Genomic DNA, 72,089 nt, shown 5'->3' with positions numbered 1-72,089 from the left:
CCGCAAAAATCCAGAAAACAACAGAATTTGTGAAGAACAGAACAAAACAAAAATATGAGGCAAAAATCCTGACAGTTTTAACAAGTGGTGGTGGGTAGGGAATTCAGGCTGTTGCTGCCTGTATCCAAGGTACAGGGTTTGAGCCTAAATAACTCTAGCCACCAGATATATTTAACTGGAGCATTTCACACACACACACACACAGTGGAAATTATCACTGTAATATAATGAACCTCATAAATAACCCTTGCAATTAAGTGGTGTACTATTACAATAATGAACCTGATTCCTTCTAGCTTTGTTCCTGCCATTGTAAATGAACAATTCCTTCTCTTGTAGTATATATACATATATATATATTTCCAAATTTTCTTGCAGCTTTGTTTCCTTCCCTTGTAGTACACACACACACACACACACACACACACACACACACACACACACACACACACACACACACACACACACACATCTATATATATATATATATATATATATATATATATATATATATATATATATATATATATATATATATATATATACAAATTCCCTTGCAGCAGCTTCGTTCCCACCTTCATAAATTGCTCGAGGAAGAAAACATCCTTACCTGGAGTGGCTTGAAATGCTCACATGTTACTCTTAAGTCCAATTCTGACAGGCTGTTCATGGAGCTGATGTTATCGTGCACATGATGATGTCAGGTCAAAAGGCAAAAAAAAATATTTAAAAAAATTATGCCAGGAAAATCAGAAATTAAGGGGTGCCACTCGGGAATCATGGCACTCCATTATTTGGACCACAAAACCATATTATACCAATAACTCTATACCTTCAAACAAATTCCGTTTATTTATTTAGTTATTTATTCATTTATTTATGTATCTATTTATGTGTGTATGAATGTATACATCATATATGTATGTATGTAAGTATGCATTTATTTATTTGTGTATTTGAGTGTTTATTTATTAGTCTGTCTATTTGTTTACTTACTTGCATTTCTTAACCAGGTGGTCTAACTGGGCAAATATTTGCTGTGGTGGACCAGAGGCAAATACTAATAGTTTAATTTATTTAATTTATTTGTGCTTCTTTACCAGGAAAGTCTGACTGGATAAGGTCCATTTTCAACAGCGGTCCAGGAAGAAAAGCTTCAATAAATGGCATTTACATTTACAATTTCACTACATATGATAAAAAATAAATACATTTACGAACAGAAAAAACTTTTAGTATACAGAACTACATTTATGGTAGAAGCTATTCTAAACTTACATTCCAGTTATTACACACTATCTTTGAAAGCCATTCAGAGGATTGGGCAGATAAGTTTATAGTGTCGAAAGTGCATTGTATCAAAGACAAATTTATGTACAGTAATCAGAGATGTGTACCATCCATCATGCCATGACAGGGGTTAGAAATGCTTGTCAAATATGTATGAAGTAAAACATATGGAGTGGTTGATATAAACAAGATAGGAAACAGATGTTGCAAGCAAGAAAAAGATATGAAATAGCAGAAGTGATAAATTGAAATAAAAGTCATGATGTAAGCAAAATAGTAAAAAGAGCTTAGTCTGTCATGAAAGATAAGGTTGTGTGTAGGTGTTACAGTCATTATAGAAGATGACTTTTAGATATAGTTGGATATGGACTATCTAGTGATGGTGAAGTAGGTGGAATATGAGAAATGATTAAATATGGTGGATGAATGTATGGTTTAAGTGAAGAATTAATAAAGAGAAATGGTAGAGGTAAAATTGCAACACAGACCCTGCAAGAAAAGTTCTGTTTATTCAACTGTGTAAAAGTGTTAGACTTTATTAAAATAATAAATGCAACTCATAGTGTAACAGAGTAGACAGCTCTGAGTACAAAAATTAAAGAATGATCAGGTTATTATCCTAACAGAGAACTAAGTAGACTAGGTGGCCCAACCTTGCAGAAGAATACTGTTCCACCTGAAGAGACGACTTTGCAAAAGAATATGAAAACATGGACATAAAAGAAGTTAGTGGATTCGCTGTGGCAAAGATGCTGTCTTTGACCTTATTTTAAGTACAGCCACACTAGCTTTAAAGAAAAACTACCAGCTGAACTTTTACCACAGGGTGACTTTTAAATATAACATTGTACTACCCATGTCTCAAGTAATCCTGAGAAAAAATAATTGGCAAGCAATGAGAGGTGGAGAAATTGTCAATAGCATGAACAAAACTTTTATGAAATAATGAGGAGACTCAACTGCTCCCATTGAGCAACAAAGGATAGCCATTTTCTTTTAAGAGTGCCAGAAGGGCAAAATATAAAATCTTTTAACCTGTCAGATTGACCTCAATTGTTAGAATACCATAATATTTTCAGAAGTAAATACTTCTAGAATATGGGAAACCAATAATTCAATGGACTCAAACAATTCGAGTTACAGAGGAAATGAGATGAAAAACTTTTAATAAGTAATTCTCATTCTAGCATGCAGTCCTGGATTTTATTTCTGTGTCCTAAAATAAACATTGGACTTTAAGTGTAACAAAGGGCCTTAACATGGTACCAGGAATGCTGGATAGGAAACTTAATGAAGGCAAAGCCTGCTTATACGTTTGCTTTTGACATAGTGCTGCACAAAATGTTGTGTGCAAGTTAGACTTAGAGAATGTTGGAAAATTTTCACACATGTAAAGCAATGACATGAAAATAGGATACAGATGCCTACAATATATATATATATATATATATATATATATATATATATATATATATATATATATATATATATATATACAATCCCACCAGGTAGTTACAAATCCAGCAACATAAGAGATGATGAGTTTTAGGGTGTAGGTGGCATTGTAGGAAGGTCAGAAAGGAAAAGTCTTTTGTTGATGACATTAACATAAACAGCAGCTTAAGACATGTTAGAAAGGAATTAAATGCACATGACAAACCTAGAGGAATGGCCAAAAATATGTCAGATTAAATTCAGTCTATCTGGGATATAATAATATAGAAGCTGAGTAGACTGCTAAAGGAGAAGCAGTAACAGTGATGTAAATATTAATACCAGATTATATAATCTTAAACCAGAAACGTGATAATACTGCAGCAAAGAGGTATGCCAGTGCCCATAAAAAAGCATACAGACACATACATACACACACACACTGCCAGCACAGTTAGCTGGAACATTATAAATAATTATATGATGCTGGTGAATATGGAAATGATTTATACAAGATGCTTGTGTTACAAATGTATTAGAACTGCATGTCATGCGTGTATCAAACTGCTTGAAAGGGTATTTGTAGAGTGCTCTATTTGAAATGTAACCACAGTGTGCCCTACTGGAAGAGAACAGAAATGTACCTAAACTATTGTAACTGTTTAAATCTATTGCTCAACAGAGGAAACTGGAGGGTTAACCTCAGTCCAGCAAACTTTAGAAAAATATCTGAAATTAAATTACTTTATAGGCTATGCAATAAAGAGGCTATCTTTCAATTTTTTAAAGCAGCTAGAGAAAAATCTCTGTACTAAGAAGCTTTCTGTATTGTCCTTGGAGTGAACTAATTGCTACTTTTGAAGCAAGAAGGAATGCAATTGTTTTATGACTTCCACCATCTGCCAAAGATCTGAGCAAAAGCCCTTGTCTGTATATTTTACAGGTAGATACTAAATACTGCCAGCTTCTAGCAATGGAGGTTTTGGCCTGGGAACTACAAGTAAGATGACCACAAATGATGTCATTCTGCAAGCCATCCCAGAAGTAATATTTTAGATATTATTTTAAGAAGTCTCTTAGTGAGACAAGCATTCTGCATTCTGTCTTGGACCTGACAACAACAACATTAAGAGCCATTAACCACATCTCCCTTGCTCTAATGAAGTAAGTTTCTAGGTAACAGTATAACTCTCTTAGATACAGCCAGGAATATAGTAAAGCTTAATGTGGATGGATTTCTTTATTTGTGTGAGCCTGTACTGCAATATTATTTTAAATATTCCCTGCGGTTTTGAACTCTGATGTCACTGTGAATATATATTTAGTATTGTCTTGTTCTTTTATTGTTTACTATTAAATATATTTAAACCTTTCATTGTGGTTGATCTGTTTAGAGATATTTAAGTTTTGAGAGTACTCGCATACTTATCTGGTGTCATTGTGTGGGACACTCCTAGTAGCCTTGCTCTTGGTCAAACTAGCATTTGTATTAGTATTAATATCACACAGTAAGATTTGACACCCATTGCTAAGAGCCTTAAATTAGCTGATAAAGAGTGACTGGTGGCAGTGAAAACTACCTTATAGTCAGGGCAGAAGGAACATAGCTAGTAAACCTGTGCCAGCCTTTCCCGTGTGTTTGTGTGTGTGTGTGTGTGTGTGTGTGTGTGTGTGTGTGTGTGTGTGTGTGTGTGTGTGTAAATCAAACCTCAAAGAGTGTGTGTGTGTGTGTGTGTGTGTGTGTGTGTGTGTGTGTGTGTGTGTGTGTGTGTGTGTGTGTGTGTGTGTGTGTGTGTGTGAGCTACCTGGCAGGGGACATGAAGCACTGGTTCAACAGAATGGGTGCTGGAGGTCTTGGCTTGGTCACTCAGCTGAGATCTCAACTCTATAGCTGTGCCAGTGGGGAGTCTTACTGGAGATCTGGAGGAAGAAGGAGAAACAAGCCCCAGACTGAATGTGGTCTCTGTCAGCTCTTAAGGGAAATTGCACTTGGTGCAGAGAGCTGTATCTGGCAATACTGTGTGTGTACTTACCATCATCTCAGTGAACATCACCTACTGTTGCTAGTGGTAAGGATTGAGGCTCCTTGATTACTGGTCCAGTGGAAGGTCAGCACATACACCATACTTCTCAACCTCTTAGTGCAAGACATCTAGACAAAGCCTGGCATAATGGGAGGACAAAGGCCCAAGAATAGGGACATGTTTTAAATATTGCTCTTATAAACTTAGAATGTTGCTAAAATAACAGTCTTGGTCTTATCCTGCATTTTTCTGAAGAATTTGAAGTCTGAAACTCAAGTGTATGTCATTATTTAGTAATTTGATCATCCTAGTGATTTGCTTGAATTTTATGAGAAACAGAACAAATATGAGGCAAAAATCTGGACTTTCTGTGAAAATCTGGTCAGTTGAAAGGTCTGATATACACAGACACACACAACACACACACACACACACACACACACACACACACACACACACACACACACACACACACACACACACTCAAGCTCTGAGACAGAGGGGGAGAGAGAGAAAGTGAACTGCTTTACTGGCAGGTAGTAGCATTATAGACTGAGAACTATATGCATTTCTAGAGATATCATGTTGATGGATGCTGACAAGACTGAAGCACTTCAAAGAATGTTAACAAAAAAGGTGCACAACCTTCACACAAAGCAATTTAAAAGAAATGCTAGGAAAACATTGTTTGTATAGCCATAAGAAGGTTGGATTTTATTAGAATGCACATGCATCAAAATCAAGGTAATGTAAGAAGTCAGGACTGTATTTCAGTAAAAATTCAAGGATAGTCACACTTTGATGATATAAGTTTTTTTTTTTCTTTTTTTCTTTTCATAAAGGAAGGAAGATGATTGAAATAGCCTTCCTGCAGAGGACAGAGAGTCAAAGGTTATGATAGGATTCAAGAATTCATGGGGCAGATGTGAGGCAATTATTTTAAAGAATAGACAATTTTTGGTATGTAGCATGCACAGGTTAATCAGCAGGTAGGACAATGTATGGGAAGGCATCCTATTCCATCATAACAATCTAATGCTTCAATTATACATGAACTGCTATTTGGATGTCAGACAAAATTGTTTTATCATTTGATTAAAACACACAATGCTATAATAAAACTTGAGTGAATAGCAGTTGTTGTCATTTGTTCAAGATGTATGATTTTTGTTTTTCATTTTTTGTCTCTATGGTTTTAGGTGGATGTTTCCGCCCACCAATGTGTCTCCCACCGCTATTCAGTTCCTTTGTCAGCCCACCAGCACATCCTATTAATCTGAGGTTTGATTTTTCTTTTAACATAGACTTCAAATCATCATTTAGGTTTTTGTTTTATGTCTCTTATATCTCATCTCTGAGCAGCGCGCAAATGCGCTACTTGTGTATCAGCATCAGTCGAGCAGTGAGGCAAGCTGCATATTTAATATATGACTTTCCTTTTGGTCTCATAAGACATTTTTTGTTGCTCCCAGCTTCCTTTTGTGGGGCACTTTTGTGGCCTCTGTACTCGCTGTAAGATATGTGATGAGGATATTGTGGTCTTCATGATAGACTATGACTTGACTGATGGTGAGATGAGGGAGGTCTTGGCAATGTATGTAGTCTTAACTACATGTTACCCGCAATGAAATGGTAATGTGACTACTTTTCCAAGGCTACACCAATACCTGGGTTGTGAATGAAAGGCCACTGTTTTCCTAATGGTATTCTTATGCAACTTCTTCTTAACTTTTATATGTCACCATAGGGTGAGCTATTGGCGAATTTTTCTGGCTATGCATTTCCATATGTCATATCATCCATATTTCTTGGCACCAGTTATATAGATCTCATATATATGTTCTGTTCTGAATCTACTACGGATTTGTTCTCATCTCCAAAGCATCTCCTGTGTCAGTTGTCAGTTCCTTGCTTTACTTGTACTTCAGAAAAGTAGATGTCCCCTGCTGTGAACCCTAGAGTAGACACCAGTGTGCCCAGACAGAGGTGGGACATGGTGCCAGTCTGACTGGCCCAGTGGTGGGTTCTGTGGGTTCTGGGTGCCAGCCACTCTTCCTGCCAGGGTTGTAATGTAATGCCCGTTTTTTTTTCAAAGTTACCGAAATGGGGTTTTTAAAAGTGGGGTTATGGTAAAGCTAGGCTGTATCTACTTAGGCAGCCCTAGTTGGCCTCTCCAATGGCTTTGGTGTGGTTGTTTGAAAAGTCAACCAAGTTTAAAAAAAATGATCCAAAAAAAAAAACCAAGCCAAACTGGATTGGATCCAAAGTCTGCAAATTCTTATGTCTTTATTTATGATCCTTCCTTTATGATCCTTGGCAGGGCAGGCTTGTCATAGCTAATGGCCAATAAGGCAGGTCAGGCCAGGAGGGGGGATGGAGGGAGGGGAGTGTGGAGGGCTGGGTGCCCGCCACCGGCTGGGCATGTATCCGAGTGCCACTCCTAAGAACAAACTGTCCTAACTGTGGGTTAAACAGCTGGTGAGGAGTTCATGGAGCACCTGGGGACACCAGGGATCCTGTGTGATGGATGCTTCTTTCTTGAGAGATGTTCTCTTCAGGCGTTAGAGATGTTTGGGGGATGGGAGAGATTTTGGTATATATATCTATATCTCTCTCTAGGCGGGAGGGAGGGAGGGTGAGGAGACACTTCACCCCAATGTTGGCAAATGTCTGTATTGGATCTGAAATCTTCACATTCATTTGAACTTATTCTGAGCTTTCTGAGTCTGTTCCTCCTTCCTTTCTTCTTGTAGCATAAGAAAAGAATGCCTTATGTTTTTCTTTCCTTTAGCCATTATATTTTTCTCTCAAATTATTTTTTTGGATGATTTTATGATCTTTTTTTCTTTTGACTAGCTAGGTGTCTTTATCTTATCTTTTTTTTCTTTTTTTGTCTAGTAGCTTCTTTTTTCTTTTGTTGTAGAGTTGGTTGGGGCTGGGTCCCCACCACCTGACGCTTGCCTTTGGTACAAAAGAGTCTTTTTTTTGCTTGGGATTGCCTGATCCATGCTAGCTGCAGGTGCTGGTAGAATTTTAAAGTGATCAGCGGTTTTGAGTAATGTTAACCGCCGCCTCCAGGCCTTAAAGGAGACCACACTAGTCTTTAGAAGTGTGAAGTCGGCTTTCGAGAAGTTCTTTACTGTGGTCTTTTTGTTCTTAGATTCTTTTTTGCTGGTAACTCTCTCAGAAATATGAGACACAATGAGGTGGATGAGAAATTGAAAACTAACATACATAATGGTAAGGGTTTCAAGTTAAGAGACTGAAAACTAGTGCATGACATTAAGGGATTGAAAATGTCAACAAAAGCAGGGCAAGTAAAGTGTGATATAGAAGCATAAGTAGTTCCAGTTGACATATCTCTGATGCTGAGATACTTGAAAGGACAGGATCAGTCATGGACATAGAAATTATCAAATCAGTGAAAACTAAGCAACCAGTAAGGCTTACATTCTGTAGCCCTGGACATTATTGTATCAATATTCTAGATCAAAAAACTTAAAGAGAGTCATGACAATACGTTGCTCATAGATCAGAGAACATAACCACAGGGGCAAAGCAGAAAGTTTTAAAGAAATTGTATCTTCACTCAGGACTTTCTTCTATGGGAAGACTGTAGACACTATGTTGTAATTTAATTCAGGAAACAAGGATCATATATTCATTTCTGTTTTAAAAAGGATTGCTAAGAGATATAAAAATGTGTCTGATGTATAACAAACCCAAACCAAGACCTGTTGTTGGCATACATCTGCCTCTAAACGGAAGGAGACAGATGATATTGAACACAGTACATGACTCCTTCATGTCACTGAAAGATTTGCATGACTGAGTACCAGACACATTACAAACACAAAGTAACCATCAAAAAATGTACACAAATTTATTCATTGTTGGATAAGTAATTATGCCTAACCACACACGTCATTTTGTGACAGTTGTGGGGAATTCAGTAATGTTGTAATTAGCTATATGGTTTTACCTGCTCCATTTTGTTTTCTGTTTTAAGAAATCTGCTTGGTTTGATGTTTTTCTTCCTTGTGGGAGATAGAGACTTAATTGGTTGCTATACTGCACTTTTTACAAGTTTTTTCATTGGTTAAATTGTTTGAGTGATTTAAATACGCAGTGAATTTCTGAGCCTTTGTCTTTTGTTGAAAAGATTCCAAGCCTGCATTGCTGCTGATTCCCTACTATTTTTTCCCACCCCACTTTCCCTACTTTTATTGATCTGCTTTTTACACCTTGTGATTTTAAGCTGATCACCCCTAGTGTAAAATGACCTTATAAACTCCTTACCCTGTACACTGCTGTTCATATCCTTAATTATTTATTTGCATTTCCTTGTGTTTATATTGAAAAAAAGAGTATCTTGCCTCTCATTGTCTGTTCCACTGATTTACTTCCTCTGAATTTATTGTCTGGCTAAATGTTGGATAAAGTAGTGTATTTTAAACTCTTCAAGCACTTGTTTTTACATCAAGAGGTCAGTGGATTTTCTGTCTAGTGCACTGGGAGGTAGTCTGGTTTGTTTAGTTTGGGGAAACACTTGAAAATTCTACATGTAGTTTTATTGGCTGGAGAGCTTATTAATGCCCTTGTCTTGCTTTTAGTGCCTTTATAAATTCTATACAATTCAGTGGCTCTCAACTCATCTATACATAGTGAAGACTTTTATTGAATAATCTCACTTTTATAAGCTGTTTAAAAACACTTCTGTATCCATGTCTTTAAGTTTGTTTGTGGTAGCATTTCACTCTGGGCACTCCTTTGCTGTGCTTTTACATTAGGAGGACTGGGATTATTCATCTAGTGGCAGTAGGTGTTTAACTGGTTTACCTGGTTTATCTGAGCTGAGAAGCACACAAAAGGGCTCTTAGTACCTTCTTGCACTTCTCTTATATACTGTGACTGTACTTTAGCAGTTTAAAAAAAAATGGTATTATTGTCTGCTGCAAGTTAATTGCACTGTATTACATTGTATCTATTAGTTGTAGGGCTGTTGTAGGTAGTTTGTATGTTCTTGTTACACTTAGGCTCCAAACCAGCTATTCTACATTAAGAAGGTGTTTTTTCTGCACCCTTGTGGCAGATGTGTGCTGGTCTAACCTGTCTGAGTTGGGTACTGCTGTTGGAAGGCTTATTGTGTGCTTTCCTGATTGGTTTTTAGCTTAAAACTTGATTCTCTTTGCTCATATTTAAGCCTCGTGTTTGAATGGTGCTACTCTTCATGCAGTGATAGTTAGCAGTGCTCTTGTATAGAATCAAAAGCCTAGAAGCTCAGTTTTTCCCTAAACATCTGTCAGTGAAACCCTTCCAAGTTTTTCTGCTGCTCTAGGAGCAATGCAGTTGCTCACTAAGCCACATTGCCTTATTGGTCAGCCTAAGCCTGCAGAAAGTTATAGGTCCCTCTTGTAGCCTCGGTGCTACTATCACAGTCCTGTCAAACTAACCCATTCCCTTTCCTGATAAAACATACAGTAAGATCCTGCTATCACATAACAGCAGTTTCCCATCATCTCTCTGGCCAACCTGATAGACACTGCAACCTGAGGCAATGTAGCTCTTGTATGATGTATACTGACAACCACTTACTCCTGAAACAAACAAATACTTAATGTGAGAGATGTAGTTACACTATGAAATTTGAGGCAAGACTCTTACATAAGGAGAAATTGAATTCTAAACAAGTTGTTAACACAAGCACACTTCCCACACTAAATAAGAATACGACACATAAACCCACATATGCGGAGGTACTCCCTAGTAACCTAGTAGGCTCCCAAATGGAAACCACATAATTCAATAAACAAACACAACACATAATAACACACACACACACCACTGTTTCAACAAATAAGCCCATAAGGCGTAACACAACAAAACTTAATGTACTGCTCGTTAGTGACTCCATTGTGAGACACACACATGTTCCCCTCACCAGGCTGGATAAGAAGTGGGTTATGGTTAGCTGCCTGTCAGCTGTCAGGATCCATCAAGTCACTCAAGCACTCAAGTCACTCAACCACAGGTACCAGTATATCTCTGCCTTAGTCTATGATGGATGAATTACGTGAGATGTACCTCACTGGACTATATGAAGAAAGACATAGCTGAGCTTTTAGATTATGCATCACAGGCAGGTATAAGCCTAGCCTTAAGCAGCATTATTCCTTCTCCAAGGATGATGTCACAATACAAACAAAAAATGATTGACTTTAACAATCGGTTTAGCTTCTGGTGTCAGCTCAAGGAGATTTAATGTCTGTCAGCCTGGGAAGACATAATCGACAGGCCATACTGCTTTGCCAGAGATGGTCTGAACCTGTCTCCTCTAGGATTTCGGATACTGGCAAAGGCACTAGTCACCCCTATTGTGCCTTTTTCAGGCTGTGTCAAAATCAACAACCTCCTAACATAACAAAATCCTCTCTAGATAAACTCAAGTTACTGCTGCTTAATGCTAGGAGTCTAAACAAGAAACTGCACTCCCTGGAAGTACTCCTCACTTTAGAAAATGCTTACTTCTGTGCAGTCACCAAGACATGGTTGAAAGGCACAGAAAGCACCCTGGCTGTGTAGGTCTACAATGTCTTCAATACATTCAGACCAAAAACTGAGTGTGAAAGAACCAAAGGGAGAGGTGTATCCCTCTTCATTAAGGATAAGCACACCTTGAGACTGGTCAAACAGTCTGACTCTCTTGAGCTACTCCATGTCCAATTAAATATAGGCAAGCCCCTACCACATCATAGCAAGCTATAGGTCCCCACCATGAAACAGGAAAAGTATATCACATGCCTGGTCAATCTGGAGCAACTTGCCATACAACCCACCACCTTACTCATGGATACTTTTAATTATCCTATCATTGACTGGGAAAACATACATGATGACAAGCATGATAGCTCAGAGGTTCTTGGACTTTGTCAGTGAAAATGCTCTGGAACAGCTAGTCAGCATACCCACAAGAGTCTCAAATGTCTTGGACATAGTACTCACTAAGATCGGAGAGCATTGCATCTTCAGGAAAAACTCTCCCAGTTGGGAATTAACTCTTATATTACCAGATGGGTAGACAGCTGGTTCATGACCAGACACATACTGTCAAAGCGGGTGACTTCACTTCTAGCAAAAGACCAGTCACCAGTGGCATACCACAGGTTTATGTGCTGTTTGGAATTTATTTCTCAGAAGTCCAGGCAAACATGGATGGCCTGTGGCTGACCAAGTTCATTGATGGTTGCAAATTGGGACCCATCACTGAGTCCCCCAATGATGCTAATATACTGCAGACAGGGATAACACAAACAAATGATTGGTGCCAAAGCTAAGGATTAAAGCTAAATGCAAAAAAAAAAAAAAACATTATTATTATTCCCTTTGGGTAAGCTAGGCATCATCCCACTAAGTGTAGACCCAGTGGTACATGATCTGGGTACTCAGGTTGATAGCAGTCTGAATTTTGACTGCCATGTATGCACAGTAGTCAGGAAATCCTTCTATGTGGCACATCTTATAAATAAAGGCCTCACATCTAGATCTAAGGATGTTATAATTCCATTGCACGCAGCCCTCATCAGACCAATAATTGAGTACAATGCTCCCTTTTGCATGTACCTTCTAAAGACCTGCAACAACTGGAGAACCCACAGAGGTTCCTCACCAAGAAATCACAGGGTGCACAAAAAAAGTCTTACATGGAAAGATGGAAAGCTCTGTCACTGTATTCTGTTTCCTACAAGTTGTTAAGGGTTGACCTGTGCTGGGCTTACAGGCCAGTCTCTGACTCAGCCTAGATGGAAATGCTACACATTTGTCAATCAAACTGCGGGAGAGTCATTCACTCCAGACATCTTAACCTAGCCTCTGACATGAACAGGTCATGCTGGAGAGGTAGGTACATCTCCCAGAGGCTGCAACTTCTCTGGAACATGCTTCCAATTCATGTGAAACAGCACCCCTCCCTAACCCTCTTTAAACGCAACCTAGGACAATGGATGGGTGACTGCAAATTCACTCCTGGGGTGGTGCCTATCTCCATCTTGGACAGAGGAAGTCAGTATTAACTAGCATAGACCCTTACCTCTGCGAACTTCACTCATCTAACCAATGACAACTAGGGCAACTTGGGATAAATATGGCTAGACTTGTAAAGGCTCTAAGGCCATTAGCCTATTAACAGCCTATAAACCTAAAATTATGACAATTGCAGAACATAATCCCCTGAACAATGAGCTTCTACAAAAATACAAACATAAACTTACAGAAATAATGTTACATATACAATCTAGTAGTGGATGTGACTGGGTCTGATGGCAAAAAATCCTGTGTATAATATATATGCCTTTAGTACACATCACCTTGTACTTCAGCATATCATAAACCTACCTTGTATTCTGGTTAAGTGACTTGTACTAGAAGGGACCTCAAAGACAATGGCGGTCATAGAACATATTCCATCACTACATATGTCAAAAAGAACATTTACCGAGCCTTATAGTTTAAGGAGAATTCAGAGGGCACTACAGAAATAACATCCTACATAACTTAATTTTGAAACTAGCCACAAGATGCAGCATTAAATGGCTGACTATGCAGACTGTAAACGACACAGAATCCTCACTGGCCAGGATGGAGCTGTAGTATCTGTTATCCATGGCAATATTTGCGTAAGGTTACATCATTCCAGGTCTGTAACGTCTAGGCTAAAGCAGAGGGGCAATAGATTAATACAAATCACAGCAATGCAGGTGAGAGACTTACTGAAACAAATTCCAATGAGCTCAGGAAATGAAAATAAAAATGAGACTTAGAATAGCATGGATGGAGTGAAGTAACCACATGGACCACAACATTGTAATAGATTCAGTCTCAGAAAATGCACACCATAAGGTTTGTGGATAGAGAAGCATAGGTACAACACACATCTGAATTCTAAGTATGGACTGATAAACCTACAGGGAGAAATCAGACTGGTACAACTTTTATTTTCTGCTCAGTCACCCAATCTGTCAGATCATTTCCCTGCTGCCATCAGTGGTGAAGGATGGGTAAAGCAAGAAGAAACCATTATAATACAGACTGGTGAGTTTTTTGAAGCCCTACATCTCTGTGCCAGCTCCATGCTCTGGTCTTCCAGCTGTGTGAGTTGAATGTCCCATCCCACTATGAGGCCATGCTCTGACTCCGTCTCTCTGCTGGCATATTACCTCCTCTGTGATGCTTCCCTTATTCTGAACTTGCAGTCTGCTGAACTCTTAAAATACATTGCTAATACAGTAACTAAACTCCTCCGTAGTACCCACCTCTCATATTTTCCCTGAAACAGGAGAGTAGGTACAGCTCCTTCATTCCTTTTTCTCCACTTGTCAGTTCCTAAAGAGTCAGAGTATCTAATCAAAGAATAGTTTTGTGGGCTGTGGGCATGGCTTCTTCCTTCAAAGTAACAAAGCTGACAATAACTGCAACAACTTGAAATGTTTACACTCAACTGATACTGCAAGCACAGAATGGTCTTTTGAAATGTTTTGAGCAGGAGATTTTCATGATGAACTACAAATCGATCAGAGACTGTCTTCTGACTATTTAGAACATGATATACACCTGTCTAAGGGCTTATCATTTGAACTGGGAAAACAGGACAACATATAGAGATGGGAAGATAATGTCATATCTGAAGAAGTTGATAATGTTGGCTCAAAATACATTTCTACTGGAATCCAAAAAAGAATTGCATTTAAAGGTATGGAGAACTTTCCAGGAAAGAACCTCCAAAACACTTGCTTGCATATCCAACATCTCTTCATCGCCTCCTGGTGATTTTTTTAAATCAGTGGAAACTTTCCTTGATATTAAGTGTGCATTTTTTACAAGGTACAAAATTTATTTGGAATGTCTGTCTTTCTCTTCTTACATAAGATGTGTGGGATGACTGTGAAAACTCAAGAAGTGTGCTTATGGTCTAGCTTATGCATTACTCTACTGGTATAATAAAGTGAAAGACTTAATTTTTAAGTCTGGAACGAGAGACAGAGACAAGCTAACCTTTCTATGCTCAACAAGTTAGGAGAGATTCTTGCCTGTTATGCAGATGACTTTGTATGGCATGACTCATAAAGATGTGCCACTCAATCATTCCCTGCCTGAAATCTATCCTTCAAGATTGTCATGAAGTATGATCATTTCTGCTATATTGAGTTATACCTGGCAACCAATGAAGGCATTGTGTTGGTATAACAACAAGGCTACATAAAAAAAATATTTATAATATCATTATGGAATTAAGGGCAGTGCAGTCCAGTTCCCCTTTGATCACCACTGAAATGGACTCAGTTCAAAGATAAGACAAAATGTCTGGCCTTCCAGGTAATGCAGACCAGAAGTTATCTTTGATGCTTCCTTTACAGTATGCATTATGGAGCGTGCAGATGAATAGAGTATTCCTGGAACAAGAAGACTGCTCTCAAAACCCATTCTTTTCAAATTTCCAACATAGTAAAGGACAAATCCCAGAAAATAGTCACCTTCAGTAATACTTCAAATGGAAACCTACTAAATTGTGGCAGTCAGGGGGGATTGTCTTTATGTTTTTATACAGAAGCAAAGAAAATTATCAGTTTTTTTCTGACAGCTAAAAAAATGACAAGGATGGTACATAATAAGTACCCTTACAGCATAACATTTTGCAATTTCAGATAGCCTTAATTTTGCACTCGTTCCAGATACTCCCTACTCTGAACTCACAATTGGTGACCCAAGATGTGATACCTTTCAGAGAATCTTTGTCAAATATAACTACACTTTATTGAGACAATTAATTCTACAAAGCTTTTTATAGCAAAGTGCTTCACCTGGAAATCAGTGGAATAGAAGATCTCATCCAGTCCTAGAAAACTCACAATACCTTCTGATCAGCTAACAAAAAAGCAGCTGTTGGGACTGCCTTACTAAGAAAAGACTTCCTGTCTTGAACTTCTAAAGACACTTGAAGAATGAACATGGTATACTAACTATTGAAGGATTGCATAGCATAAAATGTTAACCAGCAGACTTAATTAAAGCAAGAGTAGGAGATTACCTTTGTAATGATTTATTTTGTTTGTATGTTAAGTTGTAATTATTGTTTTATTTGAGACTTTTGCAGCAACGCCTGCTTTACAGCATTTTTTTGCAGTACCACCTGCTTTTTGACAGATGGCTGCACCAACCCCTGTTTTGCGTCAATATCTTTTTTTTATTATTTTTGGACTGGTAACGGTTGTGATCTTCAACCCTTTCTCCCAACATACAAGATTTGCTCATTGGCTCCTCCAGGATACTCTTTTATATTTTGTCTTCACTTGTCCCTGGAGCATAGGGTTGAATTACCATGAGTAGTACTATCATTTAAGGGTTTGCGGAATTTTCTTGCCTAACTGTCCCTCCTGGACATTATAATATCATCTGGTGAGGTTGGGTGAGCAGTGTGGAGAAACAATGAGTGAGGGCTCCCCTCCTGCCCATAGTGCAGTCACTCTACACCTTCTCTATTTTTCTGCCTATAAGCCTTTTGCATTTTCTGTGAGGTATGGCCTCCATCATGGAGATGCTCAGAATCCCTGTCAATCATCTGAGACACTAATTGAATTTGAGTGGCCTGTGCTCTACTCAGACCTTCATTCCTATATGCCAGAGGCAAAGAAGTGATTGCGAAAAAAAATCATGTGTCTTGAAAACCTGGCTTGCTTATTCAGCTGTAATATATGGGATAATGAATTTTAGGTCTAATGAGAAAGAAGCATCATTTTCTTTTTAATAGTTTCGGATTTTTGTCATTCTTATGACTCATCACATCACAGCTCATCAAAGCTAAGTCATCACATTAATGAGTTTTTCACTGTAGTTTTACTGCAAAACAAAAAACTTCTGCCTTGTGTGCTATGGAGGGATTCACAGCCTACACTACTGTACTATCTTAAATAAACAAACTCCAGGTAAAGCAATATATGGAAAAGGGGAGAAAACAGACCATAAAAAATTCAATGATACACCTTCGGATTCAGCAAAGCCTGCACGGTGTGCAGGAACAGTGCAGGAGCTCCAGCAAGCAATATGTCTGCCGTGCCATCCAGGAATAAGCTGCAGAGATGTGCACGAGTGCTCCTGCACTATTCCTGCACAGACGCAGCTCCAGTATGCAAATTACCCCATTTCCAGGTGAAGACCATGCAAATGAGGTGAATTTGTGAACCAGGAAGCTGGCAGCCAGCCGTGTATGACTAGTGTAATCTGCAGAAATGTACTCGGTTAGTAACCGAGTACATTTCTACAAACTAGAAAACAGAGCCATGACAGCTCTAAATAAAGGGTGTATATAATGTGTAAAGCATGCCAACTGTTAAATATATGGCCATTGGCATGGAAAACAGTTAAAAAAATGTTTTTTTTAGCCGATTTCATCTGTTTAAGCGTAGGGCAGCAGCACACAAACAGGATCGGGAGAAAAATAAAAAAAAAATAACCTGAAATATGCATTCTAACCAAAATCACTATTTTGCCATTATACTCAATGGCAGGCAGAAGTCAACATGGCCACTGAATAGTGGTTGCTAAGAGGGGAGGCTCAGTGTGGGACCTGTAACTATGCATCAGCAGGCAATCTTATGCAGATGAGGGGAATGATACTGAATGCCAGATTTCCCCTCAGTGCTAGTCAGCACCCAACAGTGTAAGTGCAGAAATAGCTTGGTGCAAGCCTAGGAGTTAGCTGACATCATAGGTGGGTGTGTCAGGCATACTGTAAGAGGACTGGAGCCCTGTGGCTCAGGTTTGCCCTTAGCTTAGCAGAGCTAAGCAAGGGGGTGTGTCTGAGTCTGCCTAGCAATCTTTACATTGTCTAAGCAGGTGTGCTCACCGCACACCAGGTTTTAAACAAAAAAAAAAGGTAAACCATGAAATAGTGCACATTTGAGCACTGTGTTTGCACAGCACACCCCCGGGCTTAAACAGGAAGGCAATAGGAAGGGAAAATAGCAGTAGGAAGGTAATGAGGGAGAACTAATATAGCTGGCAGGTGAAATGTATCAGAATCAGTCAATTACACAGGCAGCAGACCAGCCCAGCCCAGAACACTACTATAAACTATGCATACCCAGTTCCCTCTGGTGTTTCCCACATACTCTACACCACCGGTGTATACAAGCGAAGAAACTTTAACAAACAAAAACAACAAAATTATAGGGGCTGCAGTAGCTATCATAAATCAATATGTGGAAGAGGCTGAGGGTGATGAGGATAAAAATGCTGTCAACCAACCCACAGTGGGGAGATGGAGAAGAGTGTACAGACCCACGGTAACCTACCAGGGGCTAGATGAGCTATAGATAGTCAAGCACAATAGGGTGGACAGGGACCTCCTACAGCAAATTGTTGAGCTGTGCCGGCCATGTCTGATACACAGAACTAACAGAGGGGAACCCATCCCAGTGGATACCAAGGTATGTGTAGGCCTAAGAATACTAGCCACAGGTATCTTCCAAAGGCCACCTGGGGATATCATGGGGATCTCACAGGCATCAGCATACAGGGTACTCAACCAGTTCCTGGATGCCATGTCAGCACATGCCGGTGAGCACGAACAATTCCCCAACACCCATGCGGCATTGGTCAGCAATATGCGTCTCTTCCCCAAAATAGCAGAATACCCTGAGGTAGTGGGTGCTATAGACTGCATGCACGTTCACATCAAAGCACCACCCAGTGAACGGGGTATGGTCTACATCAACTGCAAATACTTCTTCTCCATCAACTGCCAGGTCATGTGCATTGCCCAGGGCATTATAATGAATGTGTGTGCTGGATGCCCTGGAAGATATCATGAATCCCACATCTGGCATCTGACACAACTATACCAGAGATTTGCCAATGGGGACATACCTTATGGTCACCTAGTGGTGGATGCTTTTTACGCACTAGAGCCATGGCTGATGACACCCATCAGAAATGCATACACACCCTAACAAGAACTCCATAATGAGGCACACACACAGAGCAGAATTATAATAGAGCATGTGTTTCGGATGCTCAAGTTATGGTTCTGGTGCCTGGATGCATCAGGTGGAGCCTTGCAGTATTCACCAACTACATGTACTCAAATTGTCATTGTATGTGCCATGCTACACAATATGATCCTGTGGGAACAGCTGCAGCAGGAACAGCATGGGGCAGAGCCACACAGCCCCCACCATTGTCAAGGCCTGCACAGGCACAGAATGACTCTGAGAAGGAACAACCTGAGCCTGCCCCAGTAGGCAGAAGGAGGCATGGCCAGTATGCTCTGACCTTGGCAAAGAGGCAACGCATAGCACATACACTGATACAGGAGGTACCCAGGGAATGACACCACTCTCTGACTCGCACATACAGTAAAAGGGATGCCAAACATCCAAACATGACACTACCTGTGCTCAACCATGTATAGGGAGTGTACTATGTGCATCTGACATAGGCAGCCCTCCAGCACCATCCTCAATACTGGCACAGACACAAGGTAAGTCACTCTTCTTACCAATTGCTGAATGGAGTAGTATGTGTTGTTACCTGTATCTATGGTATGAATGTGAGCATGCAAGGGAATCGGGTGTCTGAATGGGATGCCAGCAGATAGTAGACATCTATAGTGGCAGCATGAGATCTGCAACAAATACTGTTGTCACCATAGTAGCCAGTACTACACATGGTGACAAAACCCGCTGCAGGAAATGTGTTGGGCCACATGTGTGTCCATATGACACACACATGCCAGTCAGAGAGGTTCACATACCCAATAACAGTCTCAACCAGCAGGACAAGTGTAGACAAACACAAACAAAGACTGCGATAAAGCCTCTAAATGATGGGTATGGGTAAGCTCCTCCCCAGGGCTACACAGACAGACTACATCAGGTCAGGCAGTGTGGGATGTTAGTTCTGAAGGGTAAAAAGTCAGAAAATGATATTAGGTCAATCAAACCTAAGACCTGTAGTACACTGATATGCCTCTAGTCAGCATGATAGGTTACAATACAGAATGAAATGGAGTACCCGACATACCAGTACAGTCATAGCAAATGTGTACAAGTGTCAGGTGTGCCCCCAATCCTATGTAGAAATGTAGAAGCAGTCAGGTGTGCTCCCCCCATCCTGTGTGGAAATGTAGAAACAGTCAGGTGTGCCTCCCAATCTGATGTAGACATGTTGTAACAGTCAGGTGTGCCCCCCAATCCTAAGTAGAAATGTAGTAGCAGTCAGGTATGCCCCCCTTGCAGTCCTATGTAGAAATGTAGAAACAGTCAGGTGTGCCCCCCCAATCCTATTTAGAAATGTAGTAACAGTCTGGTGTACCCCCTCAATCCGACATGGACATGTTGTAACAGTCAGGTGTGCCCCCCCCAACCCTATGTAGAAATGTAGTAAGAGTCAGGTGTGCCCCCCCCCAATCCGATGTAGACATGTAGTAACATGTATGTGCACATTTAATACCAGTGGAGCATAGATGACCTGAGATGGTCAAGGTAGCAGGATAGATTGTAGCATTTGTACAATATGCAGTTATGCGTGTGTTAGGTCAGTGTGTGTTTCATATTGTGTGAGACTGGTCAGTGTGTATGCATGGTGAGGTTTGACCTGATGGCCATTGCCCACTACTGCCAATGATAGGACCAAGTCCTCACAACTGCAGTGCCAAATACAATGCTCCCCATTATAACATATTCTAGCAGTAAACCATTGTAAATCAATGGCAGTAATATGTGTCACCATCTGAAAGATGGACATGGCATGACTGTTGGGCTAGATATACAAGCAGTACACAGGGGAAAGTACCCCAGACATACAGTGTATAATGTGTAACCATGAAATGGACACACCCTTGGAATTGTACATACAGGTATGCATCACATTATCTGGGCTTGTAGAAGGGAATACCAATGTCATTTGGCCAAACACTTGCAGATCACAAAGGTGATAGGACTGATGTATTGAGAAACAGCTGATGTCCCTGCACAAGCCAGCATAACTGGAATGCCCCATGCATATTTGTGAGTCATATGCAAGTAGTGTGCATAGCACACATGCACCCAGCTCACCCAACCACCACCCACAGGTACCTCTACAGTCTTATCCCTGCTGTTGGGAATAGGTACAGTATGACCCCCCACCTGTGTAAGGTAATAGCGAAAGAATGCAGCATGCAGTGCAGGTGTCCCATGCAGGTGTGTCCCTAGCTGTAAGCAGCACCCTGCCAGCCTCCACACCACCTGAGCAATACTGATAGAAAATATTGGCATGAACACCTAGCACACCTACCATGTCACCCCAAGGAAATATACTATATGGCAGGCTGGTACTGTAGGACTGAAAGAATGCAATGGCCTGCTACAGATGGCCTGCAAGACCACCAACTGGCCTACAGGCCTCTGCTAAAAGGCCTGCATTTCATCCATACTGCCAATGTATGTTATGTCATGTACACCCAAAAACAACATAACACACTCCCATAACCCATATGAAAGGCCATGTGGACAAACCACAGTAACATGTCCACTATGGCCACTGCATGAACTGTGGACCAACACCAAAACACAGCTGTGATGAGGTGATAACTATAGGGAAAATATCAAAGAATGCTTGCATAATGTAAGAACAGGGTAGAATAATAGAGGGGGGGGTGGGAGTATGGGCAGCATGGAATGTGCAGATCCCGAAACACAGCCATGTGCACATACTATCCCTGGCTGCAAACACAAAAATGGGTGGCTACAAACCTGCCTGAACACCACAAAAGGGGTAATGTCCTGAATTATGACCCCTGCCTCTGGGTAACCTGTGTGAATCTGTACAGCTGTGAGGTATTGCCACAGCAAGATAAGGTTATACTGTCAAGTTGATGGATGTACAAGTATGGGATCCTCTGCCATCACTGTACCAAGGTGCTGAACTGGTTACACAGACCCAGCAGCAAGTGTCTGCAGCTCCCCCACCAGAATGGCATAACTTTCCAGGAATATGTAGGCATTTGACCACAATACTGGACACAGCTGTATTCACCCTGTGCTCCCCCGGACATCACTGCGAGCAAAAATGTGTACCTGACAGTACTTGAGGACATAAAACAGCACATCTCTGCTAACACAAGTACCATGCATAGGAAGCAGTACAAACACAATCACTTACAGTACCCATTATCTCTTGCACAGTTTGCCCGCGTATTTCCAAATGATCTACAGATATTCTGCAGAAACAGTTTGCTAGCTGTAGGAGCAGAACACAAAAGTCTGTGCTGGAGTACAATCTACCTGGAATGGGTCCACACATTCAATACAGAAGGGCATACTGGGCATGCTCACACACTTAAACAAATGAAGTCCATGTCTGCCAACAACAGTGGGCCATACATATCTGACAGTTGCAGATGTTAGTGCATGCACTCCTTAGTATGCACCAGTCATGCTTTGCACACACATTGGATAGGAATATACACATATATCCAAGGACAACACACTATAATATGCCAAAAGTACACATACATGGATGTGTTGAAGAGAGTGACAGTAACAAAGAGCCTTCCATCATGAGGCCTGTCCCACCCAGCACACAGCCAAATGGCTACAACCACATGATGTGTAAATGTCACTCACCGTAGAAATTAGCCACTGGTATCCCTCAGCATTAAAGACTGTGTGGTTATAGTGCTAGCTGTGCAACATGCCTGTACAAGGCAGTAGTCATCTAGCAGTTGTATAAACATCCTTTCAGAATATAAACCTGTGCATGCCTGAGCGTGGTGTGTCTACCTCTAGATGAATGGGTTATGGCCCATGTACACACACTGTCCTCCCCATAGCCCTACTATGGCAAGCCTGCTGATGTCAGTCACTGTGAAATATACCTTTTTGGGAAGGGCTAGCCCAGTAATCTCTGCGACGTGTCTTATAACTGCGTAATGCTGTAGTGTGATAAACTAGTTAGGTAGGAGTTCTACTCCATGACATAGAAACTGCATGTGTGTCTCTGTCTGTTTATGGAGCATTGCCTTTTAGGCTAGTCATACTCACTACAATTAAAATACCCTAAGCCTGCTGATGTTATTCACTGCAAAATTCACATTTGGGAAAAGAGTCACCCAATAATCTCTGTGATGTGCCCTACAACTGCATAATGCTGTAGTGTGATAAACTAGTTAGGCATGAGTTCTAATCCCAGACATGGTAACTGTCTTTGTGTGTGTGTGTGTGTGTGTGTGTCAGTGTGTGTCTCTGTCTGTGTAGGGAGCACAATTCAAATACCCTACTTTGGCAAGCCTACTAATGTTGTTCCCAGTGAAATACACCTTTGGGAAAGGAAAAATCCATTAATCTCTGTGGTGCATCCTATAATAGCCTAATGATGTAATGTGATATAGCAGTTCTGTAGGGGTTCTAATCTCAGGCATGGCAAGTATGTTTGTTTGTCTGTGTAAGGTGCAATGCTTTTGAGGCCATTCACAGTCATACAACCTCCATTGACCTTCTTTGGCAAGCCTGCTGATTTCATTCCCAGTGAAATAAACCTTTGGGGAAGGAGTCTATTAATCTCTGTGGTGTGTCCTATAACTGCATAATGCTGTAGTATGATAAACTAGTTAGGTAGGAGCTCTAATCCCAGACATGGCAAGTGTACTTGTGTCTGTGTTTGCCATTTGTATCCTGTATGGAGATGGCTGTGAGTGTGTAACAACTGGACTCATTGTGGAGTGAATTTTGCAAATTTCTAATATGGTGGCCCTATTATATCTCACAATGTCCACCTTACAAGGATAACAGATGTCAAATAGCCGAGAGGCTGGGGTGCCAATCCATACCTGTACATGTGACATAAAGGCCTGATGAACAAAGTAAACAACCCTTGTATTACCCAGAGAGCACTTTCAACCCATGTCTCATACACAAACACACTTGCCTAGGCAACAACCACTATGTTGGTAGTACATTGCATATTGCCCACAGATAGTAACCATGGTGTGATTCCAGTGGACTACAGAGGGCATGGCACCATGTCCATCAGTACAATACGCAAGTAATTGCAGACAGTGTGCCTTCACTATGTTCTCCACTGGATGCGTGCAACAACTGTGGTGCCATCAAATGTGACCCACAAAAGACATACCATGCCCTGTAAGGACAGATGCCACTGACGCCTGGGAAAACCTGTATCATGCTATCAGTGTAGGTGCAGGGTCAACCTGGTGTCCATTACGAGTTCCCACCACATGAGGCCAGGACTGGCACATCTGATGCTAACAGTCTGTGTGCACAACACGGGCCAGACACCCCAGGTACAGTTCTACATGTCACTCTACATGCATGTGGGATGTTTGCACATCCAAAAAACACACAAAAGTCACCACACGTCAAGATTTAATAAAGCTTTCAGGTCTACACCCTTCCTCAGCATATAAATATATATGCTGAGGAAGGGTGTAGACCTGAAAGCTTCATTAAATCTTGATGTGTGGTGACTTTTGTGTGTTTTTTGGATTTTGCTGAACAACTAAGCGTGTTTTAACTGGGATGTTTGCACATCCCAGATACCGGCCATGTCATGGACTATAGAACATATATATGGCAAGCATTGCACAGCACTGGCCACACGCAATAGTAACCCAGGAGACTGGATGGTGAATACAATACCCACCTGTGTGTGCCAGTCCAAACACTACACCCCTGACCAAGACTACAGACCATTGTCATGTGGCCTAATGCCATGGTATACTCTTCAACTAGCCTTGTATAGCCTTCTGGCACAGTCAACCACTAAACACTCATGAAGCAATGCACCCATGAATGTCAGTACTGGTACCCTGTGTCTGTGTGTGTGTGTGGTGTATGATGCTTTCGAACACATTCGCACTCACTACAACTCCCATTAGCCTACTGAAGCATGCTGTCTGATGTCAGACACCTTCACATACCCTTTTCCCATATAACTTCCGTATAACCCCTGTGGTGTATGTGATAACTGCGCATTACTGTATTGTGGCAAACTAACTAGTTAGGAAGTCTATTCCTGACCCTGCCAAGTGTGTCAATGTGTGTGAGTCCCTTTGAGAGTGTGGCTGCGTTGATGTTGACACTTGTTCACATGGACAGGCACGTATACTACATCTACTGTATCACTACTATATCACTGTTGCAGATGTCACTCACCATCACATATACCTTTGGACAGCTCCCCAACATGTAAGCTATGTGGTGCATGCAATAATGTATTGCATAGAATGTGATAGCAATACATAGTCAGTCAGGGGTTTGAAACCCCGTACTGGTAGGTGTGTGACACAAACATGCTTAGGTTTTACTCTCCTACCCCCTTCCAGACTTACTTTGTCTCTGTCTGTCTCTCTCACTCCATCTCTGGTGGATGTGAAGAAGTGCACCTACTTTGTTTAGACAGCTGCTTGTGTTTTGTAAGTGATGCTCATGATCAGCTGATGGCCTCTACACGAATTGCAGTCCTCCTGTAGCTGATTGCATATGGAATAGCTGTGGTAACATTCCCATAGCCAATTGCATGGAAACACACTCCCAATATCTAGGAACATCATGTTGGTGCTTGGCTTTTTCATTCACTATGAACAGGACCTAGATCTGGTGTTTGGCAAAAAGCATCACAGATTGTTTAGGGATTTACCTCTAACAACATGCAGTGTGGAAACAGGCCAACACACAGGAGGGGGATGTGCCAGACATGCCTACAGAATGTAAGTGTTGCTATTCTGCAATTGGAGTAATGTTGGTTTAACAGGGTGTGTGTGGATATGGCTGGTCAACATGATTTAATACCTGTCATGACAGTGTTATGTTTTTGAGGAAACTTCCATCTGTAGGGTCATCTGCAGACTGGGCAGTGTGTGTTGGCTTTTGTTTCTTGTGTTACTCACAGAACACCCGCAGAAACATAGTGTGAGGATTGCAGTCAGTACATGGTGACAGCCATGAGACTTACAGACTTCATATCCCTCATAGTTCATATGTCACAACAAACCCTGGTATGACAGTAAATGTATGAGGTTATCACAGCAACATCCCAATATTGGGCCAGTGTTCATAGCTCCAGCCACAAGTCCTTCGACCTTTGTACTTATGTCATGCAGTAAGAAGTACATTTGTTCTGTACAACATTATTTATTGACATAAAACCTGATAACAAGCTAATCAGATTCCAGACTGCTAGACATGTTATGTATAGTAGGGGTTGTTTCTGAGGACATAACTTGGGCATTCTGCGGTTATGTGCACAGTACTAGGGTCTGTGTACTTATGGTGACTGTTGACAATATGTGTATTGTGTATACATACCTTGGGCTGTGCACAGACTGTGGTAGATGCCATTGTTCTTGGTCCTGCTCTATCTTATGTTACATGCTGCTCCAGTGTATGGTACCCTATTGCCTCACATGTCTGTAGGGCCAGACACACACGTGTCCCATACCAGAGACAGGCATCGGACCACACTATGTCATGTCCCAGTGTATGTAGGGTTAGTGTGTGAGTGGCACATATGAAGATGGTGTTTATCAGACAGTCCATATAGTGTCATATTAAGCTTGCATGCCATATGTGGCTGTGGCTGTGTTCACTATTTGATCAACAACAAAAAATGAAGAGATAGACTCTTTTAGGCAAGCTAGTACTTACAACCCACCCCTTCATCTGGCATTACAATTTTTTAAGCAGTATGTACATCTGACTTATATGCTTTAAGTAATAATAGCCACAATAGGAAAAAACATGGATACAAATCCAATTTAACTGTTAAAGAAAAAGAAATTCTGGAAGAGTTAATGATGGACAAAGAAGTTCGTATTATGAGACCAGACAAAGGGGGAGGAATGGTTATAGTTAATGCACTGGACTATTCAAGTAAAATGTTTGAAATGTTGAACGACACCAGTACATATGTAGCAGCATCCATTAATGAGATTAACATTTCATACAGAAAGCTGGACTTAGCAATAGAAGAATTATGTAAAATAAAATGCACTTGATTGTAGTATGCACTGTTGTAACTAAAGGAGAGGATATGTCTCTATAAACACCTTGGCTTTTTTAAAAACTTTGTTTATTTAAAGAATTGGTGCCTTTTTAGAGGGCAAAGGGCATTTAAATGGAAGAAATTCTGTTGTTCTTTTACACTTGAAAAATCCTTGCATTTGGGCGAGGTGAAAGCGCTTGTATATTTAATTTTACAATAAATCTTTTTTAAGCCATCTCAAGTGAGCCTGGAACATTGTTTTCATGTTTAGGGAATAGTTTCCAGTAGAATCACCTCTCCAGCCTCATCTGGCCATGTTACCAGGCCACATCACATGTGGAACCCACCCTGGGGCCTAATCATCTACTGGTCCAGCACTACCTTCAGGTGGAGCCACCTCCAGGGATGTTGTCCGCCCCCAGGGGCACACACACAGACATGATCCTGTCACCCGAGGTCAGGTCCAGGGTCTGTTCCATAGCGGGCTCCACAGACACATGTGGGATGAGCTAGATCACCTTGAGTCACCCAGTGCACATTCACAGAGTCCACATGCTCCTCCTGCTCAGCTTCCAGGCTAGCCTCCTTCAGGGCCATGGACTGCTGTTGTGAGTAGCAATGGATGGGAGGTTTGTTCCCATTGTTTCCATATGGATGCCCATAGTGCTTCCACATCACAGACTATGCACACCATCCAGGGTGTTTACCCACCACATGTGTCATATACCAGTCCTGTAGGCTGTCCTCTATATCTACCAGCCTGGACCACCTCCACAAATATACCTGCCATCCTTCCCCATATTCCCATTCCCTACTTCACAGACAAGGGCAATGTGGTCCCAACATGGGGTTCACATGTGATATACCTGTCCATGTTGCACACACTTTCAGCTGTATATATCTGTATGTATTGCTATGTGTGCTTTTCCCTCACACATAGCATGCAGCACTGTGGTGGTAATATAGAGGACATATATTTACATACATATATGTGTGCTTGTGTGTGTTTGTATATATGTAGACATATGTATATATATATATATATATATATATATATATATATATATATATATATATATATATATATATATATTAATATGTAGACATATATTATGTTGTATATATGTGTTTTTATATATATATATATATATATATATATATATATATATATATGTATATATGTCTACATATGGGTATCTGTAGACATACATGTGTCTGTGTGTGTGTGTGTGTGTGTGTGTGTGTGTGTGTGTGTGTGTGTGTGTCTGAGAGTGTGTGTGTGTATATATATATATATATATATATATATATATATATATATATGTGTGTGTGTGTGTGTGTGTGTGTGTGTGTGTGTGTGCACATATACATACCTATATATGGGGTATATTCAGACATCAGGTCCACAATCTCTAACTCTCCTTCCTGCACAGCTGCACTGTTCTGCCTTGCTATAACACAGACAGGTGCCACATATGGACATAGCCTAAAATTAGGGGGGTATATATAGGGCCAGATTGCAGGTAAGCCTATTACACAACTATGGCATTTCAGCATGCTACAATACATGCTAACCTGAGTGTCCTGCAAGTGGTGGGCTCTGGAACCCACGTGTCCATCATTATGGCATTGCTTCCATCACTAGGTATTGGCCAGAGTAATATACATCATTTCCATTACACAACACATGGTATATATTGGCTTACATCTTGTCAGTCGGTGCTGCTCTACACTGTTGATGGGTTTTGCCCACTACCCAAAGGGACAGACTCTAATTTCCATAGCAGTTGTTCAGCTGAAGATCATTACAACAGCAACACCTGATGACAGATGTATATCATTCCACATCACCTACCACAGTATTACGGACCAAGTACTACAGTCAATTACATACATATATACTTCACATACCTGTTGTGGGGATGATGTCTGTTGTGGATAGTGTCCTTGTAGGAGATTTTTCTCTTCTTAGCTATGGCCTTAGCCTGCTTCTTTTGTTTCTGTTTTGGTGTGGTTCTGCTTCTGGTTTTAGTTCTGGATCTGTTTTCCATTTTCTGTTCTCTCTCTCTCTCTCTCACTCTATCTATCTCCATCTCTCTCCCTCTCACTCTCCAGTAAATGAATTGAGCTGCTTGGAATATATTGCAGCATGGCTTTTGTGGGTGATGCATATGATCAGGTGATGACCTCTGCACCAATCAGTGTCCTCCACTTGCTACCTGCATTCAGTATGCTGTGTAGTACTTTTAATTACCACTGTTATGGCAACCCCACTACTGTAAATTCTTACATGTGGGCGTGGTCCCTTTACCTTTCCTGTATGGTGGACATCCTTCCTGTGTGTGGGCAGCAGTGTTACAGACAGCAGGTAGCAATACCTCTTACAAGAGAATGTGCACACTCAGGCCAGCTACATATTTGTATGAGGTTCCAAAACTACAAACAGAGTGTGAGTACTGTTGTTGTATGCATTGCATAGCACCAGTGTTACAGGGTTTGTGTGTACATACTAGTTTAACATGGACTGCAGTCTGCCTGCATAACTCTCAACTGTGTGCCTATCCACTTGATGGCCAGAGGTGTGCATGTTATGTTTTGCCTGTCCACCACACAGGTCTTGTGTCAGATATATCACTGGCTGTGTGTGTGTTGAGTGCTATCAGTACATGGCTACATCCATTTGTGTTTCTGACTTCATATTTCTGACTAAGCGTATATTGCAGACTATCCTGTAACACCAGCAACTTGTTTAGTGTATGACTACACTATTTTACATATGGGCCTGTGTTCCAGCCTCTGTGCTTCACCTACATATCATGCTTTGTCGATATGACATGCTGTCAGGGGTTGTTATTTAGTGGCCTGTGAGTATGTCATGCTGCCATTCCTGCCATCATTCCACTGCTGTTGTGGCCCCCACACATATTGTGAGGTTGGGTCCATATATGCGTGGGCTTTATCTGCACAATATATGTGTGCCCTTATGCAGTCCAGAGGTCAGTATATCTAACAGTGGTATATAGCCCTGTATGTCAGTCTATGGGGGGTGCACAATAACTAACCTAGGCTGTTACAACATGTGAGGAGTGTCAGGGGTAAGCTGCCTTAAGGTATCTGGATGTACATTACAATACAATTCACCTTGGGTAAATGCAGGCCTACTGCTTCCTGCCATACAGACTGTTCTGTTTATCAGTGTGATTGTGATGGTTTCAGTTATGCCTTGTTATGTAACAGATACATGCCATTGTGTCAACTGAGGTCTTTACCCCCTAGGGATTGTGTACATAGTGTAGATAGAGGCTGCTGGACTATACATCTGCATTACTTACTGTTGATTGATTGTTATCCTGTGTCCCAGTCTGTCTTTACTGTTGTACTACTTGAAGGCCTTGGTCTGGACAGCAACATATGTAATGCTTTTCGGAATACTGTATTAATTTATCTGTTTGAGAGTTGCATTAGTCTATGTATTTCAGTGTCTAAAGAGTTATATGACATGGCATATACAACTGTAATAGTGCACAAATAAAGCGTTCTCATGTATGCAAACCTGCGTGTGGTGTTATATCCTTTGAAATCTCTGTGGGTATATGTTTCAGGCAACAATTGTCTTTTGTATGGGTGACTCATACAGTATCCAGTTGGTAAGGTGGCAACTGTAGGCATACTGGCTGTTCCATATAGTGTGCACCCTCTAAATATGTATCTTCCTATACACATCTCTGTGTGAGTATGTGTAGTTTTGATATATATATATATATATATATATATATATATATATATATATATATATATATATATATATATATATGTGTGTGTGTGTGTGTGTGTGTGTGTGTGTGTCTGCATATATGTGTGTGTGTGTATATGCATCTTAGGAATGTTTATTGCTTCCACATTGTACATACCGTATGGTAGCCAGACTGTACTGCATGATATGGTATTGATACCAACCTGACATCATACAGGTGGGATGGATTACTGTTAACATCTTGTGCCCATGTTGTGTCAGGTCCTGGTTATGGAACTTGCAACAGTTGGTATTGTATTGTAGGGTAGACCTATTTGCCTATGGGGGTATCAGTATGTACAAGACATATGTTGCTTGGGCCCCCTCACCCCCATTAATGGTGCCTGTGGTCATATATGTATTTGTTATGTTCTCTTTTATATCTATAGATATATATCTGTTTATATATATATATATATATATATATATATATATATATATATATATATATATATTTATTTATATGTGTGTGTGTGAGTAGTTTCACTTCATAATCTCGAAATGCTGAAATACCGAATATATATATATATATATATATATATATATATATATATATATATATATGTATGTGTGTGTGTGTATGTTTGTGTGTGTGTGTGTGTGTGTGTGTGTGTGTGTGTGTGTGTGTGTGTATATCTATTTAAATATAAATTTTTATAGACACCAGATGGTTTGCCCTAATATGTCTGTGAAATTTTTAGTCTTAGAACAGGTTCCCCATAACCCAAGACGTGGTGACTGGGAAGCCACCATTGAGTACAAAGAACTAACATGGCAACTCAGACTAAATGCAACAAAACCACCTGCCTTAAATGATGCTATCAGCATCAGTAGTTTATTAAAACTTAGACGAGCGAAACTATAACCATAATTAATATCTTGTGGAACAATGAATAATATAGTTGCTCATAGGTTGACCATTTGGAAATTCATCTACAAAAGATGTCACAGGTTGAATGTAAGAAGTTGCAAATATTTGTATGTTTTCAACAAGCTTTTGTATAAAAGACGCACTATTACATCATAACACATGCACATGGGTATAAATTAATAATTTATTAATTAAAACCCCATTCTTTAGACATTTTTTAGGTACTGGTTACACAACAGTAGACTTAGCACACAAGTTTAATATATATTATATTTATTATATTTATTATATTTATTGATATTTATTATATATTAACTGGAAATAATATATATATTAAACAATGTATTTTTATTTATATTTATTTTTATATTTATTGATATTTTATTGGCACTGAGTGCATAAAGGAATTTTTTAAGGTTCATTTTAATTGTATATTTTTATATGCACAGTTCTTAGAAGGTTTCATTTTAAACAACTAAAACAAAAAAACACAGTTGTCACACCACTCTGATTTCATTGTTTATTTGTCCATGTTATTTATAATATTTAAAATATTTAAACTAAGAAGGTTTTTTTCAATGACTTTAGAATGTACTGATAGTATTTAACATTATAAGATAGTATTCACAGCTCTTGTCAGACAACATCTACGCATTTGTATTTTAACATGTTTTTATTTGTTTGCTTGAAATCAAAAGTATTATGCACAACCATGCTTCCATCTCAACAAAGTATATTTTACATCTTGGTGTTGGTTAAAGCATGTCAATCAACTTAATTTCAATTAATTTAATTGAATTAATGTAATTGTTTAATTGAAACAATCAGCACTGAAAGCCTCTATTTAAATGAACTTGGTTACCCTGCTGTTTCATCTTGAAAAAGCCTGACATCTATGCAGGCGAAAGCACTTGATTTATCAGTGTTTCGTTTACCTTATTGTGTTGTTCGTGTTCAATAAATGATTTATCTACAGTTGCAGCTTGGAGAGGTTCATTGGACTACCATGGTGCTTACTGCTTTCTTCCTTTTGGTTGTTGGGACTTAGTTCGTGGTTTGGTTTATACACACACGCACATACATCTAAGTGTTTAAATACATTTCCTGTACTGTTGAATGCTTGTGCTGGATGATATGTTTGTAAAAACATCAGGGTCATGTATATTTGACATGGTTAGTGGTAAATCACTTTGGCTATGGTGTGCAGGGTCCTGGGTTGAGCCTTGCAGAGGCTGTTTGTTTTTTTGCTGGGCAGAGCAAGGGCCATTGGATACAGAGTGATTAAGGAACGTTTAAGCAGTTGTAACCGGGTTTGCGCAGGTTTGTATGGAGGTAAGCACTTCTAACTTCCTGTTACAGTTCCTTATACTCAGTTAGCTTCTAAATTGCTTAACCTGTGTAGGAATTGCTTATCCCTATGCACACAGGCTTAAACCCGCTTACTGCTGCTTAAAAGTGCGTAATACCTCTTACCCCCTTACTAATTTCTTTAAAAGAAATGAAAAACGGTTGATAGGATAATGGTGAAAAAGGGACACAAAGAGGGAAAGACAGAAGAGAAAATATCTAAGGATGTGCAGGAAGGGTGTAGGGAAGGTCCATAGCTGACCATTTCTTCTACAGGAACAGCTGTGCATATACACTGAATTTGGAGAGATATTTGGACACTCATACCCCTCAGAGAAGAATGAGGACAACAATATGTTGTTAAGCCAATTAGACCAGATTACATGTGTCCAGTGGAGATATGTGCGAAATGGACAGCTATGTATGGGGTGAGATTTTTTGGGAGGAACATATTACCCTATTTTTTTTCAGGTGAGAGTGGGATGTTGAGGAGGGATAGTAGCTATATTTGGGGAGGTAGGTTGGGTAGGTTAACAGACAAGACAAACGAGATGCATACAGGGGTGGTGTATGACACATGTGGGGTGTAACACCTTGATGAGTAAGGGTGTTGTGAAATCAGAAGCCCATCAGCCCCCTAGTGGAAACAATGGGACTGATGTCCCCAGCCATGAGCAGTTACCACTGCACCTTCACTCCCCCGAAGGTGCCTGTGATGGGGGCTGAGAAGGAGAGCCAGGCTGACCCTCTAGTCATGACACATGGTCCTCAAGCTGGCATAGCAGATCTCTGACCTCCCTGCTGAGCTCACTACACACCACAACCTGGACCTGGTGATGGGTGACAGGTTCTTGTCTGTGCCCACTCCTGGGTGGGCGAGCCACATCCCCTGAAACGGTTCCACCCGAAGGTGTTGCAGGGCCAATGGACAAGGAGGTCCCATGTTGGCCCCAGATGTGCTGGTACCCGGTGTTACAGCCAGCTGAGGTGAGAGAGGTGGGTCCACTGGGAACCACATTCCCATACGTGCTATGGTGTTTAAGTTTTATCAACATATGAGGGTTAGTAATAGTCAACACATTCCAGGATTAGGTATAACAGCATGCATAGATATTCCCATTAACCCAAACACCAAATATGGAACAGTTGCATAGCAAGCAGAACACATGCATATATGGGACCACAGTGGTATTTACAACGATATGCAGGTACATTGATGGCACCATGCCACCAATGTGGGAGTTTTTCAATATAGCACATACATAGAAACAGATTTAAATAATTATAGAACAATAGGACATATGTCCCAACATTAGAGATAATTCAGCACATACCAAATGAGTTGTGTATTTAGTTTATTGTTGCAGATATGGTGTGTGTGGGGGGGGTATCAATTAACTAGTAGATTCCTATAGTTAGCATTACTTTCCTAGTCAGTGCTGTTATCTGTACCTTACAAGTATTAGTACACTACCCTGTTGCCTTAGTTTAGACAGTGGTATGGCTGTCGACAGCTATATACATGAACTGGTTTTACCTGCAGTATACACCTCTTACCTGGTATACCTGTGGAGGAATTGTTTGTTAACACTAACTAACTGTTTCTACACATACTCCCAGATTCCAAGTTGATGTTATGCACGTAACTGTCCATCTCTTTTTGTACACACTCTGGGCATGTCTTGACCACATATAGGTGAACTGGGACATATTTCAACTATTGTCCTCTTAAACCTTTAGTGAATTGTACAATGACTGGTTTGATTTCATTGGCATTTTCCAAATATGTACAGGCCTGGCAGTCAGTTATATGACATGGAGTGCTACCTACATGTCAGAGATTAGCACACTGATATACCAGGGGGACAGGGTGACAGCCGGCAGATATGGGCCAATTAACTGGACATTCTGGACATTTCTGTACACTTGTAGGGTATGATTCTACATACAGCTTACTACCACTCTCACGATTTGGACCATAGCTGTGTCTGCTAAAAATAAAACACTGTTCATCACAATTGCGTGTGCTATATAGATATTGCTGTGTATCTCTTATCTGATTTCTGTCTATAACTCTCCTGTGGTTTTTCATTCTGACCTTGTATTACAACACTCTTATACAGGATTTCCTGGACAGTTATATTATGTAGCACAGTGTGGGTGACAGTGATGAGTAATACCTTATTATTCTGAGCAATTGCAACACTAACAATGCCATACAATACCAGAGTAAACAGTACCAGTACAGGGTATCAATCTTTTATTTCTAGGCACAGTGTTCATATCTGGCAGACCTGTGGAAACAATGTTTATTAGCACTACCTGAATGTTGCCACATAAACTACCAGATTCCATATTTCTATTATGCACATACATCTCACTTTGTTACTGTACACACTCTGGTCACAGCTTGACAACATGGGGGTGTAAATGGGACATACTTGGCTTATTACTCATAACATTATGTGGAATTGCTAGAGTGACATGTTTGTTCTTATAGATGTCTGACAATCAGTTGTATTTCTTGTTTGCTGCCTAAATGTCTGGGATCATCCCACTGCTTTCCCCAGGGGGACAGGGTGACAGGCAGCAGATATGAGCCGATTTACTGGATATTCTGTACATATTTGTACAGTTGTGGGGTATGATTCTGTATGCAGCTTACTACCAATCCCAGGATTCGAAGCATGGCTGTGTGTGCTAAAAATACAACAGTTCACATCTCAGTTGAGTGTGCTATTTGAAATTTGTTGTCTGGCTTTTCACTGTTTTCTAAGTCTCTTTCAGTTGTACTATATGACCTCTTGGGATTTTACCAGTTATATACAGGCATTCCTACACATTTTATTTATGTAGCACAGTGTGGGTAACAGTGCTTAATACAACAGTACTATTACGTGATTGCAAATCTACATTAGCCTATGATACCAGAGTAAACACATGCAGTCCAGCAGTTAGACCTTTATTGTCAGGCTATTATGCTTTTATTTACATACAACCTATATGAGACTCTTCCTGTCATATTCTCTGGAGTATGCAGTAAATGCCTTAACCAATACAGGTTTTATACAGGCAATTAACTTACTACTACTTTTAGATTTCTTTCCTATGACAATACATGCAAAAGTATTACTAACCTGCCATGCGTCGCAATCACTTCTATCTGCATCTATGGGCCTCCTGGTTCATAGCCCGCTCACTTACCCCTTTGAAAGACATAAGAGGAATATTTAGCCATACCTATCCATAATATACATGAGCTGGCAATTTTAAACAGGTAGTGGACTGATACTTATACATGGCTGGGACCTCCCCTGTCCTCCTAGCCTCTTGGATCCACTGATCCAAGAGATCCTCCTTTCGCCGCTTCAGGTTGGCATAGTGATGCCTGACCTGCTCACCAGTTTGGGGTTTGCCAATGGCACTGGTGAGGTCACGGTGAGATGGTCCCATGCTTTTGCTTTGTATTGGGAACCCTGGTACTGGCCCTGCAGCAGTCTCATGTCATGGTCTTTCATAAGGAGTCCTGCCATGACTCTGGACTTCTGGATGCCTCAGCAATGTGCCTGAAAGTGCACACCCTCTTCCATTCCAGACATAGTGCTTACAAGGGGAAGCTACAACCAGTTATGAGATGTATTCCCACCTGTTGGGTTTAAATAGTGCCAGTTTCCCACACTTTGCTGTGATTGGATAGTTTTGAAAAGGCTAAGCTATGGGCAAACCTGGTTACCTAAGGTTGGCATTGCTTGCAGGCGTATACCAATGGGCAGACTGAGTTAGCTGGCCTATACATTGCTTACACCTACTAAGCTGGGCTGTGCAATGCTTAGCGTTGCTTAATATTTAAGGTGCATTTTATTTGCATTGTGGCATTGATTTATTATTCATTACATGTTATATATGTGTTTGGTATCCATGATTCATGTGTACATACACTGTATGGGGTCCTTGTATTTATTAGGGGATTTCAACACTTTATTACAATGACACCTCACATCTGGGCTTAATGCAGTACTCCAGTTCACATATTTGTGTTATGTAGTAGGTTATACAACATAAAACTTGTATATAGATACCTTTCACATGTTCAGTTTGAATTTCCTATAGTGAGGATCTGTTTGGTGATATCTCAATCTTATGTATGGCTGCGATGGCTAAGTGGTTAACTAATGTGACTACAGTGTACAGGGTCCTGGGTTCATGACCTCCAAAGGCTGTTTATTTTGTTTCTAGCCAGAACAGCAGCTGATGCATACAGAGTGCTTAAGGCACATTTAAGCAATTGTAAGCAGGTTTGCATGGGTTTGCAGGAAGGTAAGCAATGCTAACCTCTGGTTAAATATGCTTACAGAGAGTTAGCTTCAATATCGCTTGTGCGCATTGCTTTCCCCCATGCAGACAAGCTTAAACTCGCTTACTACTGCTTAGATATTCTTGCTCATCTTACTACTGCTTAATTATGTTTACAATTGCTTACTCGTGCTTACTCCCGCTTACCACCACATTAATTTAGACAGGAATGTCTAATGGTTCTTGGGAAGGTGGTGGATTTGGAAACTGTATGACGTAATCATTCATTACACATTTTGCCTTCCATTTGTATCTCTGATTCCTGTGTACATATCCTGCATGGGGTACTTGTGATTATCTGTGGACTTTGCAACATTATGAGAATGACACCTCACATCTGCATCTAATGCAGTACTCCAGTTCAGAAATATATATTATAAATATATAAATGTTATAAACATATGTTATCGTAGGTTATGCAACAAAATAAATTGATCATACAGTGATATGACATGGAAAACGGATTGTATTGGAGTGGGACTCGAACCGGGAATAACTGCTCATAAGGCAAAGCTCTGCCCACTACACTATTGCTGTACTGCTTCATTTGCATATATCTTGCTTTTTATCTTCTTGTGCCATTTAAGTTGCATTAACCGTAGCTAAGCGATGGGCAAACCCGCGCACTTTAATCTGTTTTATAAAAAACAAACACTTCTGTATCTTTACTGTTTTATATATTGCTCTTGTAAACTTGGGGGGGGGGTGTTGTTGAGGGTGTGCCAACACCGATGAGTGGTCTTGCTCATTCTTATTCATACTCTGCTGTTCTTCATTGCAGAGGTGTGTATATTCTGAGAGCTCTGCTCTTAGACACACCCCCTGTGCTCGTATACGCTCCATGTCCGTTTAGGAGCTCATTCAGCACACCTTCATTAATATGCATGGATCTCTGCTGTCCTGTTCCTAAACAGCCACTTCCATTGAGGACTAAGCTATTCCTGTATGAAAGGATAGTGACTCTGGGGGACAGTGATTTTTGTAATGAGGAATCATTAGGTTTCCATTATTTTCAGCTATTTTCTTATTAGGAATAATAGTCCCAGACTGTACCACTTGTTAACATTGGCGATATTATTTAGAGTGTAGTTGACTTGCATGTATAGTATCTTTTATTCCACCAATACACTACAACTCAGCTGTAGTGTCATTCAGATGGCAGGATTATGGATAAAAGTCAGAATGTCATCTGGAAACAAATATGTTTTAAAATGTGTTATCTTTACTGAATCCCTAAAGGCCTTGCAACTTTGTAAAAGATTACATATCTAGAAAGAAATGCCTATGCAAACAAACACAAAATGCTAATATGATAACTCTGCAGCTTTGGTATATGTAACATGTAACATAAACAAACATAATTTCAATTAAGTCTGTGTAATGTGGTAAGTATTTATGATCAGTTTGCACACACACACATACACACACACACACAGACACACACACACACACACACACACACAGACACACACACACACACACACATATATATATATATATATATATATATATATATATATATATACACACACACACACACACATATATATATATATATATATATATATATATATATATATATATATATATACACACACACACACACACACACACACACACACACACACACACACACACCAAGGGGGGGGGGGGTCTATGTAATAAGACTGAAAATTCAAAAGACTGAAAGACAAAATATCTTAAAATGCAAAACATTTAAAACATTTTAATGTAAGTGTCAAGCCCCTTTGTACCCCCTAACCCCTGCTAATTATATATACCAAATCTGAGGTTGTACAATAGTGGAGAAGGGGCAAATTCCCATGTTGGATATTTCACATTTTATGTAGTTTGGATTTCAATCTTTTGAATTTTCAATCTTTTGGCATAGACCCCTATAGAGTAAAAGAAAAATTCAGAGTAGCAAATGGAAATTGAAATTATATGACTCAAATGAAGTCAAAATCCACTAATGTATGCAGCAATAAGATTAGAAATTATATTCAGGCATGTGGTGTACGATATTTCTAATATTACTAAACTTCTTATTTTACTGAGACTTGTATGACCTTCAGAGATAAGTTTGGTCATCAGATATTGCAGGTGCATATGTTATATTTTGTACTTATAAAAAAGATTGTTTGCAAGATGAAGCCTTTTAATGTGAGCATATGTGTTTGTCTTTCTTTATTTGCTTTGGCTTGAGTAAAACATAGATATATTAGATAAATTACATCAATTATAGCCATATTGCATTGACTGTTTTTACTTAATATATCTATTGTATTAGTAACAGTTTTAAGATTTAAACATATATGCAAGAATAAGGGAATGGACAATACTGCAATATAAGATGGAGGATAAAGGAGACTGTAATATGACTAGATTGTAATGTTTGCAGAAAATAATAATTTTAAATAACATAAATTTGAAAAAATTATAGTGGTCAATAGCTTTTAAGAAGCAATTGCATTTAATCATTTAGGAGGAAGATAGTGGTACTCTCAGTCTGTGAGCTAATAGTTACTCAGTATAGTCCTTTACAACAAAATGTTCCAGTCTTCAAAATTTGATACTTTCCTCTTTTATTTATGATAACCCAGTATATAGTTCCCAGTATTATAAGCACTTTATTAAAAAGCACTAGCTCTTCTGATAAAATACAGCAGTGTAAGCAACCTTACGACACTGCTGCAGTAGCCTTAATTATATGGCTCATATCATACCAAGCATATAACAGCTGGCCAGCTTACAGTCAGGCAGCTTGAGCTGAGCTGAATAAGACAAGTCTTAGTGCCAAACTCTTCATTGCTTTCTTGCCAACAGACAAGGGAGGCCGAGCCCTGAAATGACAATGCTAGGAATAAAAAAAATAATAATAATCATGCCCTATCATAAACAACACACCAAAAAGTAAGAGGAAAGAGGCAGGGAGTGGCTACTGCAGCAGTAATCATTTGACCAGCTACTGTTATTGTAAGTTTATTTACACATCTGTACTGTTTATCATATTGATCACTTTTGCAGAATCCTTAGCTACATGGGTTCATTACTCTAACATATTACATTTTGGTGCTGGAAGGAGAAGAGTCCAGGAGCCCCTAGAGAATGGTATTTGCAAAATGATGTATAGTGGAGCAAGTTGCAGCTTCTAGAATATTTCTAGAATCCAATCTTTTCCATAAAAGCATAGATATAGCCAAGGCCCTGGTGGAGTAGACCTTGATCCTGCCTGGAAAACGTTTATTGAGCATAACAAAAGGTAGTAGCCTGAGACAACAATTTGGAGATAGTCTGTACTCATACAGATTTACCCTTCTTACCTCCACAAGAAAAGAACAACAGATCTGGAGATCTGAAAGCTTTAGTTATGTAAAGATAATTCCTGAGTTGTCATTGGACATTCAAGGTATGGAGTATCCTTTCTCCATTATTTTTAAGATCATTAAAGAAAATGGTGGGAGGGGGTGTATAGTTTGGCTGAAAGTAAACTCAGATACCACTTTATGCTTAAAAGATAAATTAGTTCTCAAAAAAACCCTATTCATGTGGAAAATGACATAGGACTGACTCACCATAAGAGCCTGCATCTCAGATATTCTTCTTGCAGAGGTCAGAGCAATCAGTAAAACTGGTTTCCATGATAAGAACTTCAAGTCAGCCAGATTATCTGGCTCAAATGGAGCAAGTGTTAGCTTATTTTACCAAAATTAAGCTCCCAAGAACGTTCTAGTGTTTTGTTTTTTTTGAGGTCTCTTAAGTAAAACACCTTTCAAAAACCTTTTGTGATTGTAAAACATTAAAACAGTATGATCCATGGGCAGACATGCAGAAATGACCAATAAATGAACCTTGATGGAGGAATAAGAAAGGTTATAGGAAAGTAACTCACACTAATATTGTAAAAAAACAGAACAACTAACTGTGAGAGGGTGCTAGCTATGTTATTGTTGGTATCAATTAGAAAACCTTTTCCATTTGCTAATATATGATTTTCGAGTAGCAGGCTTTCTTGCCTCCATTAGTGCTTGTTACACACCCTCAGTAAAGAGGTGCCTAAATGGAATTAAGACCCTATCATCCAGGCAGTCAGTTGAAGTTGGTTGAGGTCAGGGGGTATCAAACACCCCTAATCTTTTGTGAGGAGATCCATTCTGTGAAGAAGCTTGTGGTAATTGTCCCTGGCCATTTTCAAAAGAAGGGAGAAATACTGTTGCCTGAGCCAGAAAGAGAGTCACCACATTGATCTTGAGGGATTCTTTTTGGATCTTCAGAAGTACCCTGGTTATCAGTGGAAAGGGTGGAAAAACATAAAATACATCTGTCTTCCAGGGCTTTTAAATGAACATCTGGAGCAGAATATTGCCACCTGATTATTTGTTAAGGATGCAAATGGATTTATTAGAGGAACTCCCCAAAGACGGATCAAATCTTGGAAGTCTCTCTGATGTAGTTTGCATAAGTGAGGGTCTGCTCTGTCCTGCTCATCTTGCCTGCCACACAATATTTCTCTGATGGAATAAAGGATACCTATAGACTGAAATTGTGCTATCAAGATATATCACATGCTAACATTGCTAGTCTGCAGAAAGAGTATGGCCAGGTTCCCCCAGCTTGTAGATGTACCACATGACAGTAGTATTGACAGAAACAATTTGAAGAGGTCCTGGGGACCAAAGATGATTCAGAGAATTGAGAGCCTTGATCAAGGCACATATGTCTTTTATATTAATGTGCTTGCATCTGTCCTAGGTGTCACAAGTCTTGTTCTTTTATTTCTTCTGAATCTGGTCCTCAAATAAAGTCCCAGGCATCTGAAGTGACTGATTGCATTGGAATAAGGAGAGATAAGGGGAGACCTGAATTTTGGGATATTTGCTGTCTCCACCAAGTAATTTTTCTACTGAAAAACCCTAGCATTGGGATTTGAAAATACAAGAGATATTGATGCTGGAATCAATGAGACGTCAGATACCACTGTATCTTTCTCATGTGGAGTCTTGCCAGGGTAATCATGACAAATATAGATGCCATAAGACTCAGAGTTCTGAGGTATTCCCTCACAGTGAGTAAAATCTGAGTGGAAAACCATTGAAATAGATCTACAGCTAGATCTATTTTTTGTTCTGTGGAAGAAAAGCTCTTTTAACTTTGGTGTACAGCTGACATCTCAGGAACATAATTCTGTGCGAAGGAGTAAAAAAAGTACTTTTGAATATTCTCTTTGAATCCAATCTTGTAAATATTAAATCAAGTAAGTATGGAAAAAAAGAAAATGCATACCTTGTAGTCTGCAGCAAGCTATAACTAGAGCTAATCAGTTTGTGAACACTATTGGTGCGTGGATATTCCAAGGGTAAAGCAGAGATCTGATAAGGTGATGCAGGCAAACAAACATTATGAAACACATGAAGTCTGGATGAAATAAATGAGATGATAACTATCAATAAAATGTACTTTTGCCAGGAAACTTGAATGAGGAAGAAGAGGTAACAGATTGCGAAGTGGCATCATTTAGCACTATCACAAACAGATCTAGGAAGAAAGATCCAGAAATGGTCTCCAAGCATCTTCTCTCTTTAGCACTAAAAACACCCTTGAATGAAAAACATACCAAATTTGGGAAAGAGGAATTAATTCTATCACTCCTGGAACAGCATGTAACAAAGAACTAATAGAAATAAAGTGTCTGCTGTGGAGGATGAGGAATAACTTCCTGATGAGGAGGAATATTCTCTCACTGTCATCTACAGCTTTGATTAATGATATCCAGAACCCATTTGTCTGAAACTATCTGTTGCCAAAGAGAAAATTAGAGATTCAGAATTTCTGGAATGTAGCAGTGTCTGCAAGGGTGGGAAGAGGGAACAGAGTCCCTTAAATAGTCATGCCGACTAATTGGATTGTCCTTGAGTTTGGGGATTCCTGAATTCTTTTAGGAGCACCCTTGCCATTATGATTAAATTGGATGAGGAAGTAGAAAATCCTTTTTTGAAAAAGGAGGTTAGGAATATCTTAGAGATTCCTTGATTTAACTTAGCCATTTCCTTGCACTTTTTGATATCCTTTGCAGCAAACCAAAAAGTGACTCTTTCTCCAAAAGCAAAAATAAAATCTTATTATTCACATCCACTAAGGAGGTTCCTGAGAATGCAGCTAGGCAACCCTCCTCAAAGCAGTACCAGAGGGCATAGGCCCAGAATTATCAACTGAGTCATACACATACTGTAAACAGAGAAAGTGACTAGTACAAAAGAAATAATGTAAATGAGATTTTTCCTCTTAAGAAGAAACGACAGACCAAATATTCTTCATATTTTCACAGTCACAATAAACATGAACATTTGAGCCTGACAAAAAAATCTGAAAATCAAAGTTGCAGAAGCACACACTATTTCCTTATAGCCTTCAGTGATCTTCTATCCTTATCAGAAAGAGTAGGATATTAATTGACTAACTGTTAGCAACAGTAAGATTAACTAAAGCTATAGCTACTGGGTCAGCTTTGGAAACAGTGCATAAAAATCTAAAAAAAGACTGAGGAACTTTATAGATTCTGTGTGTCATTTTAGGGGCAGCATGCCTGCTATCAGGAAAATTACAGGCAGACACGCACGTGTACACGCGCGCGCACACACACACACACACACACACACACACACACACACACACACACACACACGCACATGCACACACGCGCACACTCGCACACACACACACACACACACACACACACACACACACACACACACACACACACACACACATACACACACACACACACACATATCCTCCAATACTGACAGAACTGGAGGAACTGGTGAACGTTAAAAAAATTCCTTATGTAACAGCTCATAAAATCTAGTGAGATACTGAGAAATCGCACTGAACTTCCATTGAAAACATTGAAACGTTCATAAAAGAGTCTCAAAGAGCAACTGTAAAGGGAGAATCAGAAACTGAGATCTCCTCTGTGTCTAAATAAAAAAAACTGAGGGGGAAACCTTAACCTGTCCCTTCATCTTCTTAAGAATATTGAATCTCTTCAGGGAAAGAGGTATCTTTCTTTGTTTTACCAGAAAGTAATAAATAAGAAGGATCACAATTCTGAGAAAAACCCTGAACCAGACCCAGTAAACTACTCCTGTCTAAGGAAATTTGAGGAGGAGTAGAAACATGTTTAGTGTTCTGTTTCTTTTTGATAGAAGAAATGGGGTCAGCAGTATTATAAATGATAGGAGAAGCTTCCCTAGGGATATGCACATCATTCTGACAAAACAGGGAAGCCTTCCCTATTCCCTCTCCTTAGGCCAACAGGATCATCTCCCTCTTGCCCTCTGCAGGACCCCAACAGCCCCAGTGGATGTAGATAACCCCATTTCATAGTGGCTGTAGGTGCTACACCAGGAGGTATCCAGAGTAAAAGATGAGTGGTTTGAGGTACAACATGTGGTCATGGCACAGTCACACACCTGTGAATGAGGTAAACTGCTTTTCTGCTATGGTGGCAAAGGTTGCTTGCTTAACCTTTTTCTTTTTGTGGCTGAAAGAAGGACTGACCATAGAACCAAGAGTTTGCTCCATGGTCAAGTCAAAAATGGTGTCTCTTTCTCATGGAAAACACGCAGCAAGAACTGATAAAAATTTGAAGGCTTTAAATGTCACTTTTTCCACACAAACATACTGTAAAAAATACTTTTAAACACTTTGGCAGCCCTCAAAAATAAAATAAAGAACTTTTAAACTGAGAGGAAAAAAAGAGTGCCCTTGCTTAAAATTACAATACAGTCTTTTGAAAGTCTGTTAAAACACAAACTCCTAGTTTTGAAATAACTTTCCTGAAGAGGAAAATACTAATAATAAGCAAAAATAATTGAACAGAATGATTTCCCCAAAGGGTAACTTATCTGCCCAACAAAGGAACAGCACAAGCTAACCGTCGCTCCTCAAAAGTTACATAGGAGCAGAATCTTTGGAAGCAGTAAAGCTCTGAAAAGTTCCGTGCCCAGACATGCCCTTTAGTTAGCTCAGCTTGAGCTGCCTGACATTTTGGGTGCATGGAAGGTGACCTGAAGCTTTGGAAACTGGCCGGCCATTATATCCTACCCTTGGTAGGATATAACCCATATAGCTAAAGCTACTGTAGCAATGATAAATATTATAAACATTGTTAGCTATCCTAAAATATGTTACAAGTCTTTTCACTGACATATTACTATTGTCCTAAAATGTAGCAGTCAGTGAAAGTGCTTTCCCTGGTGCAACTTCTATGCATCTGTCATGTCAGACAGAAAGCAGAAAGCCAAATGGTAGTTTTTGAGTGTTTTTATGGAAAAAGTAATGGCATACAATGAAACTTTCAAGCAAAACTACTAACTGCATTAATATAGCGGTTTATATCTTAGGCACAATACCAGAGGATGCACTGTTTTATCACTAAAATAAAGTTTCGTCACAGTTATTGCAGCAATGTATGACGAAGAGACAGTATAAAAATGGTGATATAAGGTATAATATGCAGGAAATACACGGACACATTTCCCTAAAAGCTGAAATATCCAGAAAGAAATGTTATGTCATGTCATAGGGAGGGACTGTGTGTGCCAGTTTGTGTGTGTGTGTGTATGTGTGTGTGTGTGTGTGTGTGTGTGTGTGTGTGTGTGTGTGTTTTTGCATGTCTGCTAATGCTGCTGGAAATGAAGAGAGTCATATGACAGTTAATATACAAATATATGCTAACTAGCATATACAAATATATGCTAACTAGTATATACAAATATATGCTAACTAGTATATACAAATATGTGCTAACTACATGACTTTGATTTTAGAAAGATAACTTTGATTTTCCATTGTTTTTTTTTCAGACTTCTGTGTTTAGATGTCAAAAAGCATGTGATGTGTCATAACTTAGAAAAGTGGAAAGAGATGAGGAGTCAGTCGATTCACAAACAACAGTCATCCTGATGGTGAAACAATATTGGTGAAAACTGCCTTGCATTATGGCAAAGGCAAAGAGGGATAGTGTGCTGACCATACCTCTCAACTTCTTAGAGCAAGAAATCTGGACAAAGCCATAAATAATGGGGACAAAGGGCTGGAAATAGGGACACTTTTTAAATATTGCTATTACAAACTTAGGAAGTAGATAGAATAAAAGGTTTTGCATTAGCATGAATTTTCTGAAGGGTATGAAGTCTGAACATCAAATGTCTGTCATTATTTTTCTGACTTTTACCGTCAATGTTTTGTCAATGATTTGCCAGAAAAGTTGCCAGAAAAGCACAATTTTATGAGAAATGGACCAAAAATATAAGGCAAAAATATGGACATTCTGCAAAAATCTGTACAGATGAGAGGTATAGTGTTGACTGCCATCCACAGCACTGTAGTTCAATTAGTGTCCTCAGCACTGGAGGATCCAAGCAGAGAGCAGAAGGAATGAAGTTATAAATCCCTCTCATAATTCTGGGAATGGGCATGCATATTCACTGGCACACAGTGGATGTTGTGATTTCCCTTGTTGGAGACTGGGGAACCACCATCCATTCTTTGTTGGAAGTAGCAGGGCAACAAGGAAAAAAAATACCCCTTGAAGAAGTGTGGGGAGGTATTTGCAGTCAGCCCATTGCACATCCCCAGCCCTTTGCTATGATGAGTGCATCAGGGAAATAAGAGATGAAAAAATATATATCTAAGCCTGCAGTGATGGTTGTCTTGATTTTGGCCTTTCCTGATCTACCCTCACTCAACTGATAGGGGAAAAAAATTGGCCAGTTAGCTTGGAGGGGGTCTGGTGTTTGACACAAAGTAGGTATAAAGTGAGCAAAAAAAAAGAATCAAGAATCTATTCTGCTGAAAACCAATTTTAGTGATCATTATGATTGCTGTGTTTGCTCACACTCATACCTCCATGTTTTGACATTCATAGGATCATATGATCATAGGAGGTAACTAGGCTAATGACCATCTGATCTTTACAAGCTTAGCCAAGTTTTATCTTTATTTGCACCATCAGCATCTATCACTCCTGTCCAAGATGGGCATAGGTGGAACCCCTACTCATCCAATCATCCAGACTGAGTTTGAAGAGGACCAATAAGGTGCTCTGCTTGACATGAAGCAGGAGTTTGTTCCAAAGCTGAGTGGTAACCTCTGGGGCATAAATCTGTCCCTTCAGTAGGTTCTATTAATGTCACATACCAGGATAAGGTCATTAGAGCGAGTGACCCATGTACCACTTGACTTATGGATATGCAGCATTTTCAATAAAGCAGGGTCAAAGATTGCCTTATATGCAAGGCAGACATCGTCTCTGAGTACTCTGCATGTTAACTACTTCTTGAACTAAAATTTGTAGCATACTCTTTCATCTGTAAATATCTATATATGTGTTTTTAGCATATCCTTGTATCTGTAAATTGTTTTGTTCATTTCTTATGTGATTCTATTCACCACAGTAGTGGCTGCAAATGGTCCTCTGAAATCAGTATACTACCTCGGTAAACAAATGTGTGTGTGTGTGTGTGTGTGTGTGTGTGTGTGTGTGTGTGTGTATATATATATATATATCTATATATATATATATATATATATATATATATATATATATATATATGTGTGTGTGTCTGTGTGTGTTATTGTTTTATATCTATTTAGCTACATGTGTGTGTACGGATTCACTTCAAAACACAAAAACTGAAAACACTGAAAATGAGAAAACGTCATAATATAGAAGACCAAAACACTAAAAACTCAAAACACTGAAAACACATATCATACATATACTGAGTTTAAACAACATAAACCATAGCACTTTCCACCAAGAGTAAGTGTAGTGAAGTGCAGTCTTGGAGTTGATATATATAAGTAGCAGGGGATGTGGGGGGCTTACCCCCTTGCTTACACTTGGTGGAAAGTGCTATGATTTATGTTGTTTGAACTCAGTATATGTATGATATGTGGTTTCAGTGTTTTGTTTCAGTGTTTTGAGCTTTTAGTGTTATGAAGTGAATCCTTGTGTATGTATATATATATATATATATATATATATATGTGTGTGTGTGTGTGTGTGTGTGTGTGTGTGTGTGTGTGTGTGTGCACTAAGCAGGAAGGATTTCCCTCACATAATAGTACAAAAATATCTTATTTATTTAATGTCGAAACTGGATTTCAGTGATACTATTTGGCAGTAACAGCAGTCACAGAGTTTGCCATCATTAAATAAACATGTGGCCATTATTAGATGCCTGTGTTTTGAAAGGCTGAGGGTCTGAGCTCAAAGACATATTTCATAGTTTCTGAAAAAGAGCAGGATCAGACTGTTGCACAGAATGGTAAGGAAAACTTGAATTTTTTTGAAGATTCAAACAATAACAACTCATATGGATAAGACGTTTATTATGAGAATAGATATACTCTTTGAGTTGTTGCAATTTCTGACTTCTTGAAAGTGCTGCCATTCTGCAGCTATAAAACTTGTTTGATCTTTAAGTACATATTAGATAGGCAGAATGTCTTCAACATAGTCCTGTTGAGCATAGCAGATGAGAGAGACAGGTAAATGAATAACTGATATATGATCAAAGCTAAGATGAGCAATTAGTTTTGAATTTATTTTAAGAAATATGTCTTATTGTCAGTCATTTGTTATTTCATGACCCAATGTCTATCATGCTTTGATTTCTCATACTGATATTCAAACTCTCTGAGTCGGTGCATTGTGTCCCTTTCACCAACAATGCTATAACACATTATAGAAAAAAATAAAGATGTTTTTGAGCTCATACTACCAACCTTGTAAAACACAGGCATTTAATGGACTGATTTTTATTTATTGATGGCAAACTCTGTGACTGCTGTTACTGCAAACTAGTATAACTAAAATTCAACTTCAGCATTAAATAAATAAGGTATTTTGTACACTTGTATGGAGGAGATCCTCCCTTCTTAGTGCACATATATGAGCGATCCCTTCCATCTGGTCACTTCCATCTATGCAAGGATTAAGCCTAATGGAAGGGGTTGAAGAGCAAGAAACTTACGCATTCTTTACAAAGCAGATAATCTTGATTCCATATTGACCTCATGTTTTGATAGCCAGCCTGGCAGAATCCATATATTTGTGAAAGTGAGAATAGATCCTAAAAAAATATGCATTTATTGTGAAAAATTTCCTCACACAAGGGCAAATAATGCATCGTGCTTTGTGCAAGAGAATGTAAAGGACTGTGGCCTGAATACCAAAACCTAAGTGCTGTGGATGCATTTTCTATAAATTTGTGCTGGAATAGATGTAGTTAAATAACAACTATGAAATACATACTATAATGGAGATTTGGTGGTACTTGCATGGTTTCTGCACTAAGTGCAGTAGTACTGAAGGGATGGTGACAAGAGTTTGAAACCTGCAGCAGAGATCTTTCATTTTACTGGAAGCAGATGAGTTATAAGGCCAACTCTTTAAAGAAAGTGGAAGTGCCACAGACTCCAAAGACTGACAGTTACTAAGGCCCTATAGTTGAAGGGGCAGCTGTGGAAAGAAACAAAAATGGTACTGCAAAAAAGTTGGAATTCTGGCATGCCAGAGTTTAGGATGTTATAGGCAGTCCCACAGAAGAAGATTATGTGGCAAACATGAGTAAAGAATGGAACGTGGAAAGCAGACTCTCAAAAAGTAGAAGCATCAGTTACAGATCTCTGCTGAATGAAAGTAAAGGAAGGACAACATGGTGGGACAGACTTTGTGTCATCAGGAAAGAAGAAAATTATGAGCCATCCAAAATTTGCAGAGAACAGAAAATGGTAGTACCATATCAATTCCAAGAAAGCCATAGCAAAGGAACATGAATATTTGAGAAGGGAAGAAGTGAAAATGAAATCCAACTTTCTAAGGCAAGTAGGACCAGTGGTTGGAATGATATGCTTTTGTAAAATGAATCTTTACTCTAATACTTATTTTCCTTTATTGTTGTTGTTATGTTTTTTTTTTCTTGTTCTTATCTTTTTATGATTCTTTTGAGAAATAAATCACAGATTTATGGCATGACAATGAGGGTGCCAGTGCATATCTATTAAAGGTATTGAGAGAGAAGATCTGACTGTAGGAAATAAACCATGTAACTAAACAGTGAATATCTTGTGACCATTTTACACATGAAATTTTTTTCAGTTTGGATTGCAACTACAAGGTAAGCTGATAGTAATAGCTAACGTAGGTATTGGATGACCAGCTATAGACCGTGAAACTCAGTCAGTGACCACCTGCTGGTGTTTGGGGCATTAGCAATTATGTAATGGGGAAATCTGTGTTGTATTTTTATACCATCTAAATATAAGATCTTTACAGAGGGTCTGTTTCATGTGCCTTCTTTGAAGGATGTGCATCAGGGCTGGTAACTCGGCACGTAATAATCTACTACCAAACATTAGCGGACCGGAGTTCCGCTGTGGCGACCCCTAACTGGGATAAGCCAAAAGACACAACATAGAGGGTCTGTTTCATACTGAAAGTGTTGATTATATTACAAATGTATGTATGCTTTATTTTAAACTGTCCAAGGGGCAATATGCTACGTATAGGGACATATGCTGCTTATTATATATCTAGGCAAATTGCCTTACATTATATTTGTTGTTTTGCATTTTCCAGCATGGTTTGCTTCCTTTATATTTCTAAGGATTGATGGATTTGTCAAGATTATGCATGGAAAGCATATCTCTCAACCTCTAAGTACAAGAAATGTGGACAAAGCCAAAACTAGTGGGAGACAAAGGCTCAAAAATAATGGACCAATTTAAAATATTAGTCTAAAAACACAGAAAGGTGTCAGAAAGATAGGTTTTGTATTGGAGTGCATTTTATGAAGGTTATGATGCACAAAACTGAATTGTTTATCACTTTGATCCTCAATGATTTGTCAGAAAACCATACATTTTATGAGGGGCAGATAAAAATACAAAGCAAAAATCTAGACAGTTGAGCGTTATGATGTAAAATAGAGCAGATGGAAATCATTACAAGAGGAAAGAAGAAGTAATATGTATTGGGTTCCTAAAATAATTACATTTATGACTACCCATTGAAGGGGTATTCTTCAATATTTATTTATGTATTTATTTATTTATTTATTTATTTATCTTTGTTGAACAGAAAAGTCTGGACGCCCTTTTGCAATGGCGTCCCAGAGAGTAAAACTCCACTATTCACATACATAGACAATATACAGTATATTTTCATTTTTCACATTGCATATAATATATTCAACTTGGTTACATATATGTTTTTCATATATAATTAGCTGTAACAGATTAGTAAAGTTGTCCTTGCATTATACAATTTGTGACTATAGGAATAAGAAACTACGTAGCCTGTGGATTTAGATAAGGTTGTAACAAGCAGAAATACAAAGAAATACAAGTGAAGGCAAAGATTTATATTTGGGTTGAAAATTAGTAAGTGGTGCAATGAGGCAGAATGACGATTAATTAAAAATTGGTAGTTAAGAAATATAATCATTTAAGTGTTTTCAGAAGCAGCTAGAAGAGAAAGTGTAATAATTGCCATATTGGAATATAATACAGAGGAGCTATTGCTTTGTCAGAGGTATTGCGGCTTATATTTTCTTCTGGATTGAAAATTACCAGATGTAGAGCAAGAACAGATCCAATTGCTTTGCTGACACTGTTTTAGCAGATTTTTAATGCCTTTGTTGCTTGCTGTAAGCTTTAATTCAGTGGGATGGAGTTCCACATTTTTTTACAAAGTTTTTATTAAATTTTGACTAATTTATTATCAATAACAAAAAAAACTGTAATAGAGAATATGAATAACAATACAAAGACCAAGAAACAATCAACAACTTAAGTATTCACAAAGATGTCCACTAAATAAAAATGACAAAGTTCTTTTATATATATCAACTATTTTGAATTTTTGGTAACTGTTTGTCCAGTAGTTCTTTCAGCTTAGACAACAGGTTATAAGATGAAGTAATTCTGATGGATCATGTTTTAATGGTCATCAGTTCCAAGTGACATAGTTAGGTTATAAGGCTCTTAAATTCCATAAAAGAAGGTGAAGTCTCAGTCCTCATATTTCTGGTTATAAACTTCCTGCCAGGCAGTCAAAATAACAAATGATATTTTATTTTTGTTAACAAAATCAAGAACTGATATATTAAATAAAATCAAAGATTTAGATAAAACAAATTTTTCAGAAAATAAAGCCTGTAAAATGATTAATATTGTACCAGTAGGATTTAAGAGCTATGTAGTCAGAAAACATATATGATCAATCCACCTTAGTCTCCAACTTACATCTCCAACATGAAACTTTTTGCTTACTGATTAGCTCTATTTTGTGTGGTATAAAAAAAGACCTGTACATACATTTCCAGGAGAACAGTCTCCATTTAAGAGATGAGGTAGTCAGTTTAGATTATTCCAAAATTATTCTTTTGTCATTGTCATTAGGTGGTTTATTATTAACTAGAGAAATGTAATCCCAATAATTCCCGAGATAATTTTTTTGTTTCATTTCTAATTATTTTATATATTTTTGTGTGCATATCATTATTAGGTAAATTCTGCATTATAAGTATTTTCAGAAGGTTTAATAACTTAGGAACAGAAATTCTTGTACTTCATGACATTAGGTCAAATTTACTAACCACAGACTTTCTACAAGACTGCATTTCCAGCCACATATCATCATTTAAGTCATATTTAGCAATTAAATAATCTACTGAGTTCAATTTGTCATTAGTCAGCAAATGAAATCGATAACTGAGATTTTTTTTCCTTAAATAGTATCATCTTAGAAAGATTTAAAGAAGGAATATTACTCCGTGTAAAAACAATGGGAAAAAGAAGAAACATCCAAGCTTTACAGGCTGGATTTCTGTAGATAAAATTCCTAAATGTCTTTAACAAAGTGAGATGTAGCGAGAGGTATGTATTTTAGACTTATTGGTTGTAAAATAATTTTTTAACACCTAAATAAATGAATTGTTTAATATTAACATTTTATTAGAATTAGATATGTCAGTAGTTTTAAAACAAAGAATTCCCTGCAACTTGTTCTGTTTGGCTGAGTAATATTCATTACTTAATAGAGAAATATTTTTTATTACAGAAGAGATAGAGTACAATTCTAAGTCTGGTAAACTAATTCCTCCATTAGACCAATCTATCATCTGATGTGCTAGTGCTACTCTAGGTTTATTAGGAAACTAAAAAATCTTTAAAATCAGTGAATTGAAATCCTTTATGTATGATTTAGGGGTGGTAAGGACAAAGACGGTACAATGTATAATATCTTTCTTAAAATAATTATTTTAATAGTAGAAATCCTCTTTACCATTGTGAAAAAGAGCTTATTTTATTTGTCTATGAGATTTTTAATGGTGAGCAAACTATTATTATAATTAAAGTTTATAATATCTTTAATATTATTAGCTAATATTATTCCTAAATATGTTAGTTTGTCCACTTCAACAATATACATCTCTCATTCAAATTCTTAATATGAGAATAGATAGGACATATTTTTGTTTTACCATCATTAAATATTAAACAAGATTCCCTTTGAAAACTTTCTATAGATTCAAAGATAGTAGAGCGGGAACCATTATTTCCCTTAATAGTAAGAAGGATGACATCTGCAAATAGTTGGATTTTAGAAGTTACATCATGACTTAGTTGTATACCCTGAACTTCTGGGTTCAGCCTTACAAAATTAGCTAATGATTCCATAACAAGTGTGAAAAGCAAAGGAGATAGAGGGCATCTTGCTTAGTTCCTTTAAGTATTTGAATGTTTTAGGAGGTGTAAGTACCTATCTTAATACAGGCCTGACATCCTTTATAAAGATGGTTGATAAGTTGTGTAAATTTATTATAGTAATTGAGTTCTTCTAAGATAAAAGAAAAGAAAAGAAAAGATAATCCCAACTGACAGAATCAAAATCACAATTTATATCCAGGCTCACTAGAATCAAATTATCTTTTGAACAGAATCAACTATGGTTAGTACTTTCTTGATATTATCATACGCATTCCTATTTAAAATAAATCCTGTTTGATCCTCATCAACCCGAAATGGAAGAGACGTCTTCAACCTATTAGCATAGGAGACATGAACATTTTATAGTCAACATTTAAAAGAGAAATTGGCCTATATGGTGAACATTTAGCAGGATCCTTATCAGCTTTTAATATGGGAGAGATAAGGGTATACTTCCATGAAGGAGGGACATTGACCAGAACTTTACATAAAAATAATGTCAAAGTCTCTGTGGGCATTATTGTATAAACTTCAGGGATAATTCCATTATTACCTGTAGTGTTATTTCATTTAAAGCACTAATTTGATGTTGAATTTCAAGCATTGAGATTGTTTTTTTCTAGTGTTTCAACTTGTGTATCAGATAACTTATTTTTGTATATTTTCCACTAAATGATCTAACTACTTCCTTAGAATCCTGATTATTTTTTAAAGTGTTCTCTAAATTCTATTAGTATATCTCCTATTTCAGTAACATTTTTTTTATTTTTAGGTGAGTAAATCTCTTTAATATGACTAAGCTTAATAAACCTTTTAGTCTTGACTGCAAAGTTACTCAAGGACTTAGGATTAACGGAAACATTTATAAATGTAAACCCCTCTAAATTAATCACAGTCTTGTGATTTAAAATGTCAAAATATTTGTTATTTAAGGCATTAACTTCTTCTATTTTATTGATTTTACCATTTTGATTGAGTAGTTTTAATTTATCAAGTTTCTCTTGTATCTCACTCAGTTCACTATCCCATTGCTTTTTCTTATTGGCATGCCAACTAGTAATTCTTCCATGCAAATAAGTTTTTAATGTGTCCCATACATATATAACAGAAGTATCACTAACACTATTAGAATTAATAAAAAGTTGAATTTTGGATAGAAGGAAATCTTTAAAATATTTTAAGTTTGGTTATATAAGCTGGAATTCTTTTAATCTGGACACAATTATTTGGACTAATCAGTATTTCAAAAGACATAGCATTATGATCCTTGAGGGGCATGAAATTGCTTTCAATCTTGCCCAAACTGTTAGTCAACTCATTTGAAACATATTAAGTCTGGAATATGTACCATGTCTGTGAGAAAAATGTTTGAAAAAAGAGAATCTGTGTCAGAAAAGTCATTAATGTCTCTAATATGAAATGTATCAGCAAAGTCCTTCAGGATTTAGGCTGAAGGTGATATTCTTCTTTTACCAGAAGTATTGGAATCTTTGTTAAAATACAATTAAAATCTCCTGCAAAAATAATGTTTCCTTTAGCTATTTCAACAATTTGATTTAGATGTTATTTCACAGTGTTAACCCCAATTCCTGGAATCCAATACATATTATTTAGAGTATGTATTTTCCTATTAAGATCCAAAGTAAATGAACAAAGCATCCCTTTATCGTTCTTGTATCTATCAATAACTTTAGTAATAGGTAAAGAATTATTCCACAATATAGCTACTCCTGTCTTCTTTTGAAAATGGTGAGAACTAGATAACACAGAATAATGTGTAATATTACGTATATCTATGTCTTCAGACAAAAGGTGTGTTTCTTGTAAAAGAACAACTTGGGAATTAAATAGTTTTAAATGTTTGTGTAGACTTCCCCTCTTACAGCTATTACTCAAACCATTGATGTTAATAGGTTAACATTTTTGGTAAGACTCGAAGCATAGTGAAGAATTTACATAAATTATAACCATTAATTTGATATGTGAACATACATAAGTCATCACTCTATCAGATTTAATATTAATATGAGTAAACCTATGATCAGTCATAAATGAGACAGTAATATAAATCAAAATTGTATAATTAGTAGACAACAAAAAAACAAATCCAATAAGAAATAAAGCTAAAGTTTTATAACTCAATAACCCCACCATGGAGTCAAATACTCCTAGCTTGAATAGCATTTTCTATCCAAACCAACCACCCAACAAGCAGCAGTTTACTTCCCCCACCACTTGTTAGAAAATTATTTATGTAATTATATAATAAAGTTTAATTAACTCATCTAAAACTAAATTGTACTATTCAACTAACTTTATTGATTTTGAGAAGAAAATGTATCTCTAGTTAAAATAAAAAGAAAAAAAAAAGAAAATATGTAGTATATTATGTTTATATTAATACATAAATGTGCCATACAATACTTTTGTATAAATGACTCTTGTATTAGTTTGATAGAAATAACAATGTTAAATATAGAACAGGACCAAAAATAAAACAAATATTACCAACTCCAAAGTAGAGCAATCAATGATTAATTAGAATATCTTCCTAAATTAATTAGACAATAAAGTTCTTCAAGAGAAAGAGAAAAATAATCAATATGTATGACTGAATAAAGATATAGTATACAAAACAGGTTAACTCACATCACATTTGATTATATATATAAAAAATAAAGATTAAATTATATCCATTTTACATGCTTGTTACTATAAAAAAATAGAACATTTTCTTTCTTGAGGATGTTTGCAATTGTCTAATCTTGTATAAATAATATCTAAGTTGTGAACCAAACAAGAGATTCAAACAAGATGCATATAAGTGTCTGATTCATGTTAATGCAAAGTATATATGCTCACACTGAACAGATCATTAACATCAATAAATAGAAAAACTGCATTTTGGCCAATGACATTCTAAGCAGTCATTTCTACGGTTATATACTGTTCTAGTTGATACTTTTATAGAGCCATTGGAAATAAGTATTATGTTGCAACTGCCCAAAAACATAAAGTAGTTTATTCTGATTTTTTTAAGATAGATCAGATTAAAAAGCAGCACAGTAAAACAAGAGAACTAATCTCAGCATGTATTATAAAGTCAGAAACACACACAGCTACTACCAGTAGTCAAAATCATTTTAAAATAATTATTACTAACTTGTCACAAAAGCACCATCTCACACAAATCAGAACAAAGTTAGATGGTGAAAACCTGAACACTTCATACCTTTTATAATATTGGTTGCTCCAAACATCATTATTCACCGAACCACCACTGATTTATACATTTCTCAGTACAAATCATGCAATTTGTTTGTTGGATGTTTGCTATAGGGCAGAAGAATTAGCCCATTCTTTGCAAAGTAGCTTTAAATTCAGGCTAGATCTGTCTGTGTCAACTTTTGGTAGCAGTGTAATTTTACATTCAGAATGTATATATGAAGTATATTTAGAGCTAAAGTGCATACTGACACAGGTCTATATTATGATATTGCACTCAGAAGAGTGAACGACAAATAATCAACCCCATGTAAGTGAAAGCTTACAACGTCAAAACTTCAGAACAGGAAAAAAATCGCTGTTCTGAAAAAAAAAAATGAAAACATTACATAATATGGGGGGGCTTCACCCCCACACCCCCTGATGTGGGGGGCTGTGCCTCCCACACCCCACTACTTAAATATACCAACTCTGATATCGCATTACAGTGCCAAAAAGGCAAAGTAGCAAAAGTGTCCAAACTAATTCTTTCCCAGGGAATTTAACGAAAATCTGCTTCGCTATTTTGCCTTTTCACTTTTTTCAGTTCAACAAATACACATTTGACAATCTACATCTGCGACAGCATATTAGGGAGCCTACTGACACAATAGCCTGAAGTCAAGTTGGTTTCAAGTAGGAATGGGAAATTATAACAAAGTTTGCAACTGAGATTATTTGATGTACTTTTGCCACTGTCGATACTGCTCTAGATTTAGGAGTCAGCAATGAAGGCCTCACATAATCAAAATGCTTTATTTTGCAAAAAAGAAGCATGGAAGGAGCATGTTAAGTATTGCTTTTATACCATTCATTAAATTAAAAGTAAATTGTAAGTGACTGGTGTCATTACAAACTGACAATGTACTATGTTATTATGACAGGTGAAGAAACATATTTTTATAATAAGCTTTTAAGATATGATAGTAGTGCTAACTTACTATAATTCAGATACCTTTCCTTTTATGTTAATTCAAGCAGAGTTCATATGCAATAATACTTTTTCTTTAACAAATAACTTTTGTTACACTGTTTCTCATGTACAACCCTAGTCATACTTGCCCATAGTGATTGACAGGTTTAATGGCAAAAATGTAGTATGCAAATGACGCATAATTTACATGTCATGCAGATGTGCCCATTGCATCATGCATACATTACTTGCTGATTAAGCCATGTGCTTTTCTGAAATTTTAACTTGTTGGGAAGTAAGTCTGGGTATGTTATGTATTAGAAGATATACATTTCAAATTCTTGTCCGTTTTGCCATCTGTAATTAAACAGAGTTCACTAAAGAAAAACTTGTCCAGTGCCTCATTTTTGGTCATTTTTTGATAATGACTTGCTACAGTACTTAACTAAAAAACTTGAACTACAATTAAGTCAATGAGTGCAAAGTTACAGTTTTATTCAGCTATACTGCTCGAAATCAATGAGTTTACAGTTACAGTTTTATGTAGTTATACAGCTCAGTATAGTAAGTCTATGGGGCTTTCTTTCACTGGCTGCATACTTTGCCTGTACCATTCATTGGAACAGTGTTGTTATGACTACAGTGATTCTTTAGATAGTAGCAACTGTAAGCCTTAAATGTTGTTATAGCAGTCCCCAAATTTCAAGCCCCCCCTTCTAGCTCAAAAGTTTAGTCTGTTTCTTCCATAAACCAATTTCCTGACAGAGATCCCAGTTTCTGGATTTCTTAGTAGAGACCCTGATTTCCTGACTGTCAGAAATGTCTTGACAGAGGACAACCCTAAGACTATTGCACAACTTTTGCCCCTCTCTTGCCAATGCACTTGCACAGTCTACTCCTCATAACAAGTACAACCCTTAACAGTTCACTCACACTCCACTCAATACAGTTCATTATACCTATAAGTGAAAAAAATTTCAGCTCCAGTAAAATAAACTCAAGCTAACTGGAAATCATTTACTTGCTGAAATTTTCAATGACTCAAAATACCCATGAATTGCATGTAAATTGGAATTACATCTCAGAATCATGTAGTGCTGCAATTGCTTCAATGATAATGTGTAAAATGAAATATTGATAAACAGATGACCAAAATGGGAATGCAAAGCATACAGAATTTTTAAGTCTGTATGGGGTAATAGTTAAAAAAAATTGAAGTCGGCATAGAAAAGCAATGATATGAGATTTGAGAGAAAATAAATAAAATACCATCCTTTATCAAAATTTACAAAATGTTCAAAGCTATGTTATCTGTACATTGAATAGTGTAAGTATATTATAAAACAATATATTATAAAATGCTAGTAAGAACTGTATAATCATTCTACAATACCTTACTGCAGAACTAAATTGAGTGACACCTTCTGTAAAAAATTATCAGACAAGAGCTATGTATAATACTTCCCCTGTACACATCTCTCTGACAGCTGAAAATATATGAAAACGTCAAGAGGTGATACGTGCAGCACACTCACATGCACAAAGTATTATTGGCTTTACACTAGTGGGATCACTATATACATATTCACTAAATAATAACTTAGCTACTGAGTTTCCTGCATGTTCACCAGTTTTGTTTCATATCGCTGTGCAGTATTTATTTAAGCAAAGTAAATGTGAATGCAATACAGCAAAACAAAATCCAAGTGAGATGCATGCCAAGCTTAGTATATTAACATTATATCATTATTAATAAAACATTTTTCCTTTTCTTTTCCCCACCTCCTCTTCATTTCTCTTATCTTTTCTCCTTTTCTTTTCTTCAGGCAAGGCGATCTATAAGAATAAAAGCTACTTCCCCCTTTAAGAAAACATGAAGTTAGTCAATCAATTGAAGCCGAGGAAGGAACTAAATATGTCAATCAGCTGAAGGAAAGAGAGAAAAAATATATATTTAACTTTCCAAGGGAAACCTAATACACTCAAGCCGCAAGGGAAAATCTCAAACTAGAGAAAGCACGAGCGAGATTGGACGCCACGGAGAATACAAACTACTGCACTAAAACGAAAAAAGGAGAGCAAATATAGAGCTTTACATTCAGCCATAAAGCACTTTAATATGTGACACTAGACCACAACCCTTTCAGTGCAACCATTCCAATCTTATCAAAATCTGCCAATCAAACCTCCTGTATAATCTAAATGAAAAAGTAATATAAACCATTCAGTCAGAATAAAACACACCATAAAACACATACCAGTCAACTCACAGGAAACACTTGGGTGAATGTAAACAATGCAGTTTCAAACATACTTCAACACAACCAAGCCACCAAGACATAACATATTCAAAGCACACAAACAAGCCCATTCTTCACAACCAGAGACCCGCTACCAACTAGATGTAAATCATACCGGACAACCCAGACAGTATTACAAACACCAAGGCATGTCATAAGCAAATAAGAAAGGAGACAAACAAAAAAGAAGGAAAAAAAGAAAGAAAAAAAAAACATGCACGCATACGGATCTAAGAAATAGCCAGCCGTACATAAATCTAATTAGAATGAGCTCGTTCACCAAAATATACATGGATATAACAGTGAAGCAACCAAAATAAAATGAGCCATGAAAGCAATGTAATGAACAAAATTGAAAACACTATTTGTAAATATAAGCAAGAGAAAAAAGGCATTAAAAAATCAACATTGTCAATAAAGCTAAATATTTAAAGATGTGGTTATTACCTCTTAGAAAGGGCATCCACAGTTCATATTCCCTTTTCAGAAGTATAAGAAAACAATATATGTATTATTTTTTTCTGTTACTAAGTAAGAAAATGACACTTTAAATGCTAGAAAAGATAAAAAGTATGTTAACTGAGAAGTCATTTATCTTTCAGTTTCTTCTTCTTGTCATTTGACTTCCAATTACTGTTTTCTGCAACTCTCTTCAAAGACATGCTAGCCCAATTCATATCCTCTGTTTTAGCCAGGATTTTATTTGATCTTATGTATGTCACAGCTGAGTCCAGGTCTTGAAATATTTTAAATCCATCAGTAAGAAATATTTTCAGTCTGGCAGGAAATAACAGACACACCTTTATTTGTTTCTATGTAAGTCCTTTAATCAAGGGCAAAAAATGCTCCTTTTAGAAATAACAGCAGCTGTGTAATCATTGTCAAAACAAAAGGTTTTGTCATTTATTTTAATTGGTGACTTAGACCAAGCAGTTTTAAGATCTAGATCTTTATCTTGAGATGAAAACAATCTTACTATTACTGATTTCAAAAAAGGGTTATTCTTAGATGGAGATGAAGTTAAAGATCTGTGTGCCCTTTCATTTCCATATGATAAAGCCTCCTGAAGGTCACAACAATTGATAACCAAGAAGTCAGAAAACTCACCATGTTATTACCTTTTATATTGCCCGGTAATCCAAAGATACATATATTATTTCTATGGGGCCTATTTTCTAAGTTATCCAACTTAATCAGTAATAAAGAATTCTGCTTCAATAAAAAAATCAATATTATTTTCTCCCTCATGTAGCCTTCCATCTATATTATTAAGTGATTGTTCAATAACCAGAATCTGGGATTTCTACAGTTGTAAGTCCTTATGAATCAGCTCCATCTGTTTTGAGCACTTCTCCTTAAAATTATCCAATTTAGTATCCATTCTGTCTAGTTTCACTGACAACTCTTGGCTATTTGCTAGAAGAGACTGAAATTTTTTTTTAAATAAGGATTCCTGAAAACTAGCCTTGGAGAAGCTCATCTTTTAGTCAGAACAATGAGTAGAATTTGTCAAGTAGTTATTTGACAGGAAAAGTCCAGTAAATGTATGAAAGTTTTGATACAATCCTAGGTGACACTTAGAAGTATCAGATTCTGTATAGATGACCAGGTTAGGATTATTTAAAAATGAAATTTCCTGTCAGAAATCTTTGAAGTGGCAGAGCTAAAGAAAACTGCAGTTAACCAGAACTCATCCTGGCCAGACACCAAGAGTTACACAGTTTTGAGATACAATGAGAAGAGAGTGAGTTTCCAGTAGACAATTTTGAGTTACCATTAGGAGATGCTTCTTATTGGAGCATAGTGGTCTGTTGTAGTTGTGTGGTAGTATGGTATTAATGGGGCAACTGTCTGGCTTGTAGATAAGTTTATGGGCAGTATTGAGTTGACAGTGTGTTATCTGATTTGAGCTATAGCCAATGTAGGTCCTGTATTGCTGTGAAGTTGTGGGTTTTATGAGATGAATATGTGGTGAATCTTGTTATTTTATTATAGCATGCATCAGGTTTGGATCTGAGGGTATTGTTGAGATTAGTGAAGATAGCTGATGCATACAATAGAAATGGGAGTAGGTAGGTTGCTGCCTTGGATTTTCTTATGGATGCTACAAGATATTGCTTTGCTCTATGTAGGGAGCCTAATTTTTGCATGTATTTTTGAAACTTTGAAGAATATGTTGGCTGTTTCTGAGTTTGACATCTTTGAGTACTCCAATTAATTTGGCTTCTGTCATGGTTTCACTTTTTATGTTGTCAGATGAGATAATATGGAAATTGTGTTTTCAAGAATGAATAAATTCAAACGAAATGCACATAAATGGCAGACACATGAAGTGTATGCAGGAATTAAATTACAATAATTTAATCCAGACTTTACAACAAAGTAAATAAACAGTTAAAAACAAACACCGCTGAGCAAAACAATGGAGGATTGCAGTCTCATTTAAATCACAAGTAGCTCCTAAATCCAATAGCCAAAGATGTAAATAATCCAAGTGCAGGCGAGGTATGTAAAAAGCAGGTTTATTAATAAAAAGAGGTGAGCGCTTTCGCATGAGCTTCTTCAGACCTATACAACTAAGCTGTCTGTAAACATCAGTTTAAAAGCCAAAATGGCGCCAAAATCCTGTCCATTATTTAAAGGTACATGGCTCATTAAAAATATCATGTAAAAAAGTCATATATAAAATTCCTATACACCATCATAAAACAGTACGGCATTTCAAAACAAAGCCATTCATATTCATATCCATTATTGGAATAAATGAATCAAAAGTATGTGTGACAGATGGGGGGGGGGGGAAATTTTAATAACATAACTATCAAAACATTGACAGAGCATCTATGCATATAAAGGTTCAAAAAGACCCTACTGGGGTGATATCTGCCCTAAACTTAATAATCCAATGGATTTCCCTGGTCTCTGTATAATTGTTTAACAATTATACAGAGACCAGGGAAATCCATTGGATTATTAAGTTTAGGGCAGATATCACCCCAGGTCTCAATGGAAGGGTTCCCCTGCGACCTTTGCTGAAATCAAGAAGGTTATTGTCCAAAAGATGTTAAGAGGCTATGAAGAGTCCTTTACTTTGTGGCCAGTAAGCGCTCACCTCTTTTTATTAATAAACCTGCTTTTTACATACCTCGCCTGCACTTGGATTATTTACATCTTTGGCTATTGGATTTAGGAGCTACTTGTGATTTAAATGAGACTGCAATCCTCCATTGTTTTGCTCAGCGGTGTTTGTTTTTAACTATTTATCTTTGAGCTTGTTGTTCCGTTGAGCATTCACTCCACTGGTCCTCTTTATTCATTATAAAGTAAATAAACAGTTGAGCTTAACAGCTTTCATTTTTCTCATTACATAGGACTTTTTCAGAACTAAAAGTATTTAAAAAAACCTTGATTAAAATGTTTTAACTATATCACATGATCAACAATATACCAACAACAGAAAGTCACAAAACACTAAAAAAAAATCATAAAAAATATCTATAGTCATTTGTCGCTGTATTTAATCTGGTACCCCAATTTAAATTGAACTGTCTATTAAATATTTAAAATATCAAAAGATAAAAAATAAAATAAAATTTGTCAAAAGGTTACTTGCTTTCTTTTAAACAAAAAGAGGCTTATACCCCACAATATTTTGTATATCTTCACTTGCATTAAAAGCATTTCAATTCTTGTTTACTATTTCTTTTACCATAGTGACCTGCAGTTTTGTTGTACTACAGGGGCCCTGCTAAAACTTTTTCAGTACCATTCTATATGTCTTAACTATCATCACTTTTTTCTCCAACATTTAATTTTTTATGCAGCCCTATTCCTAATTGAGGTTTATAGTGACTACCACATTCATTAAGCATTTTCTCACTAATTTCTTTTACCATAAGCTTGTAGTATCATCTGTTATAAAACATCTCTTCCTGTTTTACAGATTTGATTAACAAATTCTTTTTGACACCATTCTGGCCAACCTCACAAACTGTCCATTAACTAAGCTTCTCTTTTAACTATATGAATGGAAACTACTGTAATGCAGATACATATTAGAAAAGGTTGATTTTCTATATATCGTGGATATAAAACTTGATTCTGCATTTATAATGGAAATATTTAGATTATTAATCTGGTGAAAATTGTATTAATAGGTAAATTTCAAAATCTCTGTAGTTTGTTCCAAGTATTCCATCAACAAGGCAATATGTCACTGTGGACCATAGTATAGAATGAAAATATCATCTAGAAAATGTAGAGACAATATTTAAAGAGCTCAGACTTGAATAGCTGATTTTTCCCAAGTTAGCATTACTAAATCAGCAAAAATGGGAGAACAAGCTGTTCCCATTGCCACCCCTTAGACTTGTTTGTATATTTCCCATTCAGAATATATACAATTATTGGTCAGTAGGAAGTCCATAAAATCCAAAATCAGCTGTATTTGTGTGTCAGACAAAAACTCACAAGAAATACGTGCTTCATTAAAAAAAAGAAAGCAATCCTTCCACCTTAGGTATACAGCCAAATAAATCCACAATGTCAGCCATCAAAATTTTTAAATTCTTGTTCCAAATATGAGATATCTAGATTCACTGACTGGTTATCAAAGGAAGCTGCTATATCAGCCAGTACAAGTGTAGACTAAGGGACTGGCCCTTTATCTGGTTTAAATTCTACCTTTGAAAAAAATGTTATGTGAATTGCAAAGTTTACAAATGGATAACTTTTATTTTTTGAGTGCCTACAGGTCAAATGAGTCCCAAAAGGGCTAAGATATTTCAAATTTCCTAATAGTACCAAGGCAGATTCTATCTTTTATCTTGAAATGGTAAATTTGTTTGAACAGGGACTTGAGCTAATTGAACACCTAATTAGACATAATGAAGTGGTTATCCAGGAATTAATGAGGGAAGTGCAAGTACTGAATATGAAAATAAAGGCTGATTTATTATTTTCTGTATGTAAACACGATTATGAATATGTATTTTCTAAGGCAGATTATTACTGTGCCACTAGCAAAAATAGAAAATATAGGAGACTGGATGAAAAACAGCATGAATCACATGCAGCATATATCCTAGCAGATGGTAGTAAGAAAGGAAATGCCCCATAGAAGAATGGTATGGTGAATAATGGATAGGATCAAGGTGATTTACAGGAAATATTCCAAAAGGATATATTTATAGTAACACAGACCCGAGCTGATCCCTTTCATTTAAATGACCTCATAAAATTCTCTCTACTTAAGAGGGTGGAAAGAATTGCCAGTCGACATTATGGAAAGAGTTTTTTGTGATTCTTTTTTCCACCAAGTGCTACATCAGATATTAAAATGGAAGGAGGAGAAGCAGAACAGACTGAGACATAGGAGAACTTGAGTTGTGTGATTGATGAAGTTTCCCTACCAGAAGGAGGTGAGGTTATCCTTACATGTAGAGATTTTGGAATTTTCAATTACGGTAAATTAAAGATGAATGCTAATCATTTTTATCTTTTTGAAAGGTTTTCACATTTGTTTCAACAAATCATTTGATGTGGTTGATTTCCTGATGGAGCTGAGATTGTTTCTCAGAAAACTAATTTAGCAATGTAATTTTAAGAGTACAGCCATAATCCAAATAAGTCAGAAGAATTCAAGAAGAAAAGTACTTTTATACATGTAATCAATTCCATGGTCAAGCATTTGAGAGGGCTTATGAAAAATATATACATAATTTTATATTCCTCTTCTGTTAAACACAACTTTTCAAATATCTCTAAAGAGGATAGACTGTTACTAAATTCACTTTCAAATAACCAGTTGCTTAGCAATGAAGCCGGACAAGGGTGAAGGCATTGTTTTATACAATGCCATAGATTATGTGAGTGAAATGTTCATAATGTTACAAAACAGTGCCATCTACCAAGACCAAAAGACCTCCAACAATGAGATTAATGTAGCTTATAGAGAAATAGGCTTGCATCTTGAGGATTGTTTATTTCAAGGTTCCATTTCTAGTTAATTATTTAAATTTTTATCCAACTCTTCTCCTTTTATACTGAAAACTTTTGGTATCCCCATGGGTCATACAAATGTATCTAGTCACCTTTTAGACATAATGTGGCAGCCCGGGGGTCCAAAATATATTGATTGGCTGTATATATACATAACCTGGGGGATTCAATACAGCCTACATGGTGATTTTTCATTATGTTTGTGTAGTGGCATGAAGCACATACAGCTGTGGGAAAATTTAAATTCAGAAAGTGCCATATAGAGGTGCACATACAGAAACAAGTGAAACACTGTGTCATGCTAATCGCTGCATAAATGGCTGCATAGCATGCTAATCAATCCATGGAACAACAATGTAGAAAGCTACTGTGTAAACTCCATGCTGATGTTCCATCTGTATTCCAAAACATTTGTAATACAGCATTGGAAAGGAATCTACATGGATAGAATGCATGTAGAATGTGTGATATTTGTAGAGAATTAACCATAATATATGACGGCTTAATTGTCATTTAACTGGGAATGCATATATGAAAAAAACATTGCTACAAGTATGTTTTAATGCAATGCATTTGGAATGTATGCATACAGCTATGTATATTTTGCATACATGCAATTAAGATGGGTGACTAGATTCTGAGAAGTGCAAAGAGACAAATTAATTGGGATGAATCCGCTAATGTTTTTGACGGGGGGGTCTATGGACAAATGAGATTTGCATCCACTGTGCTGACCCCAGTTATCACTGAAATAGCAAGCTCATGGTAGATTATCAGTGACTACTGATTTTTTTGGATTACACATATCCAGGAGTAATTGACAGATTACTGGAAGGGCTGGGCTGTGCAGTTTGCATCAATGTTTTCTGGTGTAGCATGAGCTGATGAATTACAGTAATTACAAAGTTTAATAGCTATGGATTTCATCTCTCTAGCAAATTAGATACAGATATTTTGTTTAGAACCATTGGATGTTAGCAGGTAGCTACTGCCACCCTGCAACAGTACTGTAGCTTACATTTTATATAACAGCAAAAGGATTTATTCATAGTTGTTAGCAAACTATAGGATGGATGCAACAAAAGGAGAGTACCAAAAGCAATCTTTGTGCCAGAACAGAAATGCAGACTTGCTCCCCCACCCTCAAATGAACAGTACACATTGTTAAGTAATGTAGCAGACAGCTAAATGTTTAAGTGTGTGTTAATCAAAATAAATATAAAAACATTAAACAGACTATTCGTAGTTACATGTCAGCATATGCAATATGTAGCTGAAGAAATGCAGGCATATACATCTAAACATTAGTACTCCTCTGTGCAGTTATATCCCAAAGTAATATACTCTCTTCTGTGTTTGACATTCGACTCCCCTTTAGTTTCCCTAGTTACATGGTTGCCAGTGGTGTAGATTTAAGGTTGTCAGCATGGTGAAGTTGAAAATGAGATCTGAACTCAGTAGAACTGCTAAGTCCCAAAAATGTGGATCTGTTTAGGGATGTAAACACAGTGCAGGTAATCCCTCTGTGTTTGTGTTTATGGGATGGCAGCTGTGAATGCTTATATCAGGTGAGTATGTCAGCGTAGACTTACAAAGTGTTATATGTAGGTCTGTCAAGGTTGGAAATACAGGTAAGCAGTGCACTAATCACAGGTTCGGTTTCATAGGTTCATAGGTTCATACTAGGCTATCTGCCCTAGGGCATTTATAAGCCTAGCCAAAGTGTGTTTGGCTTTCGCCACCCATTTTAAATTAATTTTGCTATGCCCTTTTTCGAGGTTAGTATACTGTGCCTCTGTCTAACAGTGACACAGAAGTGATACCCGGGGTTTCATTAACATCCATCCTCTTCTTCATTTGTTGGCAAATTGTGTTTTCTCTGTCAAGTTTTTAGTATTATTTAATATAAAAAAAATGAAAAAAAAAATAAAAAGGGGAGAAATAGTTGATATGAGGAATAGCAATCTATGACATACACATTAGAAAATGTTTGTACACATGAGATATGTCTACATAGGTCTGTATTTCAACTCTTGCTCCACTGCACCTTCAGAAAACAGGATGGGTGCCTTATCCCTCTTTGCCATATAAACAGCTTTGCAGCAAAGAGCTGAAGTCATTCATCACACAACCAACTGCAAAAGAATGTACACTGATATCAAACCATAAGCTATAATTTTCACATTTATTATTATATCTGGACCTAGTGCACTTAGTGAACATACAACCTGTGATTATTGCTTGCAGATATACAGCTCTGTCTTACCTTTCTGTGTTTCTTGGTCATTCATCAGTCTTCTGACCAGTACTCTGAGATATGCAGCCTGTAAGACATGGTATACCATTGACCTTAAAATGTGTGAGGATATTAACTGGCAATAATATGATATGCATTTGTTAAGAACTGAAGGGCAGATTGAATAGTGCAAACAAGCACAGACTGCTTTTCGGGGAGGAGCAAAGTTGAGTTACTGTTATGGCACATACAAGCACAGACTGTTCTTTTGGAGTGAGAAAAGGTGATCTACTGTTATGGCACAAACAAGAATAGACTGTTCTTTTGGGGGGGCAAAGGTGAATTACTGTTATGATACATACAAGGGTACAACTGTTCTGTTGAGGGGGAAACAAAGCTGAGTTACTGTTATGGCACATACAAGCATACACTGTAGACTGTCCTTTTGGGGCAAGCAAAGGCAAGTTACTGTTATGGCACAAACAAGAATGGGGGTGGAATAAAGGTGAGTTACTGTCATGGCACAAACAAGGATATGTTGATCTTGTTACTTTCCTTGTTTTGCATCCAGCCTGATGTTTGATCTTGTGAGGTTTGTGAAGTCAGAAACTGCAATGAGTATCATAACTTTCTAACTTCTCTCATCAATGATTTTCCAGTACAAATGTATGGAGCTAAACTGAGGGCATGCAGTCATCACCAGTACTTTTGAGAGGTATGACTGTGTGAATCTTTGATGCCTGAGGCCTACTACTTACTAATGGGCACATATAAGTCAAATAAGTCTCTGCTGTCACATGTTACGGTAATATTTGTACTAATGTCCCAGCTTTTACTTGCCTAGTTTCACAAGTGATGAAATACAAGGATATGCCCTAATATAATTAAACAATGCACTCCAGGTTCAGGACTTACCTTCTAAATCCAGCAGTTGCCATGGTATTAGTCGAGGGCTGACTCTGCCTGATGCAAGCAGTACACAGCCAGTACATGGGAGGTAAAGACTGTGTGAGTGGTCCTCCTTCTCACTCCTCATCTGCTTGTTGCTGTGGTGACCTTAGCACTGGTGGTGTGATGTGTACCCCTTCCCCTTGCTGTTCCTGCTGCAGCTGTTTCCTCAGGATTATGTTGTGTAGCATGGCACATTCTCTGAAGATTTCTGTACATGTCTGTGTATTGTACTGCAGGTCTCCCCCAGATGTATCTAAGCACCAGAACCTTGGCTTTAGCAGCCCAAGCACATGCTGTATGAGAGCTCTGGTTTGAGTGTGCACCTCACTGTGGCATTCTTCTGTGAGTGTGTGTTCATTTCTGATGTGTGTTATCAGCCATTGTTCCAGTGCATACCCTGTATCCCCAGAAAGATGCCTCTATGGAACATTCCCCCTAGTAAACATATGGTACAGTTGGGGATGTGCCAGATATGTGAGTTGTGTTAACTGCTGGGATTGCCAGCACAGACCTTTAAGATGATTTCCTTGACATTACATGACTTGGCAGCTAATAGAGTGTTAGCCCTCTCTGTTAATGTGGAGCCTACCCTGTTCCCCAGTTGGTGCCTTCATTTCTACATGAGTGCACCCAGTATTGGAGGGTAGAATGCTATGAGGTAGAACTGTTGCATATTTCTGGCCTTCTCCTCAGACCTATGGGGAAAAATATATGTGCGCACTGGCATGTTGGAGCACAGCATCCAGGAATTGATGGAGGATTCAGGATGCTGATGCCTGTGACACTCCCAGCATGTCCCCTGTTGGTCGCTGAAAGGTAACTGTGGCTAATCTTCTAAGGGCTACACATAACTTTGTTTCCACTGGGATGGGTTTCCCTTGGTTGGCTCTGTTTCTGAGTTGAGAGTGGCAGAGGTCACAGAGATTCTGTAGTGTGTCCTTGTCCACTGCATAGTGCTCTACAATATACACATCATGAAGGTTTTGATAAGTTAAACATGGCCTGAAAACTCTTCTCCTTCTCTGCCTACACCTATTGGCAGCAGCAGCAGTATTGACCTCTGCCTCTAGCACATACAAATGGATTAAAGCAGCAGCAGCTCCTAATATTTTGTCGGTGTAGATTTTGCATGTCTGTACTATAAAAGTTTTGACATCTGCAGGAAAAAAACAGCATGGCATCTACATGGATGCTGTAAAGCTTGTTGATTAGCTCCAACATATTGGATTGGATGATTAGCATGCACTTCAGCTGCTTATGCTCTAATTCTCATCTATGAAGCACAGACAAAGACAGATGCAATCCATTAATAATATACACCATTATAAAAAGGCAAATACATAGCTAGCTAAATTGATGTTGAGGAGAGTTGTATATATCTGAAAGACTGCAGAAATGCTTTTATTTCAGGATATATCTGTACAGAAGAGTACTGAACTTCAGCAGGCATGCTCCCATTTTTGTCACCTACATACTTCATATGATGGAATTTATTTAAGAATAATGTGGAGCAAAAGCTTTTACACTTTCATCTGTATGCATTAGTTAGAAGTGTACTGATGGCATGGGCCTGTTTGTCAAGCTATTTCAGATGTACCTCTTGCTTAATTTCTTACATGAAAATGGAACGCTGTGTGATAAATAAATACAAATGTGTCAGGGACAGGTCCTTTGATAGCACTTTCAGCATTTCAAAGAGGTTTTGTTAGCAAAATGGGTCATTTGGCTGCTCTTTGGTGGGGGGGGGCAAGGATAAGTTACTGTTTTAGTACAAACAGGACTGGACTGTTATTTTCTGGGGGGGGCAAAGGTGACTCAATGTTATCGCACAAACAAGGATATGTTGCTCTTGTTACGCTTCTTATTTTGCATCCTGCCTGTTGCTAGTATTTGACATCTTTAGACTGTTTTATGTTTCACCGGTGAGTAATACTGACCGGCTACCTTTTCTGTTTTATCTGGTAACAGTTATTTTGTAGTGATGTCATACTTATGTGTATTATACTTCTGCCTTTTAGAAAACCTACAAGTATGTCACTCAGGCATGTCAATCCACAGATACCCCCTTCACTGTTGCTGAAAACCAAGTCATTGTTGATGGGTTTTGGCAACATGGTGCTTCTCTCCTGGAAAGGGGGTGGAGAGATGTGGCCTGTAGGATGTGAATATGACAGCAGATTTTTCATGATGTCAGTGCTGTGTGTGGCCATGTCAGAACATATGAACAGGTGCAAAGCTACTAACGTGATAACATCTGTAAGGAGGTGAGCAGTTACAGTGGGGCATGACTAAGTGGTTACCAGGGAAGGGCCTGCTTGTGAACCACCACTAACCACCAATGAAGAATTTGAGGCCAAACTGAGAGATCCAGACAGCTCCCAGGAGAGTGCAATACAACATGTCCTGGATGTGGGTGCAGCACCTTCCAAGACAGCATGCACATCCAAGAGGAGCTTCCAGGTAAGCTTTGATACCTCAACAATTGAATACTTGTAT

Source organism: Protopterus annectens, chromosome 2.part0 (assembly GCF_019279795.1).
Source record: "Protopterus annectens isolate FY-2018-M chromosome 2.part0, PAN1.0, whole genome shotgun sequence".
Lineage (NCBI taxonomy): Eukaryota > Metazoa > Chordata > Ceratodontiformes > Protopteridae > Protopterus > Protopterus annectens.
This window is presented reverse-complemented; position numbering follows the sequence as displayed.